The 72,089-nt window shown below is 40.3% G+C and overlaps 2 protein-coding genes across 3 annotated transcripts; both read right to left on the bottom strand.

Moving 5' to 3' along the window:
* Nucleotides 1-647: 647 nt before the first annotated feature.
* Nucleotides 648-26,025, bottom strand: BAALC (BAALC binder of MAP3K1 and KLF4). The gene is made up of 4 exons (XM_029959279.1): nucleotides 25,694-26,025; nucleotides 25,532-25,641; nucleotides 7,354-7,523; nucleotides 648-1,291 (listed from the first exon to the last, which is right to left on the bottom strand). Exons 1-4 carry the CDS (start codon nucleotides 26,023-26,025, stop codon nucleotides 1,187-1,189), a joined length of 717 nt encoding a protein of 238 aa, XP_029815139.1. The 3' UTR covers nucleotides 648-1,186.
* A 19,035-nt stretch (nucleotides 26,026-45,060) lies between these two features.
* ATP6V1C1 (ATPase H+ transporting V1 subunit C1) lies at nucleotides 45,061-64,856 on the bottom strand. Of its 2 annotated transcripts, none has more exons than XM_018077843.2 (13): nucleotides 64,759-64,856; nucleotides 60,691-60,873; nucleotides 58,577-58,644; nucleotides 57,425-57,510; nucleotides 56,620-56,714; nucleotides 52,909-53,000; nucleotides 51,709-51,807; nucleotides 50,292-50,360; nucleotides 48,904-48,996; nucleotides 48,724-48,817; nucleotides 48,110-48,207; nucleotides 46,819-46,945; nucleotides 45,061-45,671 (listed from the first exon to the last, which is right to left on the bottom strand). In XM_018077843.2, exons 2-13 carry the CDS (start codon nucleotides 60,820-60,822, stop codon nucleotides 45,576-45,578), a joined length of 1,149 nt encoding a protein of 382 aa, XP_017933332.1. In that variant the 5' UTR covers nucleotides 60,823-60,873; nucleotides 64,759-64,856; the 3' UTR covers nucleotides 45,061-45,575. The 2 variants fall into 2 exon arrangements, with proteins under 2 accessions (XP_017933332.1, XP_017933336.1); XM_018077847.1 differs by lacking the exon at nucleotides 64,759-64,856 and adding an exon at nucleotides 64,679-64,685.
* Between the last annotated feature and the right edge of the window lie 7,233 nt (nucleotides 64,857-72,089).

Genomic DNA, 72,089 nt, shown 5'->3' on the forward strand with positions numbered 1-72,089 from the left:
TGAAAAGGACTTTTTACCATTCATACATGGATTTTCTTCCCAATGCTATCTATTTGTTATGAACAACTTTTAAAGAGTTCTTCTAAATGGTCCTCTAAGGATACCCATATATATATATATATATATGTCTATGGGGGAGGCAAATAAATTTACCTCTTTTGTCTTATAAACGTGCAAACTCACTGAGAATATATATTATTATTTCTATATTGAGAAGTAATATGTTGAATTAATTCCTGGACTTTACTACAATGAATGTTTATATTCCTTTTAGATGTATATTCATGATAATCGTGGAGTACTGTGATACAGGATGCTTACAATGCAATTAAATAATTTCTGAAGAGCAAATTAATTATATCTTGAAATAAAGTTAATTTTTTGAGCTGATATTACAATATGGCTTTAAGAATTATGGTTATTTTCATGAAATGTTAATGACAATCTTTTTCTAAGTCAGTCTGAGCCTCAACATAATTAAAGGGCCATATATAAAAACTAAGTAGCCATAGCTCTACTTGCCAGCTAAGACTAAGAACTTCATGTAAGGCTGGTCAACATGAAAGTTACTGTTTTTAAGACCAAAATTATGTCAATACAGACAATAAATTAAAACTAGGTAATTGAAAGTTTAATATATAAAAAGGTTACTGTATGACTTGACTATACATAACCAATATATATAGCTGAAAACAGATTTAGTGGAAGTCAACTGTGTGTCACTTTCTGAGAAGTCTGGGTTTGAGTTTTTTGAAAGTGAGTGCTTTAAAAGAACTCCATGGGTTTGAATGTGCACACTCAAAAATCTCTATGACTAAAAATGCAGATTCATTTGTTCATTTCCTGATTTTAATTGTGATGAGCTGTACCTCTTATTATCCAGCCTGATCTTAATAGCAATGCAGAATAGGACATACCCAAGGGATAACACAGAAGTTAGTGAAAAAGAAATGGCACGAATTTTGTTGTATGTCTGTGTAGTGCCACTGCTTTAGATAAATGATGTCTGAAGATCCTACAGTGTCTGTAGCTGGTTTCCACAAGACCTGCTTCTGAAGGCACTCAACAGCAGCTGCCTGCTGTATTCAACCTGGAACATCTGGAGATCTTCACATCTTCAGCGACAGATGACATTTAAAGTGTAGTGAAGCATTGTTAAATCCATCCTCACCTGCAATTTTCTTTGTTAATTGGCACAATTCTTTGTTTTCCTTCTGTCACTTTGTCTGATGTTTTTTGTAACATTAATGGCAACTTCTTTTGTGGACATTTTCTGTGGGTTCCATTTACTCTGTAAGAGATTTAAACAGTACAGTGAATTCCACACTGACAGCAGAGTCATTGGCAATTACCTCCTAACTTATGAAAACAGTTCTACTTAATAAACAGAATGCCTCCAGCATCCTTCACACGGAACTGTGATGCAGAGCAACTTTCTCATTCAGCAGGGACACAAGTTTTTATAACTGCTATACAGGCTGTGGACGACAGCAGACTTTGGATCAACCCTCTTGACTATAATTATGATCTCTTCATGTGTGTACTCTAAAAGCAGAGCAAATAAATCTGGTTTCAGTCCAGAATTGAAAATTAGAGGTTCCTTTTGATGTCACTGGGAGCTGTGCATCACTAGCCTGAGATAGAATTTTCTATAATTGATTTTGTGTTTCTTAAGTGAAAATACAGTTTTAAAGTAACATTTACTTCTGCCTGCGTATAAGACCCAAACACAACACATATACCTTTCAGAGCTTCATCAGATAATTTCTAATATTCAAAAAAGTCAGTCCATCTGAGGCATCCAAGTGCATCCCTAATTTAAATTTATTCTTCTCCATCTCCTTGTCTATCTGCTTGTTGCCATGGTCATGGCTGGGCTTCACGAACGAAGATTTAGGAAGGCTCTGTCCACGTTTGTTACAAGCACGCTGGTGACTTACGAGGCCAATACGAGATAGACATGTCCGATTGCAAAAGGCACAGCAGAAAGACTCCTTAGGTGGTGTATTCAGCAGGATACAATTCTTTCTGCGTTGTCTTTTTTCCTTGACAGTGATCCTGCGTGTGTTCTCAAAGGAAACGGCAGCGTTGAAGATGATGTGTCTCCAGGCCAGAGTAGACCAGTTATGATGATCAATGTGGCTGAGGTTGAGATGTTGTTTCAGGGAGTCCTTGTATCTTCTCTTCGGGGCTCCTCTCTTGCAGCAGCTGGAGGCAAGTTCACCATAAAGCAAGATCTTAGGGAGGCGGTGGTCCTTCATCCTGGAGATGTGCCCTGCCCAACACAGCTATGTTCTCAGCAACATGGCCTCAATGCTTGTGACTGCTGCTTGTTCTAAAACAGAGGGCTTGTTGCCATGAGCAACACACTATATGCACAGTAAACTGGATATGTCTAGCACTCAGAAAGTGCACTCAGAACTGGGCTGATAGAGACACAGGGGTGAGTTAGGTGGGTCTGATTATTGCATTTCCAGTAGTCTATGAAACTATTTGTCAGTGTAAGGAATGTCAGATAAATTAGGCACTGTTTACATGGCAGGAGTGCCAGCTAGAATAATGTCTCATAAACTTCCACTGACGAGAGTTGAAGGTACATATATATTTGCAGAGCAACACTTGGAATTTATTTGCTGCTGTATATTACTTCACATTTCTGCAGCCTGAATACACCTGCTCTTTTGTTTTTACTCCCCCAGTGCTACAGTTCATGCAAGGACTCTCCAAAGACTACATATATAATGAAAATCAAAGCAGGTGCTTATCAGTCAGGGACATAATCTGGATAAAACTCTTGCTTTTGGCATGCCTGACCATTATTGTGGAAGATATCTACTGCGAAGAGGGGAAGTTTCGAATGTGGAAACAGCAATTACAGGATGACCTGACTGAGGCTGCAGAGGAAGAAAACATGTTGTGAACTGATCCAATAAAACATTACTGACACAGAGACTGTTTGACTAGAAGAAGTTAATAATTGTTGTTAATATATGTTGAAATCTGTTGTACCCCCATGTTTTTATTGAATTCCATAATGTTCTCTCCCTCCTGTTTATTCCTTATTTTCCTATTGGTTAAAATCTGCAGCAGTGCAGAGTCCCCATGTTATGTAACTCCTCTCCTGGGTCTCCCTAATTGGATGTAACTCCTGTCAGTCCCATGCTCCTCCCTTTTTTCCAGAACCTTCTCTGCTCCCTCTATAAATAGGGGAACCATTTTGAATAAACAGACCTTCAACTCTGTTTGAGCCTGAAGGTTGTTGTGTCCTTTCCTCACAAACTGCAACAATTATATTGCCTTGACTGGCGTAAGGACTCCTCTTATCATCATCCTCTTATCATCATCATCATCATCTTTTACTTTCAGGTTGTTCAGACATTATCATCATGAGAGGATCCAAAGTTTACCAGATGCAGCCTGTGTCAAACTCTTTCCCTTTTGACACACAAATTGTCACAAAACCGAGGGGTAAGGCAGGAGGCTGCTTTAGAGCTTGATGCAGGAGAAAGTGAGAAACAGAGAGGTAATGCCATTTACCCCCTACTTGTTCACAGGCTCATGGCACAACCCAAGTCTCTGAGAGCACTGTGTGCTGCATTGCATTGTATTATAGAGCATGTAGAGGTAAAAGAAAAATTGTAGTCAATGTGAATGTTCAGATAAATAAAATAGGCACATTTTGAATTGGGGGGTGGTAGTCACATTCTCATCTCTAGGCACCTAAACTTAAAGTGTTCCAATTGGAAACTTGCTCCTCCTAGGCTTCCTTCAGTGGAGAAACAGAGATTCATGGTGACAAACCATGGAGCCTAAATTAGATACTATACTTTCTCTGAAGAAATATATATTTCTATTTTGAGTACAAGAAGTTTAAGACAACTTATGGTCCTTTCTTATGCATCTGCATTAGATGTGTAGAATAATGTAAATGACTTACTTATCATCACAAATTTTCTTTGTACTGAGCTGTAACTGTACAGATGTATGTTACTGAATGTACCTCAGCTAAAAAATGCAGGAGGAAATCTTTAAAGTCATAGGGCCTCAGGGCAGGAACTCTTCACTGAGTAGTCCCACAGTCAACACTCACATTGTTAATATGTTGTGGTAATTTGCCCGTACTTCCTACTAAATCCAATGCAGAAGTAATTTTCCAATCACTTACAAAATTAGGCAAACCATTTTCTCCAGCAGTATGCAGGGTAAACACCGTAATTCTCAATTGTAGCCAAGTCTTTTTCAAATTGGATTAATAATTATGTAGTTCTGTTCAACCATATCCAACCTCACCAATTAATTTTTCTCTGTGGGCTAGTGGCTATGACAGCTGTTTGTGTTTTTCATTTGCAACAAACTCATAGCTCTAGATATCAAGCTGCTGTGGAACGTGTCCCTGCACATCTGGAGGTGCAGTATCTTGTGAAAAAATACAGTAGTATCCATGTCACCAGGGAATATCTTTGTAGTACAGCAATACAGAGGTAATACAATGAAGGTATAAAATAAAAATATGTGTACTGATGTGTTGTGTGTTAGCAAATGGAAAGCGAAGTTCAATCCACATTCCCTTTTTCATTTGCTCAGACTCTTTGGGTTTAATTTTGCCTCTCTCAGTGATGTGACTCCTGACATGGGACCACCTCATATGGGGAGGGTGTGATGGTTACACCACGTGCTGTGCTGAGGCACTTTCTGTCGAGAAACGTCAAAAGATAAAGCTCAGTGAGGAGGAGTGCCCATCTTGGCAGTAATTCACCAGAAACAAACTGTGTGCATGCCTGAAGAGCAAGGACACAGAGGGAACTTGTTTCATGCCTGAGAAAGGCATGAAACAAAGGGTGGTGTAGAGGTGTTGGAGTCACGCTCTGTTTAAAACAATGCAGCTAATGAAAGCTAAACCAAAGGAATTACCTAAATGGTGACCAAAAGCTGAATTACACATCATGACCTTCAAAATGCATATTACTTTTCATTCCCTACATATGCTAATGATGTAAAACCTGTACATGCTTTACATGTATGATTAAAGTCACTCAAACTCCACCTAATCATGAAATTACATCAACTGAAACTTTTTTTTTCACCACCCTCAAAGAAAACAATACAAATATGACTTAAGAGGGGAGGGAGGTCAGAGGAGACTCTACCTTTGTATCCTGGGTTGGTCAACAGGCAGTACCCTCTACTCCCCCTTAGGGACACCTGTCAGGTAAGTTTTCCATGGTAATACTATTGTAGGTACTTTCTGATACCAGAGCATTTAGCAACAGCAATTTGTGGACCTTATTCTGTCACAACAAAATCAGTAAACTGCACAATTTGTGAATCTGGAGTCTTATTGAATTCACCCAGACTTACAGTGCAACTTATGCCATTTGTGCATCTGGGATTGCGATTGTGACCACACTGTGCCTCTGCTACCTTACCAGACTTACAGTGCCAAATTGGTCACTCTGAAATATTATCTGTGAAGGTCTCATGGGGACTTGGATAGCAGACAATGCAGAAAGCAAGGGGGTCTCCCTTCCCTAAATTTTTATGTGACAGAAAAATTGGTGTAGTCAGCAAGACTGCCATGGATAAACAGTTACAAAAGTATAAATGTGCTCCTTCCCAGGCAGACAAGGAATGGGCCTGAAAATTCTAGAAAGACAAAGCAATTATTTGTGCAATATTGGGGACTCACTTATCACACAAAAGGAAATGAAAGAGTCCCTTCCTTCCCAAAAATGTCCTATACAGAATATGCTGCTTCAAAATCAGAAAATGAAATTAAAGTCATCATTGGCCTTTGAGAGGGAAATAAAAGAAAGATTGGGAACCAAAAGAAACAAGCTTATAACTGAGAATGATAATTTTAGGATTCTACTTGCTTCAGCAGAGCACAGGGAAAGACAATTATTGGAGAAATTAGGTAGGAAGAGCCTCAGTAGAGAGAAACAAGGTCTGAGAGAGGAAATAGGAGGCGGGAAAGGAACTGAATTGTTACTATCTTTGGAAACTGAGCAGCTGCAGAAACGGTTACAGGAAGAAAAGGAGATAAAGCAAAAATTGGAAGAAAAGGTAGAAATGGTGCTTATGTGGGCTGCCAATCCACCCAGCATTGTACAGATAATGAAAGCATTTGTATCCCCTGGGGAATGGTGAAAAAGACAAAGGGTCAGTGGCTGCTCACTGTTGTCTGCAGGAGATGGAAAGCCAATATCACACCTCTAACTACTGCTCTGCCAGATTTAGCAGAACTGGTAACTCAAATTCAGGGAGCGTCCTATGCATGGATGGCAACCTAGATGCAAAAGATATGTTATTTATGATTCCACTCTGGGAACACATCAAAGCAAACTTTGTGCTCACCTGAAGGCAGTTCAATGTACCTTCCCACAGGGGTATAAACATTCACCCATGACTGAACAATCTGTAATTTCCAAAATTTTACAGACAGTCTCACTCCCTCTAGATGTGAAATTATATGATATTCAGTTAGGAGAAGACTCCCCTGAAAAAGTAGGGGAAGCAGCAACATGAAGTAGAAGTTGAGATTCCACCCGAGAAATGCCAAGGACCACGTAAAGGACTATATCTGCTACATCTGCAGATGACCCAGAAAGCAAGGAGGTCTCCCTTTCCTAAATTTTTACCTAATACTTTCTCATATGAGAAACCAAGGAAGCAGTAAACCAAGCAGTTTTTGGATTTCTTTAATCTGCAGCAGCTCAGCAGCTGCTACACAAACAGGGCAAGTGGAAATCTGGGAGAGGCAGGCAGGTAGGCAGGTGTAACAGGAGAAAGTTGGTCTTTGGTATAGCCCCAAATTCTTGGGTGTTCCTACATTATTGTTACACTGGATGACTCTTCTACAACATATATGACATATAAGTGAGGTAGAGGAGGGGGGAGGATCTGATCCAAAGCTTACTGAAGTTATTGAAAAGACTCTCATTGACTTTTTCAGGCTTCACATCCACCTTTGAATGAACCAGGGTTTATGCAGTTCACATAGTTTAAGCAGAACAGCAATTAAGGAAAAATCTGTTCCCTTTCAAGTAATTAATCTAAACAGTTTGCACAATACATGCCACAGCTGGACTGAGTTGGAAAGCAATGAGCGTGGGGGCTTTTTTACTGTAACAATGTGTGTGTTACTCTGATTGGCAAATAAAATATCAACTCTGTGGCCATTCAGGCACTGTCAGAGGTGCTTGGCTCAACCATGTTGTGGCTGTGGTGCAGCCCAGCACCATTTTCTCTTATCTCTTACACAGTTTCACCACAGCAAGGAAGATTGCCACAAAAGTGAGTTAGACCTGGTTGAAGCTAGTGCTGAGCACCCGGGGGACATAATTATACTCCTACCTCTGTGGTTCTGAAGCCATTCTGCCTCTGTGTCGTGGCTCCCATGCTGTGGACCATGGGGTTGGCACACTGAGAACCACAGTTATTCCTCTTTTCAGTGTTCAGCGTTCCAGATGGGGCTGATGCTGTAGTTACACCCGTCTGAGCCAACTTCCCATCCTCCAGAAGACCTAGTAGGGACACATGAAATTGGGCAATTAATACCGAGGAGCAATTTGCAACTGGCTCTGGCTTTCCCTTTATTTTATCACGTGTTTGTGAGACTGTGATGCCAGGTGTGGTGCAGTACTACAGTCCACCTCCTTGTGTCACCCTTGTCCTCACACTTGACATTATTTGCCCTTTTCCCTATAGTCCACTGCTCTGTGAAACACTGGCTCAGAAAACAAGGAAAAACGATCAATGAGTGCAGCACATCAGTAGATTTTTGTCATCTGCAGACCTCCATTGGCTTCTCTACACACACAGCTCCTTGCATGACCGACAGTTTAACTTAGGACCTGGAGAAGCTCCCCTTAAATCTGTTGCAGTTCTGGGAAATGAAGGAGTTAGGTGGAAATGAAGGGGTTAAGTGTGAGGATGACAAATCAGACTAATATGGGTGGGAAGGTTGATCTATTCATGGCCTTGAACATTTTTTTCATCAGAAGTTGAGAAAAGAAATTCAGGAAAAATAAATTTCTTACTGTTTTGACTATCAGCAATCAAATAAATGACTGATTTGCTTTCTGCTCTAGCTGTGTGGATATGCGTGCATTGCACAACATGATATTGGACAGCATAAATGAATTTTCTCATCTTATTGCATTAACAAAAATCAGTTGTCATTTATGGTGAGTACAGAGCACTAAACATCTGGTTGCAACACTGGGTCTAAAATACAAATACAAAGAGCAAGGGGGATGCATGACTGTAGCTCTCAATTTAGCTTTTGCCAAAGCTCAGTTATTAAAAGCTTTATGTTAAAAGAGAAAAAAAAAGGCAAATTTACTAACTGGCAATGCAGGTATCAAACCTGAAAGAATTAAGGGTTCACAGACACTAAATGAGAAAAAATTATCTGGAAAACCAATGACAAATCATTGCTATTTGAAGTGACATTGTATCATCAAAATCTTCTTCCACGAATCAGGTGGGAATTCAAACACAATGTTAAGGGTATTAAAAGGGAAGCAAAGTCCTGAATTCTTTCTCAGAAATCTGTAAGAAAAGCTGCATTGTCAGTAGAAAGCAACATCAGTAGCAGCTAGCAAAGGCAATGACTAAAATCAATAAAGCTTCAACCAAATATACAAAGCCTTGATATTGAAAATATTTAAAGTTTTGTGAATTAAATCATCTTTAAGGTCCCTTCTGATCCAAACCATTCTATGATTCTGAGTTAAGAAGTCTAAATACAAACTAGTCACTGCATTTCCCTGAGCAGTCAGAAGATGGAGTTGGAGTTTTCCAAAGACAAGTTAACTTGCAGTGGTGGTAACTAATAATGCTAAGTCATCTAGTTTTTGATAGAAAAAAAATTGAGCTGAAACTTGACAATACTACATTATAGTTTATTTTAAAATATACTTCAGCGTTTGGAAACTTTTCTGCTAGGTATAAAATCTAATTTCATTCTCCCATCTAAGTTTAGATGCAACTTCCATAAAAGAGTAAACCTCACCTTTCCTGCATTTCCCAAGAGTCCACACCTACTTCTGTTTTAGGTCTTCTCTCTTCCTATCACTCCACAGTGCCAAATGAGAAGCAAAAAAATGAGTTGGTGCAGAGCAGTAAGTGATACAGACTGGTATTGTAGACAAAACCAGTTATCAGGGAGAGAGATGGAAAGGCAATTAGCCATGTGTGAGTCAGAGCTCTAAGCCAGGAGTCCACTGCTTCCCCTTGCAGAGGAGCTGGGAGAAAAAGCTTGAGCACAGCTTCCAACAGGCAAACTGCACTAGGCATTACATACTAATTCCATTAATTGAATCTTTGACATTTCAAACATATATGAATTATGAGTTTTATCCTTCTGTGGAGTCATCCTAGAATTTACTTTCCACTGTGTGTCTCTTTGGCCATCTGGCCTCTGACTAAATTGTCTCGTGAAACAGCTGTCGGCTGAAAAGCCATTTTGTTATTAAACACAATTGTTCATTTATCAGACTGTGTTGCATCTTTTGGTCTCACACAAAATAATTTTTCTTGCATGAATCCATTTCTGGGGGCTGCTAGAAAATCTTGATCCTGAAAATGGTATATCTGGTTAATTTTTTGTCTCTTTTAGTATGTGGCCTGAGCATCCTTGCTGCATTCTGCATTGCAGGGGTGAGACCTTTTTTTGCAATACTTGTCAGAAATAAACCAGGTATCAGTATCTGATCCTTCCACTATCACTACTATATTTTTATATGGATGACCTAGTGGTCACCAATACTAGGTAAAAAGCTTTTTTATTTTATCTTGAAATATGTTTGCTATTCTGAAGTTAAGAAACTATTTTAAATTTTTTTTCATTGGCAAAGAGATGCTTTAGAGACTGGGGAAGAGTTTAAAGATTTCAGTGACTTGTTCTATATGTATGAGCACTGAGCAGAAATTACAGTGAGAATGCATGAGCAGTGGAGTTAAGAGCACAAGGTTTGTTCTTACAGAGCACCTTCTTATAGACTAGATACATAACACAAAATGTTGATTGCAAACCAGAGATGATGTTAAGAAAGGATTAGGAACACATGGTTGTTCTTAAAATAGCAAATACTTTTGCACTGTTATTTAGGGTTTGCCACAGTACACAAAAATGGAAGAGTTAACTCTCCTCTTTTGTACTATCTGGAATTTAAAAGCCAGTAGGATGGCAATACTAAGGGTCTTGCCTCAGTGTCATCTAAAACAAGAAAACTGTTGAGATATTTATGCCATCCTCACAGCATGGCTTCGATGAACTCTTTGGTCTTTCACTGCAGAACTTCAGTTTACACCAGCTGTTAAATCACCGTAGAGATTTAAACGGACGGGTTCAGTAATGTTGTTCTCATTGTCATGTTCTTTGCCACAACACCCTCCTGCCAAAAGTCTGTGGGCCTCTTGAGGCCAGGGAAAACCACAGATTCCATCTCAATGCTCATCAAGTATTTTATTTCCAAATGAACTGGCAAGGCTAGAATATTCTTATGGCTCCATTCCCAAAACCAGGGTTTCTGGGTGATTATTAAGCATCCATCAATGTGATGGCAAACCTTCCATCAGGAATGGCTAGTCAGCGTTTGGGGAACTGTCCCCTCTACGGAGAAGAATGGATGACAAGCGGCAGGTATTTCATTGCATGTAATCAGATTTATTTATAACGAGCGTACATGAGTTCTCTCTCAATGGTCGCAGGGAGAACACCCCTGCAGCAGCCCCATTGCTCACAAATCCAAGTCCATCTTTGCAGCACAAAATGTGTTAAAAAGAACTTGTCCTCCCATGGCAATGCTCGCTGCCAGCTTCCTCTATGCTAGGTTGTTGGGCTGCACAGGCGCGCCGAGTCCCGCCTTTCTTACCAGGCCAATAGAATCCTTTAGGCTGCAGTTTGACAAACTTTTTTTGAGAAGCATCAGGGGAAAAATGGGTTATTTTAAAACTGAAATCAATCCCTAGTTATTCTTCTCTGAATGACGCAAGCAGTCAGACTGGCACAACTTGGGAGGTAGCACAGGAATCGAAACAAGCAGCTCTGCAATAAAACAAAACAAACCTGACTCCCACTCATCCAGCCACACTCGTTCTTCTCACTGAGCTGCCTTGCTGAGCTGTCTAAATCTTCAGAGGTATATTCACATTGCTTCCAGCTACACCTACGTCAGGGGATGGGTATTTGTTTAGTCCATTTAGCCTGGATTCACCAAAGCTTCCCATTGTGTTACAGCAAAAACAGTGTCCCAGAGTTGATGATCCAGATCAGGATGTGATACAACTGACTGATACAAAGGAGTTTTTTTCTAAAATATCTTTCACTAAATCCCAAATCTTCCTTCGTGAAGCCTAGCCATGACCTTTCACTAAAAAGTCTGATGATTTACACCAAATGATGGCAGTTCAAATAGTTTTTGTTTTGTGTATTTTCACATGCACAATTTGAATAGATTTGAAAAACCAAATTTGCCCAAGTTTGGGTTTGGGTTTTTTTTTTACCCGACTAAAACACTGGCATTTTGTTCAAGCTTCCCAAAATATGAAAGTTTGGGAAAATCTGGATATGCACAATAATCAACTCCAGTCATTACCTTTGACAAACCAAAACTAAAAATCCATCCCTCTGGATATCTGGGTATGTTTTAGCTGTTTCACAGTTCACAAGAAGGACATATAAGAACAGTTTTACTATTATGTCAAAAGGTAATGAACATAAAGCCACCTAAAATCAGAGGCATCTCAATATAAATAGGAAGATCAGAAAGTTGGGATGATTTTGTCTGAAATATGTATTCTATGTGGAGAACAACAGGTATATTAAAGGTAATATAAACTCCTAGAAGACGATAAAGAGAACAGAACATGTTGATTGTCACTACTAACACAAAAAAAAGGCATTGGGATTTTTATATAGCTCATATAAACACTATAAATAAAATTAACTCTCCAAGAACTGCTGCTACTCATAATTAATAGTTTATCCTAACATTGACTATTCAGGCTGCCAGTGGGACACCAAGTTTTTCCAGTCCTTCCAGATTAACCTCTTACTCTCTCTGCTGTAAATGTGATGAAAAATTCAGTGTGTCCAAGCAAACACCAAAATTAGTTTTTAGAAGGAAGGCTTGAACACATCAATGCTTCTCCTATCTTAAGTCTCTAAAATTGTCTTTATTAATTATTCATAGATATAATCATAATGATTCTTTTTATTTCACACTATTAAGTCATGTATTAATACCAGGTAGAACATGGCCATTTTGTAAAGAACAGAAGTTTTTTTCATAACAGAATTGTAGGCTGTAAACTCTTCTGTATTGTGCAAAGGCATCTTTCAGTTCTTTAATGCCACTTGGAAATCTGATGCAAATTCACCAATGGATTCAGAGGATTCTGTCCATAATGCCTGTTTTTCTCTGATGACTGTAGTGTATTTATATCATAACTTCCCTCTCCACCTCAACTGTCCTTCTGCCAGGCTGCACCTCACTTTTCTAGGAGCAAGAGTCACCAATTCCCATCTCCAAGCATGTTCTATGAAACCTCTCAGCATGTGCTAGCATGTGTTCTTTTGTCTACATTCCCAATAATTTTTAAATTTTGAATGAATTTTCATAAACTGCCAGACAGCACCATCCTTATTTTGTAGTTTAGGAGATACATATTCAAAATTGCAGTCTGAAAAACTGCTTATGTTCATTCAAAATGGCTAAATCATGTAACTCTAAAAAAGCCCCACACATTCACACAGGGAGGGAGGAAGAAAGCTTTTAAAATAATCCTTTTAGTAAATAGGATGTTCATCACAGAGAAGTAAAAAAAGAATGTAAAATATGGAATGGAAATTTAAGACATTAGATCTGTATTTTTTATTTCTTCTGATTTCTTTTATTATAAGGAAAACACTAGTGATCACAAAACCAAGGATAAACATTGCATACATGCTGCTCTGGTTGTTCATACAGCCTGGTTACAACTAAGAATTTAAACTACTCTTAATGACAGTATCTCAAAAAGAGGTGAAGAAATTTTTACTCTTAACTCTTTCTAACCTGATGTTAGCGTGGAAATAAAGATGATGTGAAGGGGGGGAAATTACATGATTAATTCAGTTTACAAAAGTAAAACTGGTCTAAAAAAAAAAGTAGTGACATGGATTGACAGCTGGCCCAGAGAGACAGGGACAAAAGAGAACTAGGGGGAGTGATTTTGTAGCCCTTAAATATCAAGACCACAGGAAACTTCTCAAACCACAGATAAAGGTAGGTCTGCCTGGATCTCTTGCCCAGACTTCATCAAAAGAGTACATCTCAGTAAGATTCAAGATGACCTGTGACAAACAAAATCAGCAATGCTGCAATAGTTAATGCTGTCAAGAAGTTTGGGAGGGGTGTGAAGCCTTGTAGCAAGGAGACAAAGTTAATCTTAGCCAAAAAATCAGATCTTTGTGGAAAAAGTTATTCCATGTTTTTTTCTTACGGTATTCTCCCACTTGAGTTTAAAGCAACAGGCAGTGACCAAATCTGGACATGAATTCCCACCCAAATATGCTCTAGATCTGACTCAGTACTGTGTGTGACCCTGTGCTGTCGTGTTCTGTTAGGGAATGACAAGCACACATTTGTTTAAAGTGGGTAGCTGTTGATTAGTACGCTAAGTTTATATCTATGGAATCAACTACAAACACAAACCAGTGAGGTTCAATTTTCTGGTTCAGCAACACCCTTTTTATTTATCGTGACTGTTAACTCATGCATAATGCATAAGACGCTGGTTTAGAAAATGCCTGCCTAATAAGATGCTGCACTGTAAAGATGGACTCTCAGAAAACTCACAGTGAAGACAAATGAAGAGTGTTATCATCACATGCAGTTGCTTCCAGAGGAAATATGTGTTTGTAATCATCACTGAGTTTCTTGTTTTTAATGCTATAGACTGTCAGTAAGTACAGAAATACCTGTTCCCTCTGGCTGTTTTCCTGAATTGCTATATATTTTTGGGAAAGCCATGCGTTTACAGGCCTGAGGGTTGCTTTGTGCTCCTGCTTCAGAAACAACACATAGCATGGATCTGATAAAAAATGAATGGAGTGGAGGCTGTGAAAAATGTCAGGTTTAAGTCATTTCCTCCAAAGCAGTAGCCTCGACGATGAGGCCAGATGCTCAGGAAATCTGCAATAGCTCTTTTCCCTAATAAGACAGAATTTAGAAACTTTCAGGCATAGCAGAGAGTGAGTTTATAAGCCAGGATGAAGGATCCAGAAAATCTGCAGAGGGATAACCTGCTGCAGCAGGGAAATGTTATCAGAAACAATATTTTGGATCAGCAAATACAATAATGCAATAAATCTGCTGCTCAGATGTTCAGAGAATCCAGAATGATTTATCTGAACTCTAACATGATATGAATTTTAGACAGTGAAGCAAAATACAACGAATGTATTAATGCCTTCCTCAAATTCTGGAGGTGGCTCCGAAGCTGCCCCCAGCCAGGCAGGGCTGAGCTGTGCCAAGGCACACCATGGGTGTGCTCTGTGCCTTCCTCCCTGCTTCCAGGGATGCTTATTTGAAGTCAGCTCACCCTAAAGCACAAACAGCCTATCAGGCTGCAAACCTTACATGGCCTGATTTTCCAGGTACAGGCAGATGCTAAATCTTTGCATATTGTATGTTTTGATTTCAAATTGTGATTCGGAATCATGGTACAACTATCTTATAAGCAAATCTAAAAATGTTGGAATCACATCTGTGAAACAAAGGTTAATTGTTATATTTATTCCAAATAGGAAAAGCATGCTGCAGCACTCTTTAACAATGTGTGATCATTTCAAAGCTCAAGACAAAGGATTCTACATGGCAAATAGACTCCAGAAGCTGAATAAAAGGGAATTGGTCTGACCATGAAGGGAAGATAGGAAAGGTTAACTTAAGAGAACTGTAATCATGGTGCTAGGCAAGGACTTAATGGCAGACAGACAACAGAGTTTGATGTATGAAGATACAAGTTTTGATAACTGGAACAAGATGGAAGAACTGAATTTTCACTACATTGTGGAATACGGATCAGCTACATTTTGAAAGGCTCTGCAGGATGAGTACATTTTTTCCTGGGAAAATAATGAGGCAGAATGGATTAAACAACTAACCAGTGCCACATGATGTGCCAGAAACAGATCACTCATTCCTCCACAGTGAAAAACTAACACACAAATAGCAAACCTCTGAAGTGCTTTTCATAGTACTGCATTTTAGAAGGACAGACAGTGCAGGCATCTGCTTCTCTACACGCAAATATACGGCCTATGTTTCAGTACTGCCTATGAAAAATACACCTTAAAAATTATACCCTCCACACACAATACCTTACGTCATGGGTGTCCAAATTACGGCCAATCAACCTGTTTTCCAAAGATGCTGGCTTTTGGCTCAGTTCCTGTCTGACTCTCTCCTTAAAATGCCAAGACAGAAGCTCCCCTCACAGGAGAGCACTGTGTGAAATGGAAAACAAGCAGTAGGCTGCTGGCCCCCTCTCAATCATCCTTCCCCCAGTGGTGCCCACCCAGTTTAGAGATGGGTTCTGAACAGTGGCTTAGAGCTGTGGGTGTTCACGTGGCCTTTCCCTCTCCTTTACATGGTCTTTCATTCTTCTTTGATGTGTTATAATGAAACATCACTCAAAATGTTTCAGGCTAATTTCCAACACAGACATGGAAAGTATTACTATCATTCTTATTACCTAGCTAATAACGCATGGAATTTTAAGATGAGCAGATAGTATCATTTCAATTAATTACACTGAGGAGCAGCAAAAATATTTAGGCAGACTAAACATAAATCCTTATGAAAAGCATTTAAATGTACATGAAATTTGAGCTGAAAGGACTCTTCAGTTTTGCTCACCAAGGTTCAACTGCTGGAAATTGAAGCTAAAGGTTCCAGGTAATACATTGCACATTTATTTTAACAAATAGTGATTAACTAGTAGCCTAATTTACAAAGGCTTAGGCAAAATGTCAACCACTGGAAAGCTGTAAATTCTGTTTGAATGTCCCAAAAATGTGCTCCATATGGAAATTAACAGAGGACAGACCAGTGGGCTGTATGGCCAGCTGACATTCCAGCCTTACAGTCTATGAATATACAAAAGGATACTGCTGACTTAAGTGGCTCACGTTATGACTACAGTCATAAAGTGCTTTGGCTCAAAGTATCTGTATGCATGTGAAAAAGTCATCACTCACATCTAATGTTCGCCCTAAAATGAGGGCCGTTGCCACGTTAAAACCTAATGTCATCAGCCAGCAGCAATCCTTTAGATATATCTGTGACATTTTTTCCGTCTTTTCCACAGGCAGTGTGAGCACTTAGAAAACACTCGGGCACCAGCATTATGCAAGTGGTAGAAATTCATTCTTTTAGTACTGCAAGTGCTTGAAACAATTCAGATGGCCCACCTAGGAAATGCTAGCAGTTTACAAGAATGACAATTGCAACATGAGGACAATATTCAGATGAAATGTGCAGAGAGAGAAACACAACCATATACATTGTTAGGAGACTGGTAAAAAAAAAAAGGTAATCAAAATATTTCAGTCAGTCAGTAAAGAATAGGTTGATTATTTTTCTCTAGCATCTCTAGCATCCACCCAAACAGGCTACCCTGAACCCATGTTCTTCCAGGTGGAATGAGAGGCTCAACATTACTTCTTTTTCATCAGCTTAAAATTTTAGGCTCAGTTAAGCAAACAGCAATGCAGAGGGGTTCAGTGGATCCAGGAAAAACCTTAAAATGTAAAATCCTGCCTCATATCTACAGTTGCCCACGCTAACTGGTAAAACACCACTCCATCTACTTGTTTGTTTTACTTTTAACTCATATTTTTCCTAAACAGAAAAGGCAGTGTGACAGTCTAGGGAAGCAATTATGCATGTATTCATCACTAAATAAAATTGCACTATTGATTTGTGTATAGCAAAGGACCAAGCCACTTGTTTCATGAGAGACCACTGCTGAAAAATGTACACACTCACCACACAGCCTTCGAAATCTGATCTGCATACTCCTGAAAAGAGGGCTGCTTTGTGTGGCTCAAAGAAAAACCTTTATGATAAATGCATGGCTTCGACCATTACATTTCTGAGCCTTAACTATTACTGTATTTTGATTTAAGGTAAAGCCCAACTTTCATTCCCAGATTTCTTTTAACTGCAATCAATTTATTTCTGTTTTAAATCACAGGAACACCTGAGGAAAAAAGTGGAACTGGCAATATAATTTCTGCTTCTATGAAGAAATATATTTCTATAACTGACTACAGATAAAGACAAGAGAGATTTCTATCACTTCAATGCTGGATTACTGCAATTTATGCTTAATGTGGGAATTTTGGAAATTTTAATCAACAGGCAATGAGGTAAACTGCACTCTGAACTGTATTTCCTGTATGCAACATATTGAACCTCTGCTTTGAGACTGGCAGGAGTCTTTGCTTAAAGCTAATTCAAATTTTATCTGTTTGCTGTGAACTCTACATTCCTAAACTGAAAAATACAGGATTAGAACTGGCTGGAAAGTGTAAATTCATTCCTAAGGAAAAGAAAATGAATGTTTAAATGTCCTGAATCAGCATATAAAGGGGTGGGAGTGGTCATGGGGAGAGAGCATTTTCCACAAGAACAATAATTTTGCAGAGCAATTTACTTCTGAGCATCTTGCAGGCAGGATCTGTCACTGACAAAAGCCACCACTCAGATTTCCTGCCTAAATCCTTTCAGACACTCTCCCTCTCTCACCATCCCTACTCCTGCTGCAGGCTCTTCCCATAGTTACTGACAGCCCTCTGGCTCTAAGATTTCAATGCTGCAAGAGATTTTTCCACAGGAAAATAATTTGGAAAGATGGTTCCAAGTCATCTCTCCTGCAAATCATCTCTGTTGATGCTCAACAACCTTTCTGCTTTCTGACAGCTGGGAAAGCCTTTCATGTAATTCAAGTGTTCATGCACATCATGTTTTTAGTAAATTTATTTTATCAGTGGGTAAATTACTATAATGGGGTAAAGTGTGGGTGATCAATCCTACTAGGTTTGCTTTAGATTGTAGAGGGGTTTAGCAAGACTTTTGGCCATTAACTAAATGGGCATGAAGCAAAGAGTAAGAGGCTTTGTGGAAAAGTTTGTTTCGGGGTTTTTTTTTCACAGCCTTTGCAGTGTTTTGAGACAATTCTTGAGTCAGAAAGTGCAATAGAGAGCCTGCTGGGGAAAGAAGAGGCAGCTGGAGGACCCTGCCCAGCTCCTGACTTCCTCTCCTGTCACAGGAGTATGAGGCAGCTGCTCCCACCTGAGGCACCAGGACCTGTCAGGAGGATTCAGGCGGTACCTGAATGACAATAACCACCTACCATTAAACAAGATCAAAGTTGTTCGAGCAATTGAGTCTGATACATCTCACAAAATAGCAAGTTGAAGGTTCATGATAGAAGAAAATTTCCCATCTCTCAATTATCCTTGACACTTTTATTAAAACTTCACTTGCTATGGATGCAAGCTTTTTATATGAGAATTGATACTTATTAAAAACAAAATAATTTAAAAATACTTTTAGAGGTGGTGGGAGAGATTGCTTAGTACATAATAATGGGGCAAATAAGTATCAGTGATATTTTTTAACTGAAAAGTGAAATTAAGCCAGTATTGTACTTTCATGTGACAGCAAAGATTAAAATGTGTGCATTGGAAGAATTAACAGCTTGGGTTAGTCTGAAAAATATGGTCATTACAAAAGATTATACTTATCATACAGTCAAATTTTTATTTATCATATGAGTCCAATTTTTCCAATAATATCAATGCTGTTTTGTGGTGCAATAAATACTGGTTTAGGTCAGTACTGTAATCCTTGACTGGGCTCTATGCTGAGCAAACCCCAAGTATATGTGTTGAATGGGAAATGTCAATGTTGAGTGTTTTCAGGTCAGTGCATTGACAAAAATCATTTATTGCAGAGATTACCCATTTAATTCTATTATTTCCCTCTATTGCTATCCAGTGCTCTTTATAATTTCCTGATCCATAGACTGGTGCAGAATTGTTATTTTTTTAATGGCAAAATTAATTTTTTTTTAATTTCTAAGAGAGGCATACAGCTGGGTGGTGCATCAATGTTAATTCCCTTTGTCCTGCAACACTTCCCACCCTTAATGCATGTGGGAATGGTTAACTCCTCTGAAGCAGCAGGGGCTCCGGGCTTTTCCATTGTCTTGATTTGTCTCCACATTTGGTACTGAGTTTGTACTTCAGTACTGACAGCAAGGTTTGCTGTTTTTGTGGTCCTCCAGAGGTGTAGCGGGGAATGACACAGAAGTCGGTACCACTCAGAGGGAAACCTTTTGAATAACCCTACCAAATCGTGCTTTCAGGAAATTCAGAGGGCTTTGAACCCACTTATCTTCCTCTTGTTGTACAAATGGAACCACCTACACAAACCCACTCAAGGACCACTCAAGAAGTGTTTTCTGTGTTTAAGAAATTGATCCTCATAAATGTTAGCACATAAGTTGATGTACAAGGTAGGGGAGACATTTTCAGAAAGAAGGCTGTTTTCTGAAAGCTAGATGGTAAAAATTAGATGCAAGCGCTTTCTCTCCTTACTCCTCAGATGGACATGGGAGAGAAAACATAATGAAAGGCTCATGGGTTGAGATAAGGACAGGAAGAGATCACTCAGCAATTACTATCATGGGCAAAACAGAATCTACTCGAGAAAATTAATTTAATTTACTGCCCATCAAAATCAGAGTAGGATAATGAGAAAATATAAACCCCTAAACCTTAAAACACCTTTCCTCCACCCCTCCCTTCGTCCTGGGCTCAGCTTCACTCTCTGTTTCTCTACCTCCTCCCACCAGCGGTGCTGGGGGATAGGGAATGGGGGCTGTGGTCAGTTTATCACATGTTGTCATTTCCAACCCTTCCTCCTCAGGAGAAGGACTCCTTGCACTCTTCCTCTGCTCCAGCATGGGGTTCCTCCCACAGGACACAGTTCTCCAGGAACATCTCCAACATGAGTCCTCCCCATGGGCTACAATTCTTCACAAACTGCTCCAGTGTGATTCCTCCATGGGGTCACAAGTCCTGCCAGCAAACCTGATCCATCATGGGCTCCTTTCCCCATGGGTCTGCAGGTCCTGCCAGGAGCCTGCTCCAGCCATGGGGTGACAGCCTCCTTTTGGCATCCACCTGCTCCAGTGTGGGATTTTTCAGGGGCTGCAGGTGGATCTCTGCTCCACTGTGGACCTCCATGGGCTGCAGGGGGACAGCCTGCCTTCCATGGTTTTCACCATGAGCTGCTGAGGAATCTTTGCTCTAGTTCCTGGAACACCTCCTGCCCCTTCTTCTCCACCAACCTTGGTGTCTGTAGAGTTGTTTCCCTCATGTATTCTCACTCCTCTCTCCAGCTGCTGTTCTGCAGGTTCTCCCCCCATCACTTCTTAAATATGTTATCCCAGGGGTGCTACCACTGTTGCTGATGAGCTCAGCCTTGGCCAGTGGTGGGTCTGTCTTGGAGATGGTTGGCATGGACTCCACTGGACATGGGGGAAGCTTCCACCATCTTCTCACAGAAGCCAACCCTGTACCCTGTCACCTGCTACAAAACCTCACCATGCAAATGCATTATATTACTATATCCAGCGTCTGGACTAATATGGAATAGGGAATTACTGTAATATGTCTGCAGTCCAGGAAGAGGCTGCATTTATTCACTTTTACTGTCATTCCAAACAGTAATAAGATCATCTCCTGGAAATATCACATCAGAGTCACTGCTTTAGTTGTTTATTAAACCTACCAGATTTTGAACCAACCCATTAAAAAAAATGCATGAGCACAAAGAGATCCTGGTATACCCATATAACACAATGATCCCTCTTAACCTAAAATAGACTGTTTATTAAATACTTCTCTGCAGTCCGATTCACAAGAAACCCTCTGCTGCACCAAGTTTTTAATTTACAAACCGATGCTTATCCACCTCTGTTAAGCTCTTAACTTTGCGCATACCGGGTAAACTGGTAAACGAAGGAGCGGATGACGGCAGGGCGGGCCAAGCCAGCACCAGTCCCTGTTGTCATGACAACTGGTGCTCGCACAGCCCGGCCCTCGGCTGCCGCTGCTCCCAGTCCTCTGCTGCAAAGGACGGAAAACAGATTTTCCAAAACTTCTGTACCAAAGGTTACATCCAAAACACCATATTCTGCGCACTGAGTCTTGATCAGAGCCTAGCTACAAATATGGGCCTGATCCATAAAACTTCCCACAGTTGTCAGCGATCAGAAAACAGTGGAGCAGCAGCATGAGCCAGTCATTTAGCCTCAGAGAACAGAGCAAGAATTATTCATAAACACTCAAGTATATTGAGGGCAATTATACAAGATAAACTGTTAGCCAGCCAGATTGCTAGACAGTGATAAAATTTCTCCTGTATTCCTCTTGTTTTCTCTATTTATTTTACAAAGGACTCAATTCTTTCATTTCATAGGTATTTTCCAAACATCTTCACTGGACAGATTTCATTCCTCACAGTCCACTGACTGCAGTTATGTTTACTGATGCCCATGAGCAAGTTTTTCTCCTGAATTCATGAAGTGAGTCTGTGCCAAACATGGATAATGTTTTTCTTTAATATGCTTCAAGAAAAAAAGACTTTTCTATAGAAATAGTGAAAAGTAGAAAGCATAAAAAACAATTTTTTTTGGCTGATACTGTGAGTCACATAATGATTAAAATTCAACATATGTTTTACTAGTTGAGAAACTGTATGAGTCCTGAGCTTTATGCAGCTTTTCATTTCTGATATAAGAGAATTATTTTTCACTTGGTTGGTACACCATTTCAAAATTAATTACTTTTATTTGCATTTCAGTAACAATCCCCAGCTAAGACTGGGGTCTTACTGTGCTGGTTGCTGTGGGAAAATAGTAAGGAGAAATCCCGTCCTAAGGCGTTTGCAGCCTATGAGATAAAGCCTGATTGTAAGGGCTCTCTGACCACAAAGCAACATGTTGCTTTACCCACTCTAAGCACCTTCAAGTCTAATAAGGAAAAAATAATTGAATACAGCAGCTAACTTAGCCAATGAAAATGGAGAGAAATAGAAATATGATGACTTAAAGCCTTCTTTAAAAAAAAAAGAAATTAATTTTTGTTTATAGTTGATTTTGAACGGGTTTATAAAACACTTTTACAGTACTGGTTTCTTGTAGGAAATTGTGCATCCTAAATTACTAGGCTACACATATGTCATGTCAGGGCTGTGCAAATGTGTTCCAAAATACTTGAAGGTTTTTGTGTGTTTTTTGTTAAATCACTCTTTTCCCTGTGGTTTGCTTGTAACCCATGGTGACTGACCTGGGAACTCGCCTGTACCCACAGATTCTTACTTCCCCAGAAAGTCATTACTTGTGCTAACACTTCCACTTAGCTGAATCAGACCCTCTACAGAGAAGGCAATTTGTGCTGAGAGTTGCAAGGATCAAGGAACGGTTACTAAGCAGAAATGCAGTCCATTATTTTTCCCAGCTATGGCCTACGCAATAGCTGAATCCTGTGAAAAGTTCTTTGCTCTCATAGCAATGGATGTTCTTACAAGAAATGGCTCTATTGTAGGGGCTCATTGTGACTCTTTTTCCTCTCCTGTGGAAGCCACTTGCCCTATGAACAGTATGTACACTTGTCTTCTAGAAGGTATCTTTCAATTTCACCATCTGCAGTGCTTCATGAAGCTATTTAGTACTTTTCTATCCCTCTTCATCTTTATCAATTTATCCTGTTCATCATTACCAAAACCTCAGCAGCATACTGCAACAAGTTGCAACCATCTATATTTGTGGCTGTTAGTGACTTCTTGTGACCTAAGTTACTTCTTGTGAACTTAAAACCATCTATTTTATTTTAGCTATATTATAACAACTAACATTGTCCTAAAAGTATTCCTGAAAAAATAGGGAGATTACGATAAACTTTATTAAAATGGATGCAAAAAATCAAGTAGGGAAGTTAACAAATATTCTAAGAAAGCATCAATTGAAATGGGGCAAATGGAAAAGGAAATGGTAAAATACTTCCTTCCTAATTGAATAATATTTTAACTTTCAAATGTCTTTGCTTAAGGTACAAAGATTTGGCCACAGAAATACGTACAATTCTAATAAGGCACAGAAAGCTAAATGTACTGGCTGAAATTTGTGGTGCGATTTGTGGGGGTGAGATTACTCAGACTAAGATAGGATAGTTCCTACCTTTTCCTCATTGATACACTTGCTAATCCCTGCATACACTACATTCTTTCATCCCTGAGTGATTTACTCCTCATTACATTTTGATGTCCAGTGTCTGTTGTTTTTTCCATTTAAAAGAAACGTGTTGACAATCACAGCCACCTCTTACTGTTTTTGTCCTTTTCCCAAAATACTTCTTTGATCTTATCTTTACTTCTCTCTTCACAGAATTTCACCAATATATTCCAAGTGAAAAATGAAATATAACTTCATCCTCTTTTCCCCATCCTCCTTTGGTGCCCCCTTCCCTGGCTGCCTCCCTTTCTATGTCCTAGTTACAGTGTCTTCCTACCTTGATTTATGTCAATGTCATGTCCCATCTCCCCATGACCCCCATCCTGCTCATGTGCCCTCCCTTACTCTTCCCTTTTGTCTCTCAATCTTAGGTGGTTTTCAGTTCTCACAATAAAGGCATGTTTTCCTCTTCACGTCTTAAACTCATACTTGACCTCATTTGCCCCTCCAATTTCTCCCTTTCATCTGTAAATTCACTTAACATGCTGTTTCTAGTTCCCTAGAGTACCTCTACTTATTCCTTTTCCTTTCTTACTTCAAACCTTACCCTACTATAGCTTTCCATTAAGTACTTTATGACTTTCAAGGCACTAATTGGGAGCAGTGTGTGTTCCTCAGGTTCCTTAAACTGCCACCACCAGAGCTGTGCTGAAGAGTAAATCTTGCCCTTACTTAAGTCCTACAGTTCCTTTGCTCCTACTAGTCTGTCCTCTCCTCATTCACTTTCCTCTAATCTCTTCTTTCTTGTAAAGTTTCTCTTACCCTAATCAATCTGTGTTGGACTTGAGTGTTGTCCTCGACTCCTTACTGCTGGTATTCTCATCTCTAAATACAAATTCAACTATCACATGTTTCTGGGAAGAATACTTACTGGTCTATCTCTTTATTACTTCCTATTCAATATCAAGTCTTGGACTTTCTGGCTTCTGTTTATTATGTTCAGGCACCAATTGAAAGTAAACATGGCTAAGATAACACTAATTGTGGGTACACAGGTAACACTCACTGTGTTTAGCCTTCATGGCTGGAGATGAGACTGACACCTGTCATTCGAACTTACTGGCCAGCACTGTCTTAAACGTCTTTAAATTCCTGATATGATCTTTAATATGGCATTTTATAGACCCATTCACCTTCAAATTCTCATAATTTCACATGTGATTACTACAAAGTCTTTCTTTAGCCTTCAGGAGTAAAACAGACCACTTGTGACTTCTCCCTCCCTGTTGTATTCTGGTCAGCAGAGAGTCATGATCTCTCTATTCCAGATGACCTGTGATGCCCACTTTTGTGAATTTTCACTCCTGCACTTCCATAATTTCTTTTTGGTGCTTTGTCACTTGCTATAAATGTCTGTAAAGCTACTGCTTTTCCTCTGAAGCTGCCTATAGGCATTTACTACTTCATATGGAAATTATAATCTACCTGGAGCAGTGACCACTTTCACGCTGTGTACAATATGAAGCATGATGAATTTCTGGAACTAGGCTGAGATTTCTAGATATTGCTGCAATACATAATAATTCTTAAAACATTTAAGACTCCACATCAGATCAGAGCTCCTCATTCCCTTTCCCATATCCGTCTCAACTGTAATACCTCAGGTTCACAGCTCAGGATGTGTCACACTGACAAGATCTGGGAAATTCAAACTTGCAGGTCAGCTTCTGTGCAGCCCACCCTCTGGCCAGTTTTCTGCAGATAGAAGGTATCAGAGGTAGTGTGGAAGAAGGCTGCGCACCTCTTCCTTAATTCAAACCTATTTCCTAAATGACTTGTTTTGCAGAAGAAAAAGACACGTATTCCACAGCAAGACCCTCCAAGACCAAGTTCTCTTCCCTTCTGGTGACGCTGTCCCACAGCTGCAGGCGTTTAATTCTGTCGCTCGTAGCCGAGCGCGGCCGTGAGCGGGTCTCTGCACCCTGAGCAGCTCTGTTAGCGCAGTGCCCGCTCCCGGCCGGGCAGGGCAGGCGCTCCCAGCGCTCGGCGGCTTTAGGGCAGACTTGGGCGCCTGCATTTCTCGGCGGGAGCGGAATACGTTCCCCTCGCAGCAGAAGAAGGGGGTGCACACACACAGCCCCGTGCACGCACACGTGTGTGTGAGGTGTCCATACAATGTGTGTCACGGCCGCTCCCCATCCCGCGGACCCCCCGCGCCGCCCGCACTCACCGGGGCGCGGCCCGCCCTGCTCCCGCCCGGGCTCGGCGCCGCCGCCCTCCTGCTGCGGGCTCTCGGAGTCCGTGTTGGTCAGCCAGGTGGACTCAGTCTCCCGCGTCCAGCTTCGTCGTAGTTACCGGGTCGATGCGTCGGCCCGGCTTGCAACCGGCGAGCCCATGGCGAGCGCCGCCGCTCACAGGCTGCATGTCACAGGCCGCCGCCGGGCGACCATCGGCAATGCCGGGCAGCCATCGCACTGCCCGGGCACCACTGCGCACTGCCGGGAACCGCCGCCCCGGCTCATTGCCCCCGCCCCGATCATCGCTCTCGGCTCTCCCCGGCTTCCGCTCGTCCTTCTCTCCCTGTCTCTCCGGCTTTATTATCTCCGCTGCCCCCCCTCCCTCCTGGCTGTCCCCTCCCCTTCTCCTGCTGTTACCCCGTTCCTTCCCCTCCCGCTTCACTCTCCCATCGCACCCCCTCCCGCCTCGGCCCCGATCTCTCCCCATCCCCGGGTGTCCCCCAAAAGCAGGCATTGCTCCTTCCGCCGCGGCGCTGGCTCTGCCCCGCCAGATTCCTCCGGCTGCCCGCGGCGGGGGACAGACACGCCTCGGGCGGGAAGCGCTCCCTTCTCCCCGGGTTATGGATCTGTACGGGCAGGATTTACTCGCACATGCCAGCGTGCCACAGCTAGCAAGGCACAGCAGTCCTCCCGGCCTGCGCTTAGCAGCAAGCGCATGTACCCTGACTGGGTCTTGTGCTCCGTTTCACTAAGCCATTTGTCCTTCCCTGATTTAGCCGGGAGAGCCTTGCTTCCACCTTTAGCGTTAGCTGGTTTGCTGCTGTATAAAGGTGCAATACTGACTGCTCAACTCCAGAAATACTTCCGCTCTTTCCTCTTGGATACTCACTTTGGGAGGCAACAGAGAATATGAGGTATCTGCAGAACAGACTATAATTTAGGTTTATGCTCAGGGTAATCTAAACAGGCACAGAGATTTTTTGAGTCACTGATGGTGGTTGCAATTAGTATTGCAATAGCTGCTTGCCAAGGTCCCTGTCAGGGTTCGAGCCAGCTCCATGAACACTAGGCACTGTGGGATCATGTCACGAGAAGGAGACTTTAGCCCAGATGGATGTTTCTCTCCTGGAATCATTTTGCAGTAGAGCAGTAGGAATGACTGTCCCCTAAGACAACCTACAGAGCAATACAGAAGTTATGTTCTACACTCCATAACATTACACAGTGTGGCTCTTGGCTAAAAAAGATATATCCATTGAAATCTGGAGAAACTCAGGCTGTCCTGTTATTGGAGCTGAAAGTAGGAACATGAACTCTCTGGAGCTAGAAGATCTTGTTTCTAAAGGCTGGTACACGATTTTTAAGAGGACCCCATAGGCCTTAGCTCTGCATCGCAGCTGCTCTGTCCTGTGTTCTGGTTCTGAAGTGATTCAGGTTGAAAGCTGCTGTCTGAGTTGCTGAATCACTTATTACGCTTCCTGAAGCAGACGACTGTTCAAGCGTTTCTAAGCAGCTTCCCAGTCAAATACTGACTCACAACAACCTTACTTTCCAGCTGTAATGAGATCCCTCACCCATGGGGGTGCTACTGACAGTTATTGCCCCCATACTTGTGCTACCAAGGTCCCAGGATCAGAGGGGCAGTGATTTGGGAGGAAGCAGCTGCTTTTTCATCACTGTGGTAATGTTTTGTAGATTAAAAATGTGTTATATTTATAAAAAGAGGGTTTCAACAGAGATTGTATTTCAATCAGACTGCCCCACCAGCAGATTGTCCCCAGAGCAACAGAATATAGTGCTGTTTGAAGCCAATGATGAGGTCTAACACATATCCCACTTCCCTGTGTGTGCCCTGGGTAGGCATAGGACATGGCCCAGAAAAAACTGCCAGGCATGCCTGACTCCAAATAAAACCTCAGCAACACAGTCAATGTCTCATGCTGTAATTATGTGAAACAGCTTTCTAGGCTGAGAGCACTAGACAAAGTACATGCTGGAACAGAACCTTTTGGGAGCCTTTTTATTTTGTTTCAATTTGCCTTAAAATTTGGAGGGGCTCTGATAGGGTCTGCTGGCATGTGTATTTTCACATCACTTCGATTTCAGTTCTAGATGTGCTTCATCTTCTGACACTTATTTTTCCTAGCACAGTTTTCAAACCCTTTGAAAGCCACTGGCAAGAGAACAAAAGGCTTCTCTTTCTTTCCTATTATTACCACCACCACTAGAGAGGAATTAGACCATAAATGTAAAGTGAAGTCTTAAAGCATTATATTGAACCATGTTCATTTTCCTTGAGTCCTACAGAAGTGCCTGCTTTGCACTAGTACTTTGCATCACCTTTCAAATTTCTGCTTTTGGTGGAACAGGGAGAAAATTACTGCAGAAAAACAATAATGTAACTATTATTGCTTTTGTATTTAAGCTGCTGGTGTAATTGTGATTTAGAATTTAAAAAACACTTTGAAATAAAAATTTTTATATGACTAACACAAATAAAAGATGTTTGTTAGCTCTGTAAGTAAATGGCTTAACTTTATTTTCATCAATTCCAAGCAGAACTGAGAACTACTTTTTGAAACGGGAAATTTTTTTCCACAGCTAGAAGAACTTTTATAGAATCATAGAGTGGTTTGGTTTGGAAGGGACCTTAAAGATCATTTAGTCTCAACACCCCTGCCATGGGCAGGGACACGTTCCACTAGACCAGGTTGCTCAAGGACTCATCCAAACTGGCCTTGAACACTTCCAGGGAGAGGGCGTCCATGACTTCCCTGGACCACCTGTTCCAGCACATGACCACACTCACAGTAAGGAATTTCTTCCTTATACCTAATCTAAATCTACCCTAAAAATACCCTGCTTAAATCTTCGGTTTGAGACAACTCATGTTTTATTCTTTGTTGTGTTAAAAATTAATTTACAAGACTAGGAGGAAAAAAGAGATTTTAATTGTTTTGTTAAAAGAGCCAAATGCAATCAATTGTGGGTACCTTTGTATCAGAATTCATTCTGATTAATTAAGAAAATTACTTCTCACTGCCGAGTGTGCAGGGCACAATGTTCATGGATCTGCACCCTTCTAATTCCCTTCTGAGCCAGAGAGCAAACTCTGAAGAACACAGCCATTGTGTGAGAGGGCATCTGCTGTAGCTATAAAGTACCACAACCTGTGTCAGGGAAGTGCATGTTGGCTGGCATGAAACAGGTGACGACAGCTTTGATACAGCAAGGTAACAACGCAAGAATATGAATTCAATAATATTAATTGTGCATTGAGAATCATATTGGGGAAGAAAGGGGACAGAAAAGGAAATCTGCCTTCAGAAATACAGAAAATACCCATGATCAGATGAATCCTTGGCCTGACTCCATCTTGTCCAGTAGTGTAATCAGATGGGAACTGATCTGCTGGTGAAGCTGGGGGGAGAGCAGCTGGTGTAGGGCAGGAAGATGTTGATGACAATATATGAGTGAAGAATTGAAATATGCAGAACTCTTCAGGGGAGAAACTTTACAATTTGTTTTTCTTCCTTTACTTCAGCACCTGAGGAGGTGTAGCCTGGCAGGAGAGGGATTAAGAACGCAATTTTTGGGATCAAATTTAACTTGTCATGCTGTTAGCCTCATGCCAGGAGATGATTAATGCAGTAAAATCTGATCTCTCTCCATTAATTGTTAGGAAAAGGGTGGCCTCTCAGAGATCCTATTAGTGGAGCTTGTACTGCATTTTAGCTTCCTCTGGTTTTGTGCTGTCTGATGCACACTGTGCAGTGATGCTTTTCCCCCTCCCACTGACAGTGATGTCCGCTCTGTGTATACTGCTTTCAAGATATGCTACTTCAAAAATGGGAGTAGGAAGTAAAGGAATGAGATGGTCAAGGGAAGGGGATCTTAAGGATTTTACATCTAGTTTCTCTAAAATGGGGTTAAAATAATTAAAAGATACTTTTCCTCATAAAACACATATGAAATTGTGGTAAGACCCATTATTATTTTTCCCCACAGATTACAATTCTTTTGTATCTCAATGATCATTTCAATGCTAAGTGCAAGAGATGCAGTAGGAGATTTATTTAGGAAAAGATGTCCTGCCTCTCTTTGGATTTTTGTCTGGCATCTCTGCTTGTTCTATTAGATGGTGTTTTAACAAAGACACCGGTTAAATTTGGTTTTAGGTCCCAGATTTTTTTTGCAAATCTGTTCTCTTCACTCCAGAAAACAGACAGGAGGTAATTTTGTCACTTACCCAGGACCCGTATGACATCATTAGAGAGGAGAGAAGAATTTGTGTTTAAAATGTGCTCTTTCTAGTAAGGTATTTTGTGTATCTGAGGAGAAATGTAATTATTTAGCTGTGTTATACCCACTTGACATCATCACTCCAAGCTTGCAATATGCCGGGAAGCAAGATTGCCTCTGAAGCTTTCACAGTGCATACTTGAGTCAGCTCTCCTCCTGCCAGCAGATATTTACTTCAAGTAAATGACTGAGCATTCCTCTTTACTGTTGTGAGCACTTGGAAAATATAATTTTCTTGCCTTGGTTGCTCAAATATTTCTCTTAAACAGTTTTCAAATGTATACCATCTAATTTTCACATTGCTCTGCATTATTTATGCATTTCTTTCAACAAGGAAATGATAGCATTCATTCTTGGCCATTCAAAAGGTTTTCAGTTTCAGTCACAGCTTCCTGGACATATGTAGGTGATACTCAGTTACTGTTGAAGGTTTGGTAAGATGTCTCCAAACAGCTCATAAATAGGAAGAATTTAATTAACTCACTCTTTCACTGCATCTTTTTCATGTTTGAAAATGACTGTGAAACACAACCTCAGATTCTAACATAGAGAGCAAGGCCTTGAATTCCTCCATCCCAGCCTGCTAATTTAGTTTCAAATTGGATTAAAAACCCCAGAGGAACAGTTTACCAGATTCTTAATCGTGAGTAACAGTACCCTGGCAGCACAGAAGTTTTCTGTGATGATGTAACTATCAAGAAAATTTCAGTCAATTCTTTCCAGCTTTCTCAGCCTTTGAACAACAGCTTGACTTTAATGCTGACCTGTACTCGTCAGGGTCCAACCTCCTTCCCTTGTGAATAGCGAACACTTCCTAGTGAAGATACTGTAAGTTTTGCATAAGTGGGAGGTTTAGAATCAGTACAATCATATTCACTTTCCCAGCAAGTGTTGGAAAACTATTACATAGCAGGCATCGGTGCCCTCACTGCATGGCATCTTACTGATACTTTATGACTGAAAATTGGGCCAGATGTACATGTTTGCTCTGTGTCCATTGTGTTTTTTCTGTGTGCTGTGTGCAAAGAAATTTCCAATATTGGTATGTAGAAAGACAAAATCTTAGGTTTGCCTCCATCTATCTTCTGACCCACTGGAAGTTTAAACATTTCAAAGTTACATGAGAATGTTTGCTTCATTTTTCAATTGAGGCAGTGCCTTTTGCTGCACTCAGAATGCAGTGTTACTCCATTTGCAGTCAGGGATGGAAAGTAAATTGCAACCACTCCACAGAAGCAGAGATGTGGTATTGGGTGATGGTGGACAGTGGGGTTTCAGCAAGGTGGGATACTAAAGGTATAGCATTCTTGCTAATGGCTTGGTGTGTTTGTCATCATGGAAAATATCTTCTCAAGTACCTTCTTGTCAATTCAAATAGTTCAAAGGATCAGAAGACAAGGAGGTATGAAAATGGCCCCAATAAAGAAGCTTTGGCTATATTACTTTGCAACACCAAGAGTTGCTGGTTGTTCTAAACAGCCATTCCCTTCACCAGAGTGTTTGGAGGGCACCAAAACTACCGATGGAAACATACCCTACAAAGAATTGCTACCCTATGACAGCCCAGCTGAGATCTTCTTCTTAAAGAAGGTAGAAGGTCTTCCTCCAGTCCCTTTAGCTGTCCCAGACTTACCCAAATAAACCAGTGAAATGAAATTATTTTCTGAGGAAAAGAAATTGTCAGCTGTGCACCAGGCTTTATTTGGGAGTGTTCAAATATCTGTTGGTTAAGGAGCCTGACTAAAGCACATGCATTAAGTGTATGTGTAAGTGTAAGTAAGAAAAGATAATGCAGAGAGAGGCTCAAAATTGCTCACACAGAGAATTTCTGGGTGGTACTCTCCAGAGAAAAGAGCTACTGAGTTTATTCCTAAAAGGGTGCAAATCAATCGCTGCTGCCTGGCAGAGGCCGGCACTGGCACCAGCTGTAATGTCTCTGGAAACCTCAGATGGCAAACAGAGCAGTAACACAGAACGGTGATGGATTTATTCTCATTTACCCCAGTCTCTGTGGAGCTCCTTCACATAATATCTGTTTACCTTGGACTCTGTTCTAAGACTACACTTCGTCCCTAATTAAGAAGGTAAATCATAAAACCTAGTTATGAAACCAGTATTTTATGTAACTAAGTATCACACTGGGTAAACATTTATCACTTCAGATGTTCCTGGCAGAGTGACTTGGAAATTTACGGTCCTAATACCTAAATCTTAATTAAAATATCTTTGACTTTTTCCTTCAGATGCAGTCTTCTCTCTGTGGGTATTACAAGATTAAGCAAGTACTGCTATGTTTTAATTGTTTATAGGTAATTCATTTGTTTTTTATAGACTAGATGCTCTAACAGCCTAAAGCAACAGTGCAGGGAAATCTAAATGCAACTGAAAAGGAAGTAGGCAGACACTCCATTAGTTGTGTACTGTGTTAGGAAAGCTCTGTAAGCTGAGGAATTTCTAATTCTACACATACAGGATCCACTCCAACCTGACAAAATACAATATTTTGTACTCTTCTTTTGCTAGGCTCTGTTTCTGTTCCCTACAGTGCCAAGAGGATGAAAAAAGGAGATGGAAACTGGCAGGATCTGATGACATTTGTGTTATCTGTGTGGAAGAGCTCAATTAGGAGCAATCATGCTGAATTTTCATCTCCATTCAATAAGTACTTCTGAACATTTCTAAACTTCAGCACAATCCTTTGCGTGAGTCTTCCTCTGATCTTCAGTGCTTCTGCTGACCTTATTTGAAAATTACATTGAAAACTTACTTCAGTACAATTACTCTGAATTCATCCTCATTCTTTACAAATGTTAATTCTGAAAGAGCCTGTCCTCCTGTTCATGTCTGTCCCCTTTTATTCTGTCTAAACACTGTGAAGTCTAGAGCAGCTTCTTCCTAAGACTCCTCCAAAGTTTTGACTCCTGATTTTGACGTGGTCAGTCCAGGGGAAACCAAAATAGTGGTACACCATTCTTGTCCACTCCCAATGCCTTTTTGCACTGAGATGTGAAATGCAACTGTAAATATTTTGAGGTTAGTACACAGTAACAGTAACACAGCCTTTTTAGGTTAGTACACAGCATATGACTCACTGGCTGCTGCACAGAGTCTGTGTTTGCTGTTGTGTGTCAGTGCAAGAGGAGAAAGCAGATGATACTGTTATGCAAAATCACTTCCACCCACCCTTATGACTCACCAGCACGTCACCAAACAGGATTTACATCAGTTTCAAAATATATCTCCATTACCAATTTCCACCTTAGCAGATTACTTATTTCTTCCTTCCACTCCTTCTCTGAATGACGAGAACATGGCTTTGTGTTTTCCACTCGGAAGCAGAGCAGGGTCAGTGGCTGCTCCTGGCTGGTTCAGCTCAGTTTGCCAGAAGCAACAGCCTCTTGCTTAACAGACAGAGCAGAAATGCCCTGATGCAATGTTTGCATCTTTCCTCTTCATTGAATGACCAAGCCCTGTTCCTATGATGGAGGTTTTCCTCTTCAGCTGAGATTTTTTGACTCTATTAAAAGCAGTTCCATTCATTTGTAACTTAAAGAGTTGACTCATCTGGGAATTAATGTAAGGTAGCACTGATCTCAGCTTGCTGTGATCTGCCAGTCTGTAAGTGGTGTCTGTAAATGGAGACGACTCAAGGGCTCCTTAAGTTGAGACAGATTCATTTGCCTCAGTTTAAAATTGCTACAGCTTTTAACACCTTAGTCAAATAAACTGTAGTGGGAAGTCAGTCGATTTGGTAAAGGAAAACTAAGATAATCCTCTTTTAGAATAGCTAGTTATTGTCCAGTGGTACCACACTATCTCAGTCTTGCAGAAGCACCTGGTAATGATAGTAAATAACTAAATACATTCTTATTTATTTAAGGAATTAAATTAAATTATGAATTTTGTGGCTCTCTGCTCTGCCATACTTTGTGTCTAAATGTGAGTAGGTGACATGTAAGTGCACTTGAATGTTTAGGTTTAAATTAAATCAAGATTGGATGGATTTGCAAATCCCAACAGGTGTGGAAATTTGGAAGTTTAGCTCTGTGCCTTATTTCTCTAACCCACAAAAAGGCGATATTCCAACCTTCGTGTTACTGGCAAAGTAAATATACACACACTGTATGGGATGCCATGTCAGAACATCAACTAGAACATATGGTATAAAAGCAAAGAGGTCTACCAGGAGGAGGTAGACCTCTACCAAGAGGTCAAGAGCTCCTGAGAAGTATCCTAGCTGCTCTTGAGGAGGCATAGGCTCACTCATGCTTAGAACATTCCCTGAATTTTTCATTGACTCAGCTGCTGTTTCCAGATGGAGCTGTGCTACAGACCAAAACACTGCTGGAGGGCATTACCTCACTTGTCCTTAAAGTCTATCCACAACATCCCTTCAGTGCACAGAGTGTTTATTCACAGTCTCAGTCTGCAGCCTGACTTTGTGGCTGGGGATATTGTACTACACCTGTGCGAGCAAAGCATTCCGAGTCAGTTGTCCTCAGAGGAGAGGAGACCAACAACTCTGGAGGCATCAGTGCTTGCTCTTTGCATGCCTGATGGCTGAGACAAAGCCATGACCTGCTGTGTCTGACCACAGCTGTATCACTAATACCATTCCATTCAATGTTCAGCTGGGTTCACACTCGACAGGATGGTAGCACCTTTGTTCCGTGCTGTGGGTGCAATCCATCATAAGGATAGGGAGAAAACCCATAAATTTAAATAGCTTCAAGAAGAGTTAAAAAGCAACAGCAAAAAAAGAAAGCAGCTCTGCAAAACAGTGATTAGCAGAGAGCTTCAGGTAAGAGCTGCAGCTTAAGGAGTTTGGAAACATCACAGTATAGAAATTAAGCCCTTGGGATTCAGTTAGAGACAAAGATATTTGACCTTACTGTAATGGTTCTTGAGTTTAGGCCTTCCTTCCTGGTTTGCCAGAAAGGAAGGAAGGAAGTATTCCATCCTATTCCTTTACGTAACCCAGCATATAAATAGATGGGGAGAGAAGCCTCTTTCTCTCTTCCCTTCTGGCGGGGTTTGGAGACAGCAGACTCCCACAGGTCGGTCTCGCTCCTGTGGGGCAGCTGAGGCCTGGCCGGGCCTACGGGGCCTGTTGTTTCTGCCGATCCCGGGTCTGGTAGTGTGGCGGTGGCGTTTTGTGCTATTGTGCTACCTCAAAGAAAGTATTAAGGTTTTCTTTGGCTAGTTCTTTATTGAGTGTGTATACCTATTTTTGGTGGTTTTTTTTGTTTTGTCCCCTTTCCCTTTTCTGTTTTTGGGTGTTGGGTTTTTTTTTTCTATTATGTGTATATAGTTTTTGTAATTGTATATAAATGTAATATAAGTGTAAATATATTTATAGATATTGCTCTAGCTCACTCTCTCTCTTATTTCAGTTCTCTTGGTTTTTTTTTCTTTTCCCTCGGTTTTGGCAGGGGGGAGCTCTTGCGGTGGGGTTAGGAGACTCGGCAGAGAGCCAGCTCAAAACCACCTCAGCCTGCCTGTGGCCCACTACAGCCTGTGGGGATCTAAGGAATAGCTTGGAGAGCAGTTCAGCTGCCCAGCCACAGAGGATCAAGTCAAGTAGCAAGCAACTACTGATCCAGGTGGGATCCAGAAGGATATGGGCCTCCTGTTCGCCCCACGTCTTACCTATCAGTCCTATTGTTGGATTCCATGATCTTAAAAGTCTTTTCCAACCTAAATGATCCTGTGACTCTGCCAGGATATCTCAGCTGCCTTCTGGTGTGTGAAATGGCACTGGACACCTCTGTTCACACAGTGGTGACAAAAGACAGCTCAGGTTGTCACCAGTGAGAGCTCAGACACCCAGCTTACAGGCAGACAACACAATTTTGCTGCCTAGAACTGAATTTCACACCTTGGCTAAGCTGCCTTCTGTCTGCTAACTCTGCTCCTTCCATTCTTTTGCAGAAAATGATGATACATCCTGGTTTCTTTGACATGCTATGCAAAAAGACTGGATACTTCAAAATCTATTGCTGTATTATCCTTTGTGAAGATTTATTTAAGATATGACATGTAGTAACTACATGAAAAAATAAATAGTTCTGTGAAGCAGCTGACCCACTTCTAAGGGTTGTGAAATTCACAACTATCTTCTGAAACTCAAATTTCACTGATGTGGGGATCTTCTTATTGTGGGTTTCTTAAGGGTCTTTTTTGTTAATTTGTTTGGAGGTTTTTTGAGTGGGTTTGTTTTTTGTATGTGTATATGGTTTGTGGGGGGGGTTTGTTTGTTTTTTTTTTAATTAGAAAATTGTTCACCTTGAACTATGTACCCACATAATTATTTTAAACAAAAATGGATTTTGTATTATTATTCCAGTTTGACTACTACATTCCTTGGGGTCAGTTGTGTGAGAGCCAACAAGAGATACAAAGGCCTCTATGAGGAGCCTGAACTGTCCTCCAGCAAAGCAGAGCAACAGGAAAATCACAGGTTTGATTTAGCATTTTGAGTGCAATCCAAGTCTGACAGAAACAAGTGGTAAGACAGTGTTAACTGAAATGGGGGCAATATTTAAGCCACTCATTTTAGCTTCAAGTTTTGAAGCTCTTAGGTTTGAAGGGTTTGAATATCTATATGAGAAATACACTTTTATTATTACAACAGCTTTGTTTTCACCTAAACAAAGGAGAATCCTTTTCTACCTGTCTTAAGTGATACCTTTTCACAGGGTCAGCTGAAGTATTTAATAAATCTAAAGCTGGTTTTTTAAGAATTCAAAGTGTGGAGTTTTTTTAAAGAACATAAAGTTATTTTCACATAATTAATTATCTTGATATATTTTCCATTAGAAAATATTCTAAGAGTATTTGAAACCACTACTTTGCCGTACAAATCACATTAATTTTTAGAAAAATGCCAGAATGCATGTACCATAATCCATTCTGGTATCAGCTGGGCTAATTCTTCCTAAATAGTTTAATTATCAATTTTCCACAGGGTGGAACCTCTGAGTGTTTTTGAGTGGGACCAAACCCTATGGAAAGGAGTTCCTATGGGCTGGGGCTCTGCATCACAGACATGTCTCTCTGTGCATAGATTACCCATCATGGTCTGAAAAAATAAATTTAAATTTAGGCCTTAGAGTGACTCTAGAAGTGCTAAGCATTCTAAGCTGTCTCAATGCCCAGTATATCAGTGCCAGGTGGATAAAGCTTCTGTGATGCCATACTGGTACTTACACCTCTCTCTCAATGGTCCCAGGAGCAGTCAGACCTGACACTTTGGGATGAACCTCTCTCTAGTTGCATTTGCTGTGTATTTCCTATTGCATTCATCTAAGTTCATGATGCTTGTTTTCATGTTCTTTTCTGACACCTATTTAACCTTGAACTGAGCCATAAAAGCACTCATATAGGTAAATCTGATCCACAGTTTCACTGTAGATCAGAATTCCAGGGGCAGCTGGAATTTGACTTCAGAAGTTTGACTTCTGTAGCTGGTGAAAACTTTGTCTTTTCATCTTGCTTCTTCAAACATTTGCTGTACTACTGGTAATAGAAAATCCATATATAATTTAATTTTTCCAGACCCTTAATCAATAGAGCATAATAAGTAGATTGACCAAATAATTGGTCAACCAGTCCTTTGCCTTATGATGCTTTGGAGCATTGATTATTGCTGCAGCGTGATGGGCCTCAAGCCACGTGCTCCAGCCCCTGGTTCAGGTCAGGTAAGCCCTTAGGAGCAGATTACAAGTCTCTTGTGAAAACACTCAAAATACAGTGAATAAGTCCATTGTGAAATATTACCAGTTTGAAACAGTATTGTCCAGGAAATAGTTTTACTAATGACTACAAGCTTTCACATGGGTGAATGGGGCAAGTTAAGCTGCTGTTTAGCTATGAGAGAGAAAGACAAGGATGCATCTGAATTCAGGGCAACCGAATGGGGATTGCAGACACTGAATACTTCTAAGAAAACCAGGCTGTTGAGAAGAGAGGAAGAATATCACTTAGCAACATGAAACCATTAAAGACTGCAGCCTTTGGTAGAGGGCAGTTTACAAATCCAAGAGGAACAAGGGAAGTGAGGAACGGGAGAATGTAAAGGAGTGTAAGCAAGGGGAAGATAGGAAGTTGGAGTTGCAAGACAGAGAACTAAGAGGTTCAGTAAGTGACCTACAACAGTGTTTAGCCAGGGTAATATGATAGAGCAGAACACAACTGGGAAGCAAGCAGGGCTAAGGCACTGCCTTGGTGTGGAAAGTGTGTCCTTACCAAGTGAGAGTGTTCCATGTAACCCAGAAGGACACTTGTTCTTACAGCTGCTTTCTCCATTATGTTTACAGGTGAAGTCCATTTGAAAACAGTTCTTCTGTTCTCTCTTAGCCAAAGGAGGTAACCAGTACATGGGAAAACAGGTGGATTTCAGCTGGACCAGATGGCAGATCTGCCTTGGGCTGGCACTGTTGCTGACACAAGGTAGAGAATAGCAAAACAGACATGCACAAGAATAAAGAAACTGTGTAATGATTTCCACAGTGCCTCTGTCCCAAGAGACCTGGAATTCCTCCTGAAGAGTCTGACAGAGAAAGGCAAGCCTCTGCCAGGCTCTACTAGAAGTTATCAAAGCCTTAGATTTTAACATTTGACTTAAAATTGAAGTTTGTGATAGAAAGAAAACTTGGTAGCTCAGGAACTACAGGAATATTTTCACACATCAAAAAATTCATAAATCTATTTAAAAAGAGACAAAGATAAAAAGGCCTGCATCAAGGTTCTACAGCCTTCAGCTGCAGGATCATTGTCTTTTCTTTCTTTGTTGCCATGGGTGTGAAGCAGGGTTGTACATTGGTACAGAAGGTTGAAAGCTGGGGACTTTTGCTTTGATGGAGAATGCATGATCCCTCAAATTCCTTCATTCACAATATTTGCTAATATCAACAGAAATAGTAAAGAGTTAATCAAAGAACCCACTTTTAAAAACTGAAATCCCATAACGGACCTTGAATTAGACATACAACATTTTAAGGAGCAATTCTGAGTCCACCAGGATTCTACTGTTGGGACATGTCAACCTCTTCAGGCTTCTTTCATCTCTTCAGTGAAAGGGTGGATATGTTCTTGGCATCACATGAATCTCTAGGGAGTACAGGGGAGCAAAGCATAATAATTATGGACAATATTAAGAATTTCCTTGGTACTACGAGACCAAGAGATCATTCAATGATCAAACACTTCAATTCAAACTCAAATCATTCAGCAAAGGCTTCACGAGAGCTTTACCCCGGCAGTTACTCAGGAGCAGCCCGAGGTTGCTCTCTAGAGGTGGAAAATACAGATTTCATTTCAGATGATTCAATCAAAACAACGCATCAGAAAGCACAGACCCGGCCAGACTGTAAAAAAAGGAGAGGTCCTTGATAAGCCCACAGAGGACAAAAGCTAAAACCACCACCTTTTAAGAAGAGATACAGGAGCCAAAAAAAGGTGTGCACACAACAGTGTGCATGCACACACTGCTTTTTGTAAGTCTTTAAGATAAAAGTGATGTTGTCTGTTCAAAGCTGGCTCTCCAGCATCTACTTTTGCCTAATACAGGCCTGTAGTTTTCCCGTTGGCTCTGTCCAATGCAAGACTCTCTAAAAGTACCCACAGAGCCACAGCTTCCCAGGTCCCACCAGCACCTCACATAAGTCTTTCAGGGAAATACAGCATTGCAATGATCTGCTTATGGGCTCAAAAGAACCTCAGGAAAACCACATTAAACTCAGTGAAGTTGCAGGAATTCAAACATTATTCAAACATATATTCCCAGAGCCTACAGAAAGTGAGCTTCTAGGCGAAATACAACCCATAGACCTTGGCAAGAGGAAGCGTTCATGATTTAGTCTATCCGTGATTCTTGCTCTTAATGCCACAGTACAGAGAGCTGACAGAGTTCATTTGTTTACACTGAAGAAACACGAGAAGATCCCAGGCATGGATTCTATCCCCATGAAGTGAAGCGTGATGCCATTTGCTTATGACTCATCTCACCAATTGTGCTCTTAAAGATATTTAAGTCAGTATAAGATAAACTATACACTGTCTTCCTGGAGACAACTACTAAGCTGCTGGCAAATATTAGGGTCTTTCACTCTAAGAATCCAGTCCTGGTTGGGTGGAAGACAAACATTGCAGTTGTTGACATTAAGTGATAGAGCAGAATTCAAACATCCCTTCTGCAGTGGAAATTCTGCCAGAAAATCACAATTAAAATACAAAGCTATCTGGGAAGAAGTTACTTTCTAAACACTTCTGTCACTGTATGCAAGGTTTTCTGTACCTAATAGTTCAGCAGACCACAGGTACATTTATCTCCCAGAAAGCTTTCAAAATCATCAATATCTTTACGAAAACTGAATTAATACAGAAGTCTAAATACTGAGCATTTCAAAATATTATTATATATTAAAAACAAACAAACAAAAAACCAAAGCAAAGATCTCACATCTGCTGGTCCCTGTGGATTGCCCCATCTAACAGCTATATTCCTTACAACAAAAGCAGACCCAGAAGCAGGTGCTTGAATACTGCAGGGGCACTCACCACCCTCTGCTCAAGCAAATAATTAGTCTCAGGAGCATCTTATCAATGTTTAAAAATAACTGCTGGGAGGGTGTAAAGAGGGAACCTGGCTTCTCAGTGGTGCCCAATGAGCACAAACCAAGATATATCACATCCTGTCTAAACATAACACAGTTTTAATACTTGGGTGTTTGAACACCAGAGAAGGTTGCCCAGAGAGCATTGTGGAACCTCCAGTCTAGGAGATTTTCAACACCTTACTGGACAGTCCGGAGCAATCTGTTCTACTTGACCTTGCTTCAACAGGGGGGACTAGATAATCTTCAGTGGTGCCTGCCACTCTCAACTACTGCCAAGCTGTGATGTCTCTCATTAGTGCCAAGCTGAGGAGCCCAAGCACCCTCCTCAACCCATTGGCAATGTTCTTCCTAAGGCTGTTGGCCTTCACTGCTGCAAGGACTCATTGCTGCCTTGTGCTCAACATTTCCAAAAGGAGTCCTGGGTCGTTTTTCTGCAAAACTGCTTCCCAGTCAGTTTTGTACTGGTATGTGGGGTTATTCTTCCCCAGATGTGGGACTCCACATTTCCCTCTGTTGAACTTCAGGAGGTTCCTGTGTCCCCACTTCTGCAGTGTATCGAGGGCCTCTGATCAGGGACCATTTGGCACATAAGCCATTCCTTCCAATTTTGTATCACCAGCAAACTTGGTGAAGTTGCACTGTTCCTATCATCCAAGTCATTAATAAAAATGCTAACAAATACTGGCCTCAGTACTGACCCCTGGGGCACCCCACTACCCTGGGCCTCTGGGTGGATGTCATGCCACTGATTACAAGCCTTTGAGCCCAGCAATTCATCTGCTTTCCAGTCCACCTCACTGTACATTTACCCAGTTTGTACTCCATCAGTATGTCCATTATGTTACAGGAGACAGCATCAAGGACCTCGCTGGAGCCAAGGTAAACAACCACCCACTGCTCTCCTCTCATCCACTGCTCTAGTCATCTCATTGCAGAAGGGCTATCAGGTGGGTAAGGCACAAATCCACACTGACTACCCTTAATCACCTTCCTGTCCTTAATACAGTTTGCTCCTTGATCCTTCCCTGGGATCAAGGTCAGGCTGCCCAGACAGTACTTCCCCAGATCCTCTTCTTGCCCTTCTTCAAGACAGAGCCATGTTTGTCTTCTTCCAACAAGTTTGTGGTTGTTCATTTTCCTTAAGCTCACTGAAATCCTCTCCCGTCTGACCTCAGATATGGTGATGCTCCCCCGTGCCCCTTCCTGTTCAGTAATGAGTTACTAGGTCTGCTTAACTGCCCCTTCTACAAGCTCCCAGCTACCACATTCCCTCTGCTTCTGCCCAGCTCTCTGCTCCTTCTTCTCCCCAGTCCTGGTGATCCTCGAACCCACTGTGGGTATTGCTTTCTCACACAGTTTTATTACTAAATTTTGTTAGCTTTCAAATGGCATCCATCAGCAGCATTTCAATATCTATCTTAAATTCACTAAAATACTAGTACATTGCTATTTTAGATACTTCTGCTGTGCAGAAGTTGTCTCCCCTTCTCAGACTTTGACTGCAGACATGTAAACTGTGACAATCCAGTTATGTCTGCTTTTTCTATTAGGACATAAATCATCTGCTATTACTTATTATAAGAAAAATAAAATTCCCATACTCCTCACATTCCAGAGTATACTATGTTTTTAATTTCTTCCACAAATTACTCTCTAACTTAATCATCTGGCATCCTTCTCAGAAACAAAATGAAAATTTTCCATTTCTACACAGTTTTAACCTTGTTCCATTTGCCAGAAATCTTTGAAGAACCACAAATATAAACTATAAAAAGAGAAGGTTCTGTTTCTAGCCTTTTCCTGTAAATCAAATCTAACACAGACTAGCTCCCAGCCCCTGTATCCAAAGTATCCCTCTTCAACACTAGGAAGGCCCAATGGCATCAGACGTCAGCTCTTCTATGGCTGGTCATTAACATTCAATACTTTAAAATGCTTCCTTCCATGCAAACAGCAATTCTAAGTCAGCTCAGCCACAGGTAACTCCAGTCTAGATAGATCACTGACAGGAAATGCACTGTAGGTATTTCCCTGCAGCCCACAGTGGAGCAGGGACTGTCTGCAGCCTTTGGAGAGGTCCATGCCAGAGCACATATCCACACTGTAGCCTCTGGAAGACCCAAATCAGATCAGGTGGACATGTCTTGAAAGAAACCTGGCCCACAGAGGACCCATGCTAGACTAGGTTTACTCTGAAGGACTGCAGCCCATGAAAGGAGCCTTGCTGGAGCAGAGGAAAAGTGTGAGGAGAAGGTGAAGCAGAGAACTGTTGAGAACCAACCATAATCCCCCACTCCCCATTCCTCTGTGCTGCTGGGCACAGAGGTTAGGGATAAAGGAGTGAAGTTGGGCCTCAGAAAAAAAGAATAAGATGTTTTACTTTTTGTTTGCTTTTCATCATCCAAATCTATTGTAACTGGCAATAAAGTGAATCTTCCCCAAGTCCAGTCTGTTGTGCCTGTGATGGTAACTGCTAAGCAATCTCCATGTCTTTATCTCAACTTATGAGCTTATTCACCTTGTTTTCTCTCCTGTCCCATTGAACAGGGGTAATGAGAGAGCAGCTGGTGGGTATCTGTCCCCAGCCAAGGTCAATCCACCACGGCCTCCAGAGAATTTCCCACATTCAGACTTGCATCCTTTGCCTCTCCTCTTATTGCCGTGTACTTCTGAGAAGTGCTCAGGCACCTCAGAAGGCTCCATCTTCTCTGTATCCTCTTCTCAGACAGTTGTAAATACCAGTAAAATCTGTTCTTTGCTTTCTCTGTCTCTTCCCCAGCATGAAGAGATGTGATTTTCCCAGCCACAGTGTCATATGCTTCAGCCCCCTGACAAGCTTGGGTAGCTTCCACTGGAGTTTCTCCATTATGGTACTCTATTTCTTGTACTAGAGAGCCCAGATGTGACTTTACAAGTGCCCAATATTGAGGAAGGATGGCTACCCTCTGACTAACAACATCCCAGGAGACAGCTGGCCTTTGCCACAAGCACAACTAGTTTCCCACAAGCAGTCCCAGCTCCTTCTCTGCACTGCTGCTTCCTGGCTAGTCAGCCCCCAGCATGTACTGAGGCATGAGGGTTATTCCTCCCCCAGCACTGGACTTGGCAATTCTCTTGGCTGAAGTCCACACAGTGCCTGTCAGCCCATTTCTCCAGCATGCCCACATCCCTTCGTGTTTAGCACATTGACTGTTATCCTCACCTTGGATGGTGTCATTCTACTGTTCACCTGCACTTCACATCCACCCATTTCAGAGTGATCAAGGGCTGACTGAGCAGCCACCAGTTATCCTGAACATGGCCAAGTACATAGCAAAGCAGTTCACACAGTGTTTACTGGAGACCTAAGCCTTTACCTGCACTTGCTTGTAGAAAGGCTTTGAAAACAAAATCAAAAGGGAACTAAGGTGAAGAACAGAGGCAACAGTTTAGCCTGATTCCTCCTTTGATCAGAGAAGCAGGACAAAACCCCCTCTTTACCTCTAAGTAGAGTACTTCAGTTACAGTGGGCTCAGAACCAAGACCTAGCTACACATCTTCATGTGCAGCAATAGCAAAGACAGTGGAAAGAGTGGAGTTTCTGGGTGATAAAAGGGAAAACCCCTTCCATCTGGTCACACACTTTAGCAACCTGGATAGTAAGCAGCTAATATCTTCTGTAAGGAAATGAGACAGAGCATGGGAGTGTGAGCACAACTGAACACTTGACCTCACTCTTTCCCCCTTTATCTGTAAAAACAGTAAGAAAAGCAAATATGAATTTACACAGCAAATACTTTCATAGATGTCAAACCCCATTTCACTATCAGGAGCTAGATGCAACTCTTGCACTCAAAAGCTAGACTTCTCTTTTAATAATCAGGGATCTCAATGTTGTCTTATCAAAGTTAGCAAATTCCTCAAAAATGCTTCTGGGTTATGATTATAGAATCCAGAGCTAAAAGCTCTACACTGCTTAGAGCCACAGCACCAGTATTTTCAGTTAGGGACTAAATACTTCAAATACTAATGTTGACAAATCAGTGCTCCTCCAGCCTAACTCTTGATTCAAGTCAGTTTTAAACAGTACTGAAGTTTTAACTGCATATTTAGCTACTCATATAGGTAGAATACTTGTAATAGCTGCTACTAAAAAGCCCCTCTCTATACACATTAAAAGGAATTTTATATTCCCTATGTGGTAGAACAGATTCTGCAAAAAAAAAAAAGCACATTTAACAGTCCCCAGTATTCAAAGCCATAAAGTAGTCTCAAGCTTCAACTGATTGAAAAGAACAAAGAATTATCAAAAAATCCCAGCTCAGCCTAGCTTGCCAACAACCCAGCTTACCACCATCTTCCCAGTAATTCTCACATCTTTTCTTTAGAGTCAAAAAGATATAAACATGACAAACATTCATACAGAAGTTTGGCAGCCAAACAACACACTTGAGCATTTCTGCACAAAGCAAAATAAATTCCTGCATCTCTTTAAAGCATTTGTGCTGAAGCCAATTTCATTTCTGTACCAGGGCATGCAGGATGCAGCACTGGTTAAGACTTAATACATTGCTTCAGTTTAGACACAGGTACCTGCAGTTATATGTGGTACAAGAAAGTGACACTTTTGCACAGGTATGTTTATTTTTTCCTGTGTTTACAGTGCATCAACTGTAATTTTAAACCATTCAGAAAGCACAATTTCATACCAATTTTACATACTTTACATCACAGTTCAACAACGTTAACACAGTTGTATATACTAAATCAAATGAACAAAATGGCCATGAACATTTACACTATTCTTCTGTAAACAAGTTTTTTTTATAAACAATGGTAAATTGAATTAACACAGACCACCATATGAAAGAGGGATAAACTTTTCCTTAAATAAATCACTCTGTTTATAAATACTTCAATTCTCTCAATATACATTTACAGACATAGTCGATTAAAAGCTGATTACCTACACTGTTCTTGAAAAAGAAAACGTCTAGAGATGGACCACAGTGTGTTAAATTCACCTAACATAAGAAGCAAGCATATGATTAGTATAGTGTTAAAAGTATTACTGTACTTTAACCTCACTTCTGTTTGTTAACATCGACACTGAGAAGATTGTCATGTTAGGGAACTTTTACTTGAATTCCAGCAAGTTACAGTCGATCTTGTAGTACACGTATGGGTAGTACTCCTGTTGACTGAGGTTTAAACCAGGAATATCCATAGTTGCCTGCAAATAAAGTTTTGAAACCAGTTATAGCCTTACAATTCAGACTCCTATACAGAAGCAGATGAAATATTCATACGTTTTTGAAGCAAACAGGCCAGGCAAAGACTGCAAGCTTAAATTTTCACAATCAAGCAACTGTTTAACAACAGATAAAGTTAGAACTTTGACAAATGAATAACAGTATTTTTCAGAATTAAATACAAGTGCTTTTTCAACATCGAAGTAGTTCCGTATCAGTATTTCACACCCGTTGCTACAGTAAACACCCACTTTATTACGTGGAAACACTGGCAGTTTCTGATAAGAATGTTATAAGGGTGCTGAACGATCCAGGAAGTTACGTAAAGTTCAGCACCTTTAATTTTCACCTGAATTGTCTCACATCCTTGTTCCCCAGAAGGGCCTGGAGATACTCTGGAAAAACATTACATTCAATATTACATTAAGAAAGATTATTTTTAATCTTTTTTAATCCAGCTAAACTTATGGTGTGGTATATATATTTATTTCATCTTTAACTTATGAAAATCACTGCTTTTCAATACAAAACAAATTAGTAGAATAAGCCTGCCAGCAAACCAGTTTTAAACATGAAAATGAGACCTCTACAGATGGAAAGGCTGACTCCATTTTGACATCAATTCAGCCTCCTTCAGCAGAGAAGGAAAACTATGTTAACTTAAAAACAAAGACAGCAATGCAAACAAAAAAAAGGTTTGGTACTAAGGCCACTGTTGTCACAGACTGTGGACAATTTATGCATTCCTCTGGGCTCAAAAAAGATACAAAGCATGTTCAAGTTCCTTAAGCCTAGTTTGAGATCAGAGTTGACTTGGTTTAAATTCTTTGAGGACATGAATATGCAGTCCATTGGTAGTAGGAAAGAATATAGTAAGAAGAAATTACATGAGACTTTTAAACCAGACAGCTCATCAAATACAGTGGTTGCAACTTTAAATATCATTTGTCTTGCAAAAATGTAAAATAGAAGAGACATTTTTTATAAGGAGACATAATTCTCTATACTGTGAGAGAATGGAGAATATGGAGAGGTATAACTTTTTAATATAAAAGCCAAGACTTTTTTTTCCATTTAAACAAACTGAAACTAATATTGAAGGGGAGTAGCAGTCACAAAAATACTTACATCAATGATAGCTGCTGCACTGCTGTCAAGGTGTTTGTATAAGTCATACAAAACCTCCCTCAGTTTCTTCATTGTTTTCTTATTAGGCTGAAGCAGCATTGCCTGGAAGTTAACTGGCAAACCATACCTGACAAGGTCAAGTAGAAAACTATGAAAATGCTGAAATAAACCTTCTTTTATATTTCAAAGCAAAATCTGATTTTATTTTGAGAAAGGATCCTATTGCTGAAGAGGAAATTCTGCTCATTACCATTTCTGCAAAACCATTCTGTGTCTACAATTCATAAGGCATCACCAAAGCAGAAATTCTTTCTTCAAGTTGAAAATAATAAAATAGAAGTGCTTTTAAAATAATTTAAAATCTTTGAATACTTAGTACAATCCTCTAAGTTACCTGAATTCTCACACTAAGTTTTGAACACTCCAATTAGTTTACTTGAAAGACTTTGCTTATGCACTTGGTGGAGAATCCAGTCTCTACTCAATCCTCCTTCTTAGAGGCCTTGAAACATTTGCCAACATTCCAATCAAGTTCAGCTTTCTTCCTTACTCAAGTTTTATCTTCAAAATAAGCCCATAGCAGCTATCTAGTGGACTAGAATGAAAGTTAATGTGATTTGTTTTCTTTTTATCCTCTGGTTGTCTCCTTTATAACAACTTATCAAAAAGGCTAAAAACACCTTCCCCTTTCCTGACTAAGGCAGGAGCCCTTTCAACTCTTAAAAAAAAAAAAAAAATCAAGGTCCTTCCTTCTGCAGAACAACTACAGCTGTTCTTAACTAGTAACTTCAGTTGTGGATAGGTGTGAAGAAAAAAAGCAGAGAAAAATTACAGTTAGAAAATTGAGTGGTTTAATACTGAAAAGTTTAAACTACAAAATTCTTAGAAAAGCACATTTTCAAGAAAAAGCATACATTTCATGATGTCAAACTATTTTACTCAAAGCCCAAATACTTTTTACTCTGAACTACTCTACTTGGCTCTTGTTACATGCAGCTCATGAAGTAAGCTAGAAATCAGCAAATATGCCTTCCTGCTACTTTAGAGAGCATGTTTAACTCCTAAAGCACTATTGGAAAGACTATCCACAGTACAAGATACATTATTACCTTCCTCAAATATTCCACAGCTGGCAACAAGAGTATTGCCATCAGCTGTTCTTACTGCTCTACTTCTTGCTTCCTCCTTCCCAAAAGAGCAGCTTCACACACCTCAGCTTGGTAATCCCAAGATAAACATAAAGTCCTACAAAGTCTAGGAAGAAAAGCACTGTTCAAATCTGCCTCCTTACCTTAAAACAGATTCAACAAAAACTCGTAATGCTTTCACATGGATCCATGCAATGAAAGCTTCACTGAAATTAACTTTCAGCCACCGAACTAGAGGCCCCTGTGAAAGGGAAGAGGAAAAAAAAATTAGGTTATTCAAACATCAGAAGAAGATCCAGCCCATTATCCATGTTTGAGCAGCTACTCAATATCTGTACCATGATAATAAAGACAAGTTTAAGGCAGATTACACTATAGACATAATGGCTCAAGGGAATTTGATACTAAGTAGAGAAATTTAATGAGACTTCCCATTGTCTCTTCAGTTCACCATCTCAGCTCTCATGAGCTAACTATATTAAAGATCATTTTACTAATATCTGATTATGTCATTCAAATACTTGTCCATTTTCAAACTTCATATATTATCAGCTGTGATACCAGCCCTTGGTTCAATGCAGTGGGGAGCACTTATACTCACTTATCCTAGAGCAGATTAGCTGGGTGGCAGGCTGGATACAGCATGTCACCCTTGCAATGCTTTCTCAGAATCACAAGTTCATGAAATTTTTATGTACCAATAACAAGTCTTAGATGTCTCTCACATTTCTATAATAACTAGTTTATAAAGACTTACAAACTGTTTCTTCTTGTCAGTTGACAGTCTATTCATTTCTTCTTTATCAGCTTTCATCTCTTCTTCATTATACTGGAAGTCACGGACCAAAAACCTGCGTTTGGAAGTGGATAAAATCAGAAGTGGCTATGGAGATCCTTCAAAGCATGAGAGACAGAACACACATAAAATAAGCCTTACTTATACTCTCTGGCTTTGTGCTTGAAGTCATCCACTGCCTTCCTGAACAAGGTGACATTACAAAGGTAACTGTCTTGGTCCTCAAAGAGTACACTACATAGGAAAAAAACAAACCAAGTGTCAGAATTAATAAGGTTCAAGTCAGCACAGATCTGACATACAATAGCATATGTTGTACTTTATTGCTACAAGGCAAGAATATAAATGTAGATAATCTTATGGGATTTAGTTCCTGAAATAAACACCTTATAGAGAAAGTAACCAACTGCTCTTAATTACTTCCTTTGTAAAGGATGGCAGCTTATAATTCACAGAGACTTCTCCACTCAGAAACACTTCATATGATATTTGTTCAAAATAAAAATCATTTTACAAAAAAAGGAACTGAAACTGGCTCAGTACTGAAAAGTTTGGACTAGGGATTTATTAGAAGTATGTATTTTAAAGAAAAATTAAATGGATTTAAAATAGAAAAGTACACAAATTAAAAAAAAATATAGGTTGGCAAGAGAAGGTGTTTCTTAGGCTGTAGATTTAGTATTTTAGAATTCAAAATAATACTGCTTATTTTGAGTTTTCATCTTAGGAAAAAAGCTTGAAGATATTTAGTCTGTTCCTCAATGTCATACTGTCTTCAACACAACCATTATCCAATAGTTTAACAAGTAGCCCTAGGTTGTGGTTTCCCAGTAATTAAGAATCATTAGCAGATCTCCCACTAGGCTTAAATTAATGCAACTCAAATGTGAAGTCATCCAGAGCAAGTTCAGATTTTGTAACTGGCTGGTAATATCAGATCTGTCTGATCAAAATCTCAGCCTGTCAGTTAAAATTAACCACATCAACACTTTGTACTACACACTGACTTTATTTTCAATGTGGTAAAGTGGTTTAACAGTATTATCAAATTTGCCCATCACAGACACCAAGCACCTTGGTACCAAGGATCTAAAGAGGCAAGTTACCTTTCTTTGCACATAAGAAAACCATTTACACTTCCAGTTCTTCATTCTTTAGAAGCTTTTGAAGAGTATCTGTAACTTGTTTCAAGTTCCTCCGAATACAGACATAAAGCATACAGGCCAGCAGCCAGTACTTGTTGCTAATCCCCACAATGCCCCAGTTTGAAGCTGAATATGCCTGACCAGAAATGGATTAACTTTTCAATTCTCTTACTCTTCCCACATAAATTGAGTTTGATAACTTTGTTAATCCTAGAGTTAGAGGTCATTTGAATTTTTCCTCAACTACAACATGATCAGGCTTGATCAATAAACACATTTTGACAAGTTTTTGACCAATCTTTAAAATTCTAAGTCACTCCAAGATAAAGAACACTCCTAAAACACAGCACACACAAATATGAGACTTAGCATTTAAAGACTTACTTGCTGGAACGTGGTACAACCATCTCTGCTAGTGTTTCATACTGCTTAACCCAGTCATTATAATTTACCCTAGAGAATACACAGGTTATGGTTAGACTTTTAGCACTGTAGTAAGAAATCTGAGATTAAAGGATCAAGTGTTTTTAAAAGGGTCAAAAGCATTTAATCATCACATCTTCCAACAAAGGTGTAGGTTGTCACAAATACTCAGGACATCAGGGACAGTACTCCTCTTGCTGTTTTTATAATTGCTGATAAATAAACCAAAATGATAGCAAAAGTAATAAATTTTCAGTCTTCATGTAAATTTAAAGTGTAAAATTTTTGAAATAAAAGAACTATGAAGTTAAATCAGTCATCATTAAGTACAGATCTCAGAGCACCAAATGGACTTAACTGTCAAGGTTGATCAGAAACTCCTTATGCAACTCTCCTCTTCTGAGTTACTAATAGGACTACTTTTTCCACAATTACAAACAGGTTCCCCATGGTCCTTGCACTTGCCTGAAGGACTGAGAATTTTGGAAGCCCTGCCTTTCTGCAGTTGGTGGTGAAGAGGTTCCATCTTTTCAACACCAAAACCAAAATCAAAGACAAATAACAGCTGAGATATACTAACCAGCTGCTTTCTGTTGTAGTCACTGCAAAACTGTTTTTCCTTCACCAGAGTTTTACACGACAGACTCTACTGCTTCATTTCGTAAAGAAAGCCAGTCTGCTTTTTAGAAGTTGGAAGCTCTTTCTATTCCCAGCTCCAGAAAGACAGTCTAGTACCATTTTCTCATTTTACAAGAGTTTTGAGGGTGTCTGTATCATCACTTTCCTTGGCCAGGGGAAAAGATGGGGTTTCTGTTGTTTAAACATTTCAAACAGGAACCATCTGTTCCCCCAGCAAGCCATTGGCATGACATAAGCAGGGTTCCATTGGTAGAGACTTAGATCTAAGTAAAAAATCTGTGTTCTGGCAATCCAAAACCATACAGAGCAAAGCAGTAATGAGTTCACTCACTAGGTGGTGAAAGTCAACATACTTCTAACCAGGATAATTTAATTATTAAGCCTTCTAATGTAAAACAAATCATGTTTTTACTCAGCACTTACTATTTTCATAAGGATGCCTTCTGCAACATGACTAGTCACAGAAGACACTAGATAAGAGATTTAAGTCTAATCTCCTGTTTCTTCAAGAAATTCATGAGCACTCAGCATTCCTTATGATGAATTCTCATGAACAAAGGAATACAGGCACACAGGCTCATTTGCCTCTACTAAGCATTTGAATGTTTGTGTTTGCTCATCCAGGAAAGCCCTAAACAAATTCAGATGTCCTTTCTTACAGTATTATAGGGTTGTGAGATCTATTATTTGATTTAGATTTCTTATTTTATTCTGCTCTTAAGATGAAAAATAAACTTACTTTGGTACAATCACTAATAATGTGACCAAATATTCTGAATCAAGTACAAAGTCCTCTTTCTTTACAATATCAGCAAGACTTCTGGTTAGCAAGCTTCCCCTGCAGAGAAACAAAGACAGCCAGAACAATTACATGTTTAAGAACTGAATTTGTCTGGATAAGTTTACAGTGCTTGATAATATAACATTTTCAAAAATACATTTTACCTAACCAATTGCTATTAGCAGAGCAAACAAAATGCCCTTACGTGCATTTTATATCACACTGTCCTAAGTCACTGTAAGTTTTTATCAGTAGCTCCGCTGCTGTGCGTCATTTCCATATTCCAAATACCTCACATGCTTAGGCAGCCAACTTTTAAAAAGAAAAGTTATTTAAAACCACAAGAAGCATTAAAACCATGAATTGTGAATTCTACTACATGGAGCCTCAGAGTTACAAGTAATCTAGTACAGACCTACAGGACCTCAATAAAAGTCAGAGCAGCCTATTGCCTCATATTCACAAAAGATGAAGAACATACATAGATTTAATGGGGCTCAGCTCCCAAATTACCATGGCTTAACACAGAAGTCATGGCTCACTCCTAAAACAGCTTGTCATATACTATCATTAGTATGACCTGTATTTCTGAATCAGCCAGCAGGCTTGTACCATTAACTGTAATGGCAGGGTTGGGGCAAATTAATCAACCATATTTGCACAGAAGAACTACTGTACCTCAACTGTATTTCAGATAATCATCACACGTACGTGACAAGACAACATGCAGTCCCTGTTTAATTTGTTATCTGTGTGCTCACAACTGCTGTCTCTGCTGGTTAATAATGGGGGAAGAAACCCAGTAATATTAATATGCTTAAAGCATAAATTGGAGTGAAGGAAAGACTTCCTTGTTTAGACGAGAGACAACTTCAGAGCAGTGTTACACACCACTAACAGCAAGCTCCTCTCAAAAGCTCCAGCAGTTTATACTATTTGTACATGCTTTTGTGATTTCGTAATTGCTTTTCATTCACAAGTAAGCTAATACCAACCAGTCAGCTGGTAATAAATGTTCTTTTATGACAGCTGCTATTCAAGGTCAATAAATACCTCAGAAATACATTAAGCTTAGAGCCTGTATCACTCCACATTTTTTAAGTTTTCATGCTTAGATAACTTCCCCGTGCTCAATTAGCAAAAAACAATGTAACTTACGCATTCTTTCTTTCCAAATTCTGAAGATTCCCTTTCAGATTATTGTATGCCGAGGCTCTTGCTTTTAGATCATTGTCAATCTGGTTTACTCCCTTAAAGATAAAAAGAAAAGGAACAGTGTCTAAAGAACTAGAAGAGAACTCATGTTTGGCTTGCCATTTCTGCAAGACATCCTTCTCAAATCCATCCTCCAGGATAAATTAGCATGATTACCAAAAACTATTCATTCCCAGCTAAGTAACTTGGCAGTAAGTGGAAGAACACAAAACAAATGAAGCAATTAGTACGTCTTAACCAGCCGACCATACGCATATCTGTGTGTACCCTATACAAGGAAGTATTTTAAATCAATATACCCAGTAACAGTTGGGTAACAAAGAATGTGGCACAGTGTTGGTCTGGCATAATAATGCTGCCTACTGTCTGCTTCACTGCCTCCTCACTATGGTATGGAGGTATAAGCACATTAAAATTCCCAGGGACAATTTCTGAACACAGTCAAGGGAGTCTCGCTTTATATGGATTTATGCCATTGACAAAACATTTTGTTTGTATAAAACACTTCATCTGGGAGATCCAGATATGATTTTGTTTCCACAAAGTAAATATCTCTTAAAAGCAAGGTCACTTAGTTAAATAGCGACCTTGTTTATGGTAACACCTAAGTTGGCTTGTCTGTAGCAGGAAAAAGTCATCAAAATCCTGACCATTCTGGTAGTTTTATTTGGCCACACATTAACAGCTTGCACCATTACAGACACAGCAATGCTTTAGACAAAATTCTCTGAAAATAACAAAATTGATTTAAACAGATGAGTATTTCAGGCTATTTAAATTCTTGGACTGATATAACCTTTAGCAAAACTTGTGGAACATTTCAGCAGGTGTCACACAAGGCATATACCTTCATGGAAAATATTTTACACTACAAGAAGTAACACTAACACTTTTTTTTTGTACAGCTAGAAATCAGCATAGGGGAAAAATTAATCAGAAGCTACTAAGGTAGTGCCTTGGTGCACTTGGACTTTTTCCCAGACTGACAACCTTCCCCTCTGCCTTTTCCAAGGCTCAAGACTTTCAACAGCAGTCTAACTATGCATTACTTAATGACAAAACCCAAAAACCATTGATACCAAATGCTGCCTTTACAAACCCATTCCATTCACCATTTCCTAATTGGCAACACTCTAGTTGCTCTCATTTGTAAAGTCAGTAGCCTTTTAAAAGAAGACTGTTCAGACAAAATCCTGTTACTGCGGCGCTGGCTAGAGTTTACTGTAAACAACAACCAGCTTTGCTTCCTATTGAATGTTAGAGAATGCAGAACCACAAACCTCAGTGTCACAGCAGAGCTCTTGAAAATGTAATTGTGTAAAATTACCAAATGAAACAACAATATAAACTTCCTTTGGGGAGCAGAATTGGTGAATAACTTACAAAGGTCATTGCAAAAGGAGGCAGACTTGTGATATTGCTAAAGAAAGTATCAATCTAACTTAGTGAGCCTACTTCTACACATAGAAAACCCAGATGTTTAAACCACTTACAAAGTTGTTGGCAATACACGAGTGTCCTCTTGTAACTATACAACTGAGCTATTGTACATCACTGGATGCCTGGGCTGCTGAAACGGTTGGATTAGGGCACCAAGGCTATCAAGGTTGTCTCCTTGCATAACAGTCTTATGACTAATTTCAAATTCAAAGAATGACTAGATTAAGACAGCTGTCACATGGCACAGATGTCATCTTTGAAGTATTCAGTATTGACACTGGGGTTCATGGTACCTCTGAACATTATAAGCTGAAAAAACTTGATGGATATTTTCAGCAGATTTCATTTTATTTCAAATGTTTTTAGCACTGCTGTAATTTTTATTCAACTGACAAACTCCCCACTGCAATTGCTGTTACTCATATTGGCAGACATCAGAACCTGCTGCCACAGTGAGTGAGGATATAAACCATACAGGAAAAATAGAATCTCATGATGTGACAAGCTTTTCAAATTATTTAACATGTCAAAAGGCTTCATAGATTTTAATTAATGTAGCTCTATCATTTTTTCTGTATCACCATGTTAATCACATGCCAAAGTGAAGACCTTAACTACGTCAGGACTCTCTTTGCCTTGGGACAAAACTGTTTGAAGTCCCACGACATGATCTCCTTGTAGAGTCACTTCTACAAGAACATAAGGCAGCTTCTTCAGTCATCTTCCTTCTCTGTCCCTACATAATACAAGTACAGCTAAACAGGAAGAGGAATGGAAACCCTCAACAGGATGACTCAGGCCTAACTACAGCAGAGCTGTTTCTCTGCATTCAATATGCTGCCTAATAATTCAATGAGGTCCCTAATGCAGATGAAGAATGTAAGACAGTTAAAGTTCAGGTTCTGGTATACAACTTTGCTGCAAGCAGATTATTTATCTAGCAAACTCCAGGACACAGAATAACATGCACTGAATCCTTGATAATTTTCAATAAAGGGCATGTCCCTTCATGTCCTTTGTTTCTTTTTCAAAAAGTTTAACTGCAACAGAAACAAGCTCTGTATTATAACAGCTGGAAATAGATTGAAACTTCATTTTTGATACCTTCTTCTTCTGAAGTGAATGTGTACTAAAGTAGTGTCAGATATTAAGATTATTATATCTGTGAGATATTTTGAATGTGCAAATCTTAAGAGCCATGAGACAGACAGTCTTCCTCCAACAAAATGCCACACTGCAGATGTTTTCCAGGAATAGTAACTGACTGTAATTTGTGGAAAAACTTCAAGATGCAGTGATAGTCCCAAAGAAAATATCAAAAATTAAAAGTGTCAGTTGCATTCTCAGTCAGCTTTGTACCATATATTAAGATTTTGTAATCTCTGAAAAAAAAAATTAAATTAATAGGTTCAGGAATCTGCAGTTATAGCAAAGCACAAGTCTGTCCATCCCAACCCCAATTATAGTCCCTACTTAGCCATCATTAGAGTCTATCTCTATAGGTATCCAAAGAAGCCGCTTTTTTTTTCCAGGTTATGTATTTCCAGCTAGTGACAGACAATTCCAAGAGCCAGTCTGCAGATTACATAAAACAGGAAAGCAAAAAAAAAAAAATTAAAAAGCTGTGAAGATATTAAAGCAAGAGTTGCTTACAGAGAACTCTCTCACTGTTTGACTACAGTCAGTCACTGCTGAGGACCCTGTCTAGGCTCACAGCAAACACAAACCAAACGAAACCCTCAAAGTACAAAACATTTTGCCAAGGTAAAGATGAGGAAAATGCATGAAAACTCTCAAATGAGCTTTTCTTACATCTAACACTGAAGGCTTATTTTTCCCCTCACAACTGAGTGCCACAGCTTTCAGAAGGTAAATAAGTTCCCTGGTTCACTAATAGCCCACAAGGTCTGAGAACATCAGACAAACAGCATGCTAGTATAGCAAAATTTGAATGTAAGCAACATCATCTGCTAGCTATTTATTTGTTAACTCAGTGACCTTAGGAAACAAAAATCAGGAAAGACAGCATGATGGCTTTCAGGAAGCACTCTCCAAACCCTATCTGCCTCCTATGGATGTCTTTTGTTACTAACTGCTACGAGGTTCACTACTATTGCTATCTGACTAAAATAGACAAATAGCTTTGAGTAGCAAGTGTTGTGCATAAATATCTCAAGTTCAAATACGAAATTTTCATAAAACAAATTACCTTACCTTTGTAATAATTTCTGAAATATTCTTCAAGGATTGCTTGATTGGGTATTTGGCCATATCCCACTGGAACCTTGTTATGTAGGTGACCAAGTCAACTAAAATTGTAATGAACTTTGTTAAGATAGGCAACAAAAAGATAGAGGTATTATATTCCATGTAGAATTGCTGTAACAGAACAGAACTGTAACAGAGTCTTTGTGGACCTTGCCAAGTGTGGACCCTGTTGCTTAGAGAAATCTGAAAATAAACAATCAAGTTGTAGGTTATCCATGACTTCTGCCTTCAAGATATTGGTTTCTCCACCTCTGTAGACCCTAAATGATATTTACTACCAACTCAGTGATCGCTGGAGAACTACAGACAGGAGCAATTATTTTTTGCTCTGTGAGAAAAATGGGTTAGAGGAGGGAGGGTTACGAAGGCAAGAAAGGCGGCAGTGATTACGGGCTCACTTGAAGGCTCAGCTTTGTAAAACTACTTACGAGAGACACTACTCCAAGCCCCTACCTAAGAATCATGCTAATCACTCATATCAGCCTCTCTTCCATCAATATGAGCTGTGTTAAATTCTATGAAATGGCTTTGAAAACAAAGTACTGATTCAGAGACAAGTGCAGCTTTTTACTAAAATAAAATGCGCCCCGAAATCCTTCTCAGCAGGGCTGTTCTCAATCCGTTCATTTGAGGGTTGTCCTGACCCAGGTGTAGCACCTTGCACTTGGCTTCACAGAACCTCAGTAAGTTTCAGGATCACTGCCTTCCCTCCTACAGTTTTAGGATGCACAAATCATGGTTAACACTTTACCTCCATTAGCCAGAAGATTCTCCTGAACTTTATCTTTACTGTCTTCTAGAACATCAGCCATATACTGGGCCACTTTCTTTACAACACTGAAAATGAAAGATAAAGATATGTAAAAAAACAAAACCAAAACATGCCATTTGAGAAATATCATTCACAAAACTGATTTTAAATTGCCTGAGATGGATCCAAAGTGATTGGGTCAAACAAGGACAATGATGATTGCTTTACATACAAGCATTCCAAGAGCACAAGCTGGGCTCAGTATCTGGAGGAGACTGACTTCTCAAAAATATTCCACAACTTTATTTAAAACCTTCTTTAGTGTTGCTACTCATCAGTTCTCAACAAGGTGAGGTGAGCTCCCTCATATTTGTGTAGGCTTCAAATGTAATTCCAAACTTTTTGGAAGTCTGTAATACTTTCAAAATTCTAACCCTTTCTAAAAATAGACAGTGAGGTAGAAATCATCAATAATCCAAATTAAACACAAGGCAACTCTGGCAAGGAAATTCGATACTCAAGACCTGCTTACCTGACTAGAAAAGGCATTTATAACATTACTCACATGGGCCATGATAAATAGTTTCCTTTTCTACTTAAAACAACTACTTAAAACTTCTCTCCTTGAAACAGAAGATGGCTCCACAAGTTCTGGTTATGTGAAATATTGTTACTTTTGCTCAAAATCATTTTCCAAGGGTCAATAGTTACTTCAAAATTAACAGGTCTTGCATTTTAATATTAATGCTGTTTAAGCATTTCTGTGGATTAGGAAATAATTTGGTACATTCTCAAAGTCTGTAAATTGTACTCTTGCTAAAAAAATAAGCTTTTACTCCTTTATACCATCACTTCCTGAAGCTGCCAGACTCAATTCTTAACCATTCTCCAGGACCCAGCAGCACATAGCACTACTGTAGGGACAACCATCCTTCATCAATGCATATTCCACAAGAAGTTCAGATTGTTTTACTTTTTCAAGAACAGATACTAGGAAAACCAGCATCCTAGCTTTCTGAAATCTTAGCTTGCTGACTGCCTGCAGAGGATCACTATGGAACAAAAAATGCTGAAAATAACCTGTCTATTATTAGGACTCAGCAAACCATCATATCATTAATATTTTGCATCCTAGTCAAAATAAGCTGTTACCTCTCCACAAAAGCATCCAGTTTAGCCAGCTCATCTGACAAACCAACCAAAACATCCAGTGTGCCAACCTAGAAGCAAAGATCAAAATGCATTAGTAGTTGTATATAAACATAAAAGGTAAAACCAAATAACAATAAAACTTAAATCTTCCCAACAGGCAGCTTTGCAGAACTACATGAAATGCTGGACTCTAGGACTTCAGACTTGTCAATTTACCAAAGTCACACTGTGTTTCATTTGCTCAAGAGACTCCCATAAAGCACTACAGTATCAGATTAACTCACTAGTTTGGTACACGGTTTCAGTCCAGCAATCCAGCCATCCAAAACATGTTAAAACAAAATTTAATTTATGAATTGGCTGTATTTCCCACAAGGCACTAGCTTCAGCATTTGATTTACTAGTTTAGATCAAATCTGAAATTTCTCTAATCAGGAGTCAGTGCTGGAGGCCACCAGAGGACATTGAAAACCCTGACGATACAAGAGTAGTGCAGCAGTCAGACCAACAGGAGTCTGGACTTTTTGCATCTGGGGTAACAGAACATCTGGCTTGTCTGGCTTTCACTCTTTCTTCCCTTCTCCTCCAGAAAACACTTTCTTGCCTAATTTCAAGTAGTTATCTAGAGTACACATTTCTTGCTGAAATATTACAGGGCATAAGTGAATCTTCTGTCTAGCCAAGACACTATAACATTATTTCTAGTCTAGCATCTATGTTCTATACATTTGAGCACTCAGATTCACATTATTCCTTTTCTCTTTAGCCTTGAAGCAGAAAGGAGCAGAATTATTTAAGAAACACCACAACCACATCACTTTCTATGCCCCACCTTCTTCTAAGCCACATGCAGAATAAGGAAGCTCATGTTTTAACTAGTCACTTACAAGCCAGAGGACAAGTAAGTCTTCAAGCAATAAGGTGCCTGTTCAGTGGAGACTAAATCACTGTTTCAATGAGTTTTAACCAAAGGATCTCAGTCAAACAGTTTTACCAGGTCCACAGAAGCCAAACTTTATATAAGGTATATTCAACTTCTGCCCTACAGGAAGTAGAGTAGAAGCAAAATCAATCGTTTCTAGCCCTAATGGGCCCCATCAGTTTTCAGTGACAACTCCCCTAAGTGCTGTAGCCATCCTGACTTATGCCAAGGATCCCCTGGGAGGAGACAGACATTTGTTTAGTCCCTATTCTAACTCAGGACAGTCCGAAGTCATGGCAGTTGGAAGATCCTCTTAAAAGACACACTGAAGCACTTTGTGCCTGGGCTTGTTCCATAGCAGAGACAGGAAGAAGGCATCACACCACCAGAACTTGATCCACTATGTGGACAAAGATCAATGCCATTTTTTTTCTCTTCATTTTTATAAACTTTGATGAACTTTCACTCCACTAAACTGAGCTCACAATTCTTCTTGTTCAATAAATATTCAGGTGTCAGGATAGACCTTTTCTCAACAAATACACTGGCTTGTAACTTTTCCATATGCTGATGATCATATTAAACCAAAATAAACTGCTTTAATATTTTCTTCCTACTTGTTTCTCACAGGAATAATTTAAACAGTTTTTTTCCCATTTTCCATAACACACTGGCAGGTCACACTGGAATGCTCAGCTAGAGATAACCACTACTTTAACAGAAGAATGTTACTTCTGGACAGAGAAAAGGCAGCAGCTGTTTGACTACCCTGTATTTTAAACTGAGCCTTTCCACTGCATCTCAGATAGAAAAGGAACAGACAAAGCAGAAGGAAAAAACAAAAAAAGCAAAACAAAACAGTCAAACTATCATCTCAGTACTCAGATCACAAGTTTCCATTTTTCTTCCCCAACTAACTGCTAGCAGCATAAGATCATCCTTGGAAAAACTGCTGTATTAGCTGAAAGAACTCAGGTTGCTGAACCTTTAAAGCATACAGAATGAGCAAAGTTCACAAAAAAGGTAACTGTTGTCTCAATTATTTTTTGAGATCCACACATAAACATCAAAAGAAGTCAGCTGTACTCCCTAAAGCATCTGCAAGTACTCCTCACCTGCAGTTTTAGTCTAGAGAAACAAAGATGATGCAAAACAAACACACTTCTTAGGAGATGACACAGGGTTTACATACCTTCAAGTCCGGAATGTTGAACTTGGAATTAGTAGAAAGATTGTTGTGTTTTGTAGTTGCTGCATGTAGTTTCTCCCACGTCTGTTGACAGGTTTTTTCCCCAGGAGCAGAAATCAGCCAAAACTCGGTCATTTTTCTGCCTTTATCTTGATGCTTTCTGCTTCTGAAGATAAAGGCAGGACACTATTAAAAGGAAAGCAAGGGAGAGAAGAAAAAATATCTGCCATTAATGCAGCATTCAAAGCTTGGCCTGAAGAAAAATATCTCATTCCATGTTACTAAAGTGCAGTTCCAATCACTTTAAGAGATTTTACCCAAGAGTATCATGTGGTTTCAAATTCATTTTTCCTATCTTCCAAATCACATCTGCACAGTTGGAAAGTCTTTTTAAACTGCCCATGCTGCAAGTTAAGGTGGGCTGAGTTTGCAACATTAGCATCTTTCAACTGTACTTTCACAGAAAGATTACAAGCAAACAATCTAACTGAAAATAAATCCAAAAAACAGGACCCAAATCATATTTTCACAGCTGCATGTATTTTCCAGCTTCTGTACAACAACTTTTTCTGAATGTATCAGAGAGAAAAAAAGGGAAAAACCAAACAAATTTCAACTCTGACATTATATCTTTTCCAATAATTTTTCAGATTAGGACAGTTTTTTAAAGTAAATAAATGCCAAAAATTACTTAAGTGCAAAAAAATTTAGTCTATTCTTTCATGCAACTAAGGTTCTCCTGGCAGCTAAAAATTTCAATGAAAAGGGGAACGTTTCCTAGCCTTGATGTCTCTGTTGCTATTGTAGATCATCAGTAAAGTAACACGTACTGGCATTAGTCAAGAGAGTGTTGGTACTAAACATAAATGATGTTGAGTTACTTTGCAGACAAGTTCAAGAAGTTAGGAGCATATATGTTCTGTGACTAAGAAACACAGGTTGCTGGTTGACAGCTGCTGGATTTTTTTTAGTAAGGGAGTGAAGAACAAAATCAAAGTGCACCTTGACAGAATCTAAATGTCAAATTTTGATATCTGCAATGTCTTCTGTAGCAGCTTTAAATGAGTGGAGATTAACCTACCTTTCGTGAGCACAGACTACAGCACTCAATCTTTTTGAGGAAGAACAAATCACATATTGCATTTTTAAGAATTAGAATGTGGTAGCAAACTTTGCCCAAAACACCACACATAGGTCTTTCATCCGTGTTATCATTGTAGGGGCAACAAGCTACCAAGTAAAAGACAGAAGAGCCATAACACAGAAATCCAGAATCCTATTCAGTAAGAGAGATGGAACACTGCATTCTCATGTTTTCCTCAAACATAAATACCCTCTAAAGAATATGTATAAAGTTTCCAGAGATTATACTGGCTAAGGAAACAATTATGTGTTTACAATGACACAGTCTCACTCCCTGCATTACAGACTGGGAAAATCAGCTCACCATTAAAATTTTAAATGTCTTTTCCCATGAAAAAAAAAAAAATTAATAGACCCATTGCAAAGAAAAATTGCTTTCAATAAGTAAAGTTTTCCAACCTTTCAAAGTTAGCTTTCCAAGACCAACTCTTCAGACTTCATATGATGACTCCAAATCTACCATAAACAAGCCTGAAGTTACAAACACCTAACAGACTTGCAGCAAATCTTTTTTTTATGCTAACATCCCAATGAATTATAGCATTTTATGATTCCTTAATATGTGAGGCAAAAATTAATTGTTCATCTGAATAACCAGGGTCCTTCTCTCCTGCTTAAAGTCACATGGCACAGGTGTAACAGTCGTAGCTCCCAGGAATCATTAACCCAATGAAGTTCCCTTCCTCACCATGTCTGCGTCATTGGTTTTCCTGAAGTTCTGCTCCATTTCTAATAGGCATGGAAAGGAAGATGATTTCCCATTCAAGGTACTTACTCAATGGAGTTTTATCAAATACATACAAAGAAAAAAGCTTGATAGAAGAGTTTTAAGTGTTTGTGTTATGTGAGAGGGCTTGAAATCAGAACTACGGGGAATACCAAACAAGAAGTGAAGAAAGGAGAAGTGCTACAGAATGGTTAGAAAAACAGAAACAAATGCTGGTTGGACAAAGAATATATATAGACCCAGTATAAAATGAAAGCCAAGAAATTTAATGAAAGGGACCACAGGATAAAGCAGGAAATACAGAAAAGAATGGATAAGTAAGCTGTTGCTCACACCATGCAACTCTATGACCAGCACCTTTTTGTAATGTACTGAGCAGAACGTGTCACAGCACAGTTCCACTGTGGCTCTTCGCTATTTTTGCTGTTTCAATTGTTTCAGCCATACACACTTTAGAAATATTCACAAATGGATATCCCCACACATAAATGGAATGGCCCACAACACATATATTTCTCAGTTTTAAAACATTCAATATCATAGTACAAGTACAGATAATCAAGCTGATGCTTTCAAGGTGGTGTTTTTTTCCTAAACATTGTCCATTCCATACCCTACCACACTAAAATATTTTGAGTACAAACCATGGTCCTAGTTCTGCTGAATGTGGGTAAAGTCACCCATTAATGGGTGCAATTGCTTCCAAGAGGCCACTGTAAGCAATTTCTGGCCAACACCAGCAAAATGAGTTTGCTATATAACCGAAAAAAAAGTTAGGAAAATGAGAAACAAAGTTTATACAAGAATCTCTCTACAGACCATGCTGATCCAAAGTTCAGGCCTTCCAGTGACAGGTTCTAGAATTCCAACTTTATGGACAGCACTGAGATAGCTACCTTGATATTTACAGTTCTACAGGTCATTGAACTATTTTAACACTGAATGATGAAAACTTTCATATCTCAAAAACAAAAATAAATTCAACCTTGCAAGACCAGCAGTGCTCTAACCCATCTCTATCTCATTCACTACTATTAAAGAATGCAAGTTGTCACTTATAAGGGCTTAAGAAATTGATTACAATGCTCTTTTATCATTTTAGATTCAACAATTAGGCACCATCCCTTGGGGGAGTTTCCCATAAAGTAACACTGAAGTGTTAACAATTCTTCCATGTGCAGTTACAAAGAGACTTCAGTAACATAAACACATCACCAAGATGTTCTACTAGTCAAATAAGCACTGCTCGTCTCCAAAATGCTTGCACTGTTTCATCCCTTGAACTTTTCCTCTGAAGTACCTGGCCCTAAATCTTCACTACTCTAATGCCTGAACTAAGTTTGCAATATTATTTAAAATGTATTTTGCATTACTACCCATCATTTATACTGCTTCATCCCTACGTTATTAGGAAAAATGGACTTCCAAAGAAAAATTTTCCATGCAGTACACTACAATCTAAAAGAAAACCTCTCAACAGCTTTTTCAGTGCCGTTATGGGAAAAACATAGTGATGTCAAAACAGAATCTCAGCTAAGGTCCCCAGGGTGAAGCTCGCTCTCAGAAATCACTTCTGACGCTCGGCCTCCACGTTTCACAAACAGAAGCGGCCACAACGAGGAAGCCGGGGAGATTTCGAGATTTCACAAGGAGTCGTCCCCCCGCTCGTGCGGAGGCGATCTGGGCCGGCCTGTGGGCGCTGCCCTCGCTGCCCACGGAGCCGCCGACCTCGATCACCGGGATTAGCTGTCAGTTCCCTTGGCCCCGCAGCCGCCGGTGCTCCCGGGGCCGCGCTGTCACTTGGCCCTGCCCCGAGGTGAACCCCCGCAGAGCGCCGCGGCCGGCGGCCCCAGGCCCGGCACAGCCTCGGGGGCCGCGGGACCCGCCGGGGCCGGCCGGCGCTGCCCTTCGCGCCAGGCCCGGCGCCGGGGAGGCGCGGGCGCTGCGGCAGCCCGCTCAGGGCAGCGCAGGCACCTGTCCTTCCCTCCTTCCCCATTTCCCTTCCGCTCCCGGCCTCGCCCCCCCGGTACCGTCACCGCTCCATCCTCGCCCGGCCCGGCCGGCCCCCCTTACCGTCACCCCGCCCATCCCCGTCCCATCCCCATTCCCGGCCCCCGTTACCGTCACTGCCCCACCCCATTCCCCATCCCCATTCCCCATTCCATCCCACTCCCCATCCCCATTCCCGGCTCCCCCGTTACCGTCACTGCCCATGCCCGGCCCGGCCGGCGCCGCCCGCACACCCGCCGGCGGGTCACGTGACCCGCGGTTCAGCTGATGCCGCCGCAGCGCCGAGCGCGCGCGCGGGCGGAGCAGCGGCGGGGCAGAGTGACGCGACCGCCCGGGACTGACGGGGCGCGGGGGCCACGGGTTCGAGACGCGGCTCGGTGTCATCGCCGCTCCTCTTGTCTGCGCCGCGGACAGCGACTGCCTCAGGGCCCGGCGGGCCCCGCCCACTTCTGATAAATAAATATGGGCTCGATGAAGGAATTCGTGTGAAAACCGCGTATGGCTGAGGGCGGCCCCGCGCACCGCGGGGAGCAGATGTTGTTGGGGAGGCTCTGTACGATTCTGCAGAGAAGGATGGTCGGGTTTGAAAGAGTGTGTTTGTTCTTGGCTGCGGTCAGTAGATTTTCTTCAGATCACAGGACCACAGAATCAATTAGGTTGGAAAAGACCTCTGAGATCATCGAGTCCAGCCTATGACTGAACACCACCATGTCAACTAAACCATGGCACGAAGTGCCACATCCAGTCCTTCCTTAAACGCTTCCAGGAATGGTGACTCCACCACCTCCCTGGGCAGCCCATTCCAGTATCTAATCACCCTTCCTTTGAAGAAATTCCTCCTAATGTGCAACCTAAACCTCCCACAGCACAGCTGGAGGCTGTATCCTCTTGTTCTATCACTTGTTAGCTGGGAGAATGCACCAACCCCACCTTGCTACATCCTCCTTTCAGGGAGTTGTAGAGAGGCTAAACAACCCCATCTCCCTCAGCCGCTCCTCGTCAGACTTGTGCTCCAGATCCTTCACACCTTCTCTGGGCCCCCTCCAACACCTCAGTGTCCTTTCTCAACTGAGGGGCCCAGAACTGGACACGGGACTCAAGGTGTGGCCTCACCGGTGCCAAGTACAGGGGGAAAGATCATGTCTTGGAAAACACACAGTGTTGGAATATGCAGAGGTAGTTCAGGGATCACAACTACGGGAACATGTGTGCTGCAATGCTTTACTGCTGTCAGTCTGCAGCAAAAGGCTTGGGAGAGAAGGACACCAGGGTGCAAGTGACGAGTGGGAAAACATGGACTTGGAAAGAAACTGTTGCAGTGTTATTTTGGCACCAAACCCCATTTGTCTTACTTTGCACTATAAATGCTGAGTGAAAAAGAACGGTTGTAAATTGCTCTATTACTAAGAAAGTCAGTTGTTTTTATTGTGTGAAACTGCCCGTCATCTTAATTCACAACATTATCTGGAGAAAGCAGGAAATGTACACAAAAAGCAAACAATTTTAGTTTGCTGGTTTTGGGGAACCAAATGGTTTGTTCCTATTTTTCTTAGTTGTTTGGTGTTTCTTTTTTGGGGGGAGTGGTTTCAAATACGCAAGAGTTGGCAGCTACTGGGGAACTGCAGCACAGAGGAGGAACAAATGTCATCAGGGATACCAGAAAGGTGGTTTCATATAATTCCAGCCCAGCAAAGAAAGGGGCTTTAGGTCTCTGGGAGCAACTCCAGGCCTCTACTCCAGTGCTTTTCTCCCCCTTAAGTATTTTTAGGTTTAGAAGCTCTGAACTCTGCTTAGTCAAGTTCAAAGTATGAATGTTGTTAAACAACACCTGATGGGACAGGTTAGTCTTCCTTCAGCCATTTATGTTGTCCTTCAACCACCAGAGGCTGCTGAAAATGTTCCCATTGCTGAACTGCCCACAGCCATTTTTAATACTCTTGACATGCTCCTACTGGTACAATTTTGTTAGAGAAACTTTTTTCATATCAGTATAAAAAAACTTACCCCAAAAGAATTCAGTAAAATAGAAACTTGCCTACCTCAAAAGTGGGCAAACTTATTTTTAAATACTCACATTAACAATTCCATCAAGAATAATTTCTTAATAGAGGAATTACTAAGTAAGCCTTCAATGAAAATTCTTATAAAACTTCACAATGGACACATTTTCTCATTATTATTGCAAGCTATTTCCTCAAAATGTGGCAATATATGCCATATGCCAACACTAACCAGCAAATGCAAGACATTATCTATGTTATTTTTGGAACAAGAGAAGATTTTTTTGAGTCATTGTAGCTCCAAGCTATCAGACAGAAACTTGGCATCAACCTCTATAAATAAACAGAGTGGTTAGTAAATGATACTATAAAAGCAGTACTTAAGAGAAGAACAGCAAGCATTTGTAACCTGCACAATGACAACAGGCTTGTAGAACTGCAAAAGGGGCTTCTGAGAACAAGGACCTATGAACTGCCATTTAAAGTCCATTGCCTAATGTGGTTGGTTTTATAATGATATTTGCCATTTGGTTAACTGAGATCAATGAGGTACAAATCAGGCCTGTAGGCAATCTATAACTCTTCACTAGAAAATAGAAAACAACAAACAAACAAACCACCACAAAACAAACAAAAATTATCCCCCACACATACAAATCAAATAACTGGGATATAAATGCACAGTAACAGTGAGCTGCAACATGGTCTTTAAGCGAGCAGTTGGTGAGAAACTCAAGCCAGGTGTGCAGTAACAATAAATGCTGTCAAGGAGAAAACTGTAAACAGTAACACCTAAAACCACAGCTGCTACAATAGGAGTGGGTATATGGTAGATTAAGCAAATATGTTCACTAATATTTTTATAAACATGCTTTTCTGTACCATTGCCCCATTTGGCCTGACAGGGATATTTTTATTAAGACTCTGAAGCCTGAAAAAAATTAGTATATGCTTTTTTTTTTCCTATATCTTGAGAAATCTATTTGTTAAAATTCCATTCAGGGAGGAGAGAACTGTAATGTGTCTTTTTTATCTCAATTATTTTCTGTTGTAATTTTTGAAAAATAATTGTCTCAAAATCATTGCACAGAAGTTTCATTCTACAATCTGAATATATGTCAAAGATGACTTTTGATCAGCTCTCCACATAGGCCTGTATTCAGCTTTGAATATCTGAATGACTCATCTTTGCTGATGAATACTCTTCTGCACAGGCTAAACACAGATTGACTTGAGTGTACACTGGGGTGCACAGAGGTGTTTGAGGTAAAACTACTTAGGATTGAGAAAGCTTACGTAGGGGTTAGCAAGAGGTGGCAGGGCTTAGAGTTGTCCTTGGATATGATCTTTTACCAGCTGCATGAAGTGGTTGCTCTTTTAAATTTGGAGAGCGAAAATAAGAACATATGAGATGGGCTATGGAGTATCTGCTGCTGTTTGAAAATCCTGGTGATGAAAGTAACTCTACCCAGGCCTAGAAGGGTCCCACAGGGTTTATATGACCCCAGGCATGCATGCTGCCCCAGGCAGCAATGGGGAGTCCCCAGTGAGGGAATCCACGCCTGCTGCACAGGAACCTTGGCCAAAAAACCTATTGCAGGCTGCTGTCAGGAGCCATCAAAGGACTCTGTCCCATGGAGTCCCTCTCCTTGTGAGCCAAGACTGCCATTCCACATTCTTTCACAGCAACAAATGTTTCCAAAATGAACATGGTGAAAGGATTTTAATTTTTCATTCTAGTGCAGTGGCTCTTGACATCTCTGAGCATTTCTGAGGGAAATAGAGATTTTATTTGAATTCTGGTGATTCACCCATTCTATATTTATGTAATTGATTTGTAGCCAAATTTTCTTTGACAATCTCTGCAGAGCTATGTGTTCTTCTTTGGCATGTGGATGACATATACAACAGTGTCCTAGTTAGAACAGCTGGGACCAGTTCATCACTGTATGGGTGTAACCCAAAACTGTGTATTCTATAGCCTTCCATGCCATTTCCCAGAAACTGTTATCAATAGACCATTTACACCATCTGCCCAGCGCAGCCTGACTCCTCAGGCTATAAACTGGGTGTTAAGAGGCCTGCGAGATGGGAGGATGCTCCTGTCCTCATGCCCACTGTGGAACTCCTCGTCCTGAGGGAGGTACTGGGCATTCCTGCCTGAACTGGAGGATATATAATCTTGGGGTCTTGGGACTTTTTAACCACTTGTGAGATCCAGAGGAGGACTGCAGACCACCACTCTTGACTGGACTGCAGACCACCACTCTCAACCAGACTGCAACCACCACTCTCGACTGGACTGTAATCACCACTCTTGACCAGATTGCAACAGCACTCTCACCAACAGGTTTTCCCCTCTCCTTTTACTTTGGACTCAGGGGGCCCAACAAACACCACTCTGTTCATGCCCCAGGGTGCTGGGTTATACATTTGGGTTTTGTGGGTTAAAACCAATTGTTTGTCTGTATAGTCGTACTTATTGTATTATTTTATTAAATTATTATTCTAACTTATACTCTCTCTTTTGAGTTGGGTTCATTTCCCCTGCCAGTTTACCTTTAAACCAGCACAAACAGACTGGCAGAGAGGGTACAGATTTCCCTCAATTTTTGGCATCCTCTGAGGCTGTTCCTCATATCATCATCATCATGGCTGGGCTTTGTGAACGAAGATTTGGGAAGGGCTCTACCCACGTTTGTTGCAAGCGCATTGGTGGCTAAAAAGGCCAATACGAGACAGGCATGACCGGTTGCAGTTCCTCAGATACTATACAAACAAAAGCTGACAAACTGACTTGCTGAAAACAATGGGTATATTATTATTAGTTTTAACATGATCATAATTTTACTCACAGTTTTATTAGTATGTCAATGGGATTTTTTTTATTCTAGTGATAAAGGTTCTAAAATAAAGATTCTATACAATTTGCAGAACTAAAGCCCTAAAATTGGAAAGCTATAATTTCTAAAGCTGGAAAATATCTGTAAATCAAAAGAAAGGAAAGAATAATATTGCTATATATATATCCCAGTATCATGTTCCACGGTATTCAAATATCTTAAAAATAAATACAATTAGGTAAGATCATGATGTTCTGTGTAACATGGGTAAACTGCAATATAAGACCCCATCCTGCAGCCTCCATCGGTTTGGATGATAGGAAAATGAGAGAAAAAATATTATCGTTTACCCAAAGTTATTCAAAGAAAGTGGAGTGAAAAAACGAACTTATATTACTTTGTTATTTATTTTTATTTTCCCTGGCAGCTTTTTGGAAGCATTTTAATAAAAGATACCTATCAAAACACATTGCACTTTAATCTTTCTTGATGTTGCCTAGGAGACACAAGCCTGAAGATTGAAATGTAAGTCTTTGAAAAAAAGTGTTTGCAAACTGTAACAAAAATTTTTTTTTCAGATGAAGCTTTGTGAAGGAGACAGAATGTTTCTTTCCTAGGTGGTTTTCTGTTTCAAAACTGCATCTCTGACTTTCAGCTTCACTTCAAGGACTTGAGGCAGATAATAAATTCGAATTTTACAAAATTTTTTAAATTCCTAAATTACCGCAATTGACATTGAAGTCCCCACTTGTATGTATTTATGCTTATGAGCATTTAATTATTCTATACAATATGGGCGACATGTTTAGGACAGGTGCAGAAAGACTTAAACCATCATACCTAAAAAGCTTTGGGGCAGGCTGTACTCTGACGGACTTGAAATCCACGTCCAAAGCCTTGTTCTAAATCAAGCTGAGAGAAATCATGAGCAGCATTTGTGATCCCAATTGCACACTCCACATGGACAGCAGAGATCACAGCCTCCGCCGTTCCAAACGTGACAGGGAGTCCTCAAGTACCCTACTGAGCTGAGCCGAGATATTTGGAAGAGCACCTAATTTATGGAAGGGGGCTCTGGGAAGCTCAGTGTTCTCATGAATCTGTGTTTCAGAGACCCTGATTTAGAGTTCTGATGTAGAGATAAGGCCATGGGGGCTTCCTGTGGGACTCTAGTCCCAGGCTTGCACTGCTCAGAAGGGGCTGGGAAGGCTGTAGCCTGTACAGTCAGCAACACCTGGGAGCACATTCAGCCTTGTAGCTGCACAGCACTTCCATCCACATGCTGCAGTATCCAGGTCTCATGTTAGCCTCACTCTCAAATAACACAAAGTCAGGCAACACAACACACCTGATTCTAAAGCAACTGATTTGGCCAGCACATCTGATTCTAAAGCAGAGCCCAGCTGGCCTGGCTATGACAGCAGAACTTCACAGGGTGCACAGCGAAGCAGTGCACAGTTATGAATTTGTCCAGTGGAAGAAATCTCAGAGTCCAGAGGGGTCTGTCAGGAGAATGGCTAGATGCTTTGGGAGCTGTGGGAGAAACTATAAATAAGATCTGGGGACACCAGCAATGACAGATGTCACTTTACTGGAGTTAAATGCCTGAACCTCACTGCGAATCCTCACCAAATTAAAATTCAATTTAGGCAATTTCAGTATCATAGAGTAGTATTTAATTGAGTTATATGTCTGTATATTCTGAAAAAAAAGGAAGAAATATATAATCACATCATTAATAGCAATAATGGATTGGCAGCTTAAATTTTATAGCAGATTATGAAGATGTAGTGACAATAAAGAACCAACTGTTATATTTGGTGCCCGGTTCAGGAAGCACTCATTTAACTTAGCAGGATGTTCCTTATGCCTTTGTAGATGACACTTTGGAACAGAGAATTTACTGGCTAAAGAAGAGATAATGCAGGCTACCACCACAGTGGTTTTGACAGGAAAAGGAATATCCCTGTCTCAATCCTAGAACTGAGAATTGAGAATTTATTGAATCCTAGGAATCAATAAATTCCTAGACATTTATCCTTTAAAATTATTTTTTAAAACCCATTTTGAATAATTTACTGTATTATCATAAATCCTTAGTTTCCTGTCATTCAAATCCTTTGGTTATAATCCTGGCCAAATATTTTCCTCATCACAGCATTATATTAAAAAAGGCTTTAGGGCATATTCTGGTAAGATACTACTTGATGTCAGATTACAGAAGTGATTTATAATGTCATCATCTCCCATCTATGTCCTTGCCTTTTGCCCAGCACAAGCAGTCTGTGACCACAGTGGACTCACGTGGCTGAAAAAAGACCTTTTTTTCTCTCCCCTCTGTTATTTTTCAGTCAAATCAGTTCTTTAACCTAATCTTCTCAGTGGCTGAAAATATGTCAGTGCTTGAAGGAGAGAACTGGTGGGAGAGCAAGGGGCTCAGAAGGTACAAGAGCTGTACAGAGCTGTACAGCAGATCCATGCTGCACTTCCACTGAATCTTGGTGTCAAATAAATAAAATTATGTATATGTTTATGGTTTATGTATATGTTTCTTTTGCTAACAACAAAAATAACATCTGCTAAATACAAAACTCATAAATCATGTCAATTTTGTCTTTACTTAAAATTTCTGATAGAGGGCAATGTTAGAACAGCTTATCTTCTGCCCTGGTTTCTCAC

The sequence above is a fragment of the Manacus vitellinus genome, unplaced genomic scaffold (assembly GCF_001715985.3).
Source record: "Manacus vitellinus isolate BGI_N305 unplaced genomic scaffold, ASM171598v3 scaffold_1_pilon, whole genome shotgun sequence".
Lineage (NCBI taxonomy): Eukaryota > Metazoa > Chordata > Aves > Passeriformes > Pipridae > Manacus > Manacus vitellinus.

What these genes read in the sequence shown, in the direction of transcription:
- BAALC (XM_029959279.1), bottom strand. Translation starts at nt 26,025, where the DNA reads ATGGGGAGAGATCGGGGCCGAGGCGGGAGGGGGTGCGATGGGAGAGTG. An exon ending in AGCGGCGGCGCTCGCCATGG is followed by an intron (nt 25,642 to 25,693) that starts GCTCGCCGGTTG and finishes ACTACGACGAAG; the next exon opens with CTGGACGCGGGAGACTGAGT. An exon ending in ATGGCTTCAGAACCACAGAG is followed by an intron (nt 1,292 to 7,353) that starts GTAGGAGTATAA and finishes AATCTCTTACAG; the next exon opens with AGTAAATGGAACCCACAGAA.
- ATP6V1C1 (XM_018077843.2), bottom strand. Translation starts at nt 60,822, where the DNA reads ATGACCGAGTTTTGGCTGATTTCTGCTCCTGGGGAAAAAACCTGTCAA. An exon ending in CTGACAAGAAGAAACAGTTT is followed by an intron (nt 48,208 to 48,723) that starts GTAAGTCTTTAT and finishes TCCCTTTCACAG; the next exon opens with GGGCCTCTAGTTCGGTGGCT. An exon ending in TTTGTTGAATCTGTTTTAAG is followed by an intron (nt 46,946 to 48,109) that starts GTAAGGAGGCAG and finishes TGACCTTGTCAG; the next exon opens with GTATGGTTTGCCAGTTAACT.